The sequence below is a fragment of the Mustela nivalis genome (assembly GCF_964662115.1).
Source record: "Mustela nivalis genome assembly, chromosome: 13".
Lineage (NCBI taxonomy): Eukaryota > Metazoa > Chordata > Mammalia > Carnivora > Mustelidae > Mustela > Mustela nivalis.
In genome coordinates, this window is record NC_139032.1 from 87,089,341 (window position 1) to 87,158,819 (window position 69,479).

Genomic DNA, 69,479 nt, shown 5'->3' on the forward strand with positions numbered 1-69,479 from the left:
ACTCCTTTGGATAAAAACCAAGGATCTCTGTATCACATGATAAAAGTGTGTGTAGTTTTGTAAGAAACCTCTGAACTGTTGTCCAAAGGGACTGTACCATTCTGAATTCCCACCAGTGATGAATGGGAGTTCCCGCTGCTCCTAGTCCTCACCAGCATTTGGAGTCAGTGCTCTGGATTTGGGCCATTCCCATAGGTGTGGAGTGGTAAAAATGAAATGTTTACGAGCTCCATTTATAATAGCACAAAAAAGCATAAAATGCTTGGTAGTAAATTTACCAAGACAACACAATTAAAGAAGTCCTAAGATGAATGGAAACAAATAGTATGTTCATGGGTTGGAAAATTCAGTGTTGTGAAGAGGTCAGTTCCCTTCCATTGACCTGTAGATTTAGCACAATCCCAACTGTCATCCCAGCAGCCCTGGGAAGCACATACATTGTCAAACTGGTTCTAACGTTTATATAGAAATCAGGGCACCTGGGTGGCTCAGTGGGTTGAGCATCTGCCTTTGGCTCAGGTCATGATCTCAGGGTCCTGGGATCAAGTCGTGCATTGGGGTCCCCGCTCTGTGGGGAGTCTGCTTTGCCCCCCACATCCCTGGCTCATTCTCTCTCGCTCTCTCTCTCAAAAATAAATAAATAAAATCTTAAAAAAAAAAAAAAAAAGAAAGAAATTTAAGAGACATAAAGTAACCAAAAATTTGCTGTGAGCTGGAGAACTCACACTCCTTGGTTTCAAGACCAAGGAATCAAGACAAAACAAACAGACTAATTGGAACTCTTAGTGAGTCCAGCAGCAGACCCATGCTTACACAGCACGTTGATGTTTGACAAAGAGGCCAAAGCATTTTAATGGGGAAAAGAAGTCTTTTGGACCAATGGTGCCAGAACAACTGGATGTCCACATTGAGAAAAAGAAGACTTGACTCTTGCTTCACGGTATACACAACATTTAACTCAGGACGGATCATAGATTTACATGTAAAAACCAAAACTGTAAAGCCTCTAGAAGAAAACATAGGAAAAGAAAATCTTCATAACTTGTGAGCTGGCCAAAATTTGCCTTCCTTGCAAATAAAAAAAGAAAATGTTAAGAAAATGATGGGGTGAGCCACGCCTGGCTGGCTCAGTTGGCAGAGTATGCAACTCTTTATCTCGGGGTCGTGAGTTCAAGACCCATGTTGGGTGTGGCGCCAACTTTAAAAAAAAAACCTAAAGGGGTGCCTGGGGGGCTCCATGGATTAAGCCTCCGCCTTCGGCTCAGGTCATGATCTCAGGATCCTGGGATCGAGCCCCGCATCAGGCTCTGCTCGGTGGGGAGCCTCTCTGTCTGTCAAATAAATAAACAAAATCTTAAAAAAAAACCTGACTAACTAAATAAATAGTTATTTAAAAAAAGAAAATGAGGAAAACCACACACTTGGAGAAAATATTGCAAAATATATATTTGATAAAGGACTGGTATCTGGATTACATAGAGTCTAATCGAAGAGCACATGCCCAGTTAAAAATGGCCAAAAGATTTCAACAGACACTTGACAAAATACATTGCAGAAGGCCAGTGAGCACATTTAATTTTTTTTAAGGCAGGGGGAGGGGCAGGCAGAGCCAGAGGGAGAAGCAGACTCCCCACTGAGCAGGGAGTCCAAAGCAGGACTCGATCCCAGGCCCCTGGGATCATGACCTGAGCTGAAGGCAGACGCTTACCCAAGAGGGCCACGCAGGGGCCCCCAGTGAGCCCATTTAAAAGCGCTCAACATCCTTAGTCACCTGGAAACTGCAAATTAAAGTCCATGAGATACTACTAAGGCATCTCATGATTAAGAGAGTTTGTGGTTAAATTTTTAAATGAGTGACAACACCAAATATTGGGAAGGACACGGAACAACCAGCTCTCCGAAATTGTTGATGGGGACACAAAATGTTACAAGTACTCTGGAAGAGTTTCACTGGTTTTCTATAAAGTGAAACATATACCTCCCCTACAACCCAGCCATTCCAGTTTTAGATGTTTTCTTGAAAGAAATAAGTGCATATGTTCACAAAAAGATTTGTATGTGAATATTTAGAGCAGCTCTCTAATACCCACCCAGCCCCTGCCCCCAGCTGGAAATAACCCAAATGTCCATGAACAGGGGAGCGGACACACAAATCGCGATGCATCAATACTCTGGGCGATTACCTATCAGTCAAGCGGGAACGAACTATCAGCACACAACACGGGAGTCACACAGACATTTTGTTGAATGAAAAAAGCCAGACACCAAAAAGCACAAACTGTATGATTCTATTTATAGGAAGTTCTGGAACAGGCAAGACTATTCCGCGGTGAAAATCAGAATGCTGGTTGCCTTTGGGGTTGCAGGCTCGTCTGGGAAGACACAAAGGTGTCTTTGGGGGATGATGGAAAGTTGCTACAGCTCGATAAGAGTGTGGGTTACACAGGTGTCTGCGGTCGTTGGAATGTGTAACTCTACACATGACATTTATGCTTTTCACCATATGTCCGCTTTACCTTAAAAAACCCTGAACCGTAAACAAAGGAAGATTCAGAACGACACGAAACAGCTCAGCAGGCATTACGATGGCATCACGGCCCCCGCCGACAGGTCTCCCAGGTCTTCAAAGAACCCACAGTTGGTTGGTTCCCTCTTCTCGGCCACTGCTCTCAAGTGCAGGTGGGGCAGAGCTCTTTGCTGCCCTCATGAAACTTGCCGGAAGAGGCTAAGGTCTCCCACCTGCGGAGGCAGGAGGCAGCCCCTTCACAGAGCCTTGCATCCACGGATGAACTGCCCTCTATTGCCAAAGCCAAGTGTTACCCCCCCCCCACCCCCTTCACCCTCCCCCAGGGCACCTTCAGGCTCCAGCAGGTGAGAAGCCACAGGCCTGCTCCCCCGAGCCAGAACTGGGCTGGAAATGGGGCATCTTGGTTCTAGTCGCAGTTTTGTGACGACTTCCCTGAGAAATTCGGAGCACTTCCGTCCGTGTGTCCATGAACCACCGAGTAGTCATGGAGCCCCTACCATGTGCCAGGCTCTTTTAGGTTCTTGGGACAGCCCTGCCCACACCCAATGCTAGGCCAGTGAGACCCATTTCAGACTTGCAACCCAGAGTTACAAAACCATGAATTTGTGTTGTTTTAGGCCATCAAGCTGGTGTGAAACAAACACACGGACTTTAACAATAAGCCCATACGTAAGCAGATTATGTTGGAAGGTGATGCGCCAATAATTCTGGAATCTTCGTTGCCTTAGAGGAAGGTGGCCCTGGGGATGCGTGTCTGCTTGCACACGTGGTAATGGGCCAACCCGTGTTTGACGATTCTTCGAGCTCCTCTGAAGGAGAAGCCTTTTTTTATTGGGAGGAGGACACTGGCCCGCAGTGATAAAATTCTGTCGACACTTTTAAGTAAAAATAAAATCCAGAGGGCAAAAGTGTGATTCCCAGTGGACCACTTTGTACTTACGCAGAGTTTCATTGTATGAAAATGTGCAAATGAAGCCGTGTAGAACACCCGCATTTACAGGACGGGGAGACTGAGGCCCCAGAGGGAACAGCAGCCCGACCCAGGGCTATGTGGTGAGATGGTCGCATCTCGCCTCCATCGGGCCAACAGTGGGGTCTGGGTTTCCTCTCCACGTGAGAATCACAGTTCTCTCTTGCACACTAGACAAAGGCACCGTGCCTGCTTGCACACCGTCCCCCGGAGAAGCCACCCAGCCTGAATGCCCTACTGGCGTCAGGCTGTCCAAGCTGGAGGGACGGGAGAGCCCACGGGAACCTTGCCTTTCACCCCCAAGGCTCGCAATGCATCTCAGCTTCTGGGCTTTCCTTTCCCACGAATGCCTTTTCCTTGTTTAGCCAACCCGTGTCTCTTCAGGAAGCACCCCATCCTTTTCCTTTCCTCGGAAACCCCGTAGCTCTCCATGTCCCCTGGAAATGTCACGGTCTCTCCGGTGTGGCCGCAGCCCTGCCGTATGGGACACCCCTCAGAGAAGCAGCCCTGCCTCCCACTCTGAGAAGCCGAGGGGGACTAGATGTGTGGACAGTGCTAGTCGTCGTTGTCACTGGAAGGCAAAACGGAAATCAACTATGTGGCATCATGAAGACTGTGTGATGGTATGGGTCTAGCTGCTAAACCAAACCCCAAACAGCAGTGACATAGACAAGATGACTACTCCCTAGTACACACAGCCTAGGGTCAACAGGGTGGCCCTGTCATGTCAGAGAGCCAGACCCCTGCCAGCTTGCAGCTCCATTGTCCTCATCACACAGCTTCCACCTCGTGGTTTGAAGTGGCTGCTTTGACTCCTGCCACTGTGTCTGCATTCCGGGCCGGCAGGAAGGAGAGACGAAAAAGAGGGCCCCTCCTCCTTCCAAAGGCAGGATAGGATGTTTCGGACATCTTTTCCATTCGCAGGCCACTGGCCAGCACCTGATCACACGGGCACCCTTAATTGCAAAGGAAGCTGGGAATGGCCCAAAAGAAATTCTTATTACAACAGAAGAGAAGGACTGATATTATTTCTGCCATGAAGGTTTCCTCAGCTGCAAGTGGAGGCTCCAGAGAATGTCGCACAGAAACACCAGGCTTCCTTGGAGGCCAGGCCAACAGGGCTGGGAGGCAGGGGTCTCCTGGGAGAACAGAGGGAGTGCGGCTAGTGCTGGGCGCCCTGAACTCCTGTCCTCCAGCAGGAGGGAGAAGCTGGAGCCAACGTCTGGAGAAGCCAGCTGGGTGGTGGAGGGTCCGAATCTGCTCGGATATGGACACAGTTCTCGGGGCTCATTTGTTCCTGTAGGCAGCTGACCACCTCCGTCCTCGCGCAGGCTCCCCGGGGGCAGGACCTCGCTCAGCTTCATGCCGCTCTCGCCCAGCGCTGGACACAGCCCATGCTGGACAAACGTGTGCAGGATTCCGGAAGAGGTCTGGTACTCCTCTGCCAACGCACTGGCCACAATTACATCATCATATCACTTCTGCTTGCTCAGAATCCCGGTCTTGTTTGATAACACTGTGGCCAGTCACAGGGGATCAACCATGGTCCGTCCAAACCATTCCTGGCAATTCTGTTCCCCATTTTTAAAGACCGAGATGGAGGGAGCATGCAACCCAGTTCTGGTCAGTGGGATAGAGGGGGAAGTCTGCTGGGCGCTTTGGGGAAGATTCCCACCTCCTGCCCACCCAACCTCACACTCGTAGCTGTTCTGGATGCTGGTGGATGAGGAAGTGATGCCTGGAACTGTGGCAGCTTCCTTGCAATGATGAGGTGACAGCGGTGAGGTTAAAAAGACCTCAGGGACAATAGAGTGAAAGGGCAGAAAAGCATCAGCTGATATGTCACTCTATGTGGCAAAGGAAATTTGAAGACGTGGTTAAGTTAAAAATCTCAATCTTGACTCTTGGGAAGCCTGGGTGCCTCAGTCGGTTAAACGGTGACTCTTCATTTTGGCTCAGATCATAATCTCAGGGTTGTGAGATCGAGCCCCAGGTTGGGCTCTGTGCTAAGCGTGGAAGCTGCTTAGGACTTTCCCTCTGCCTCTGCCTCTCGCCCCTCTCTAAAAAAATTGTTATCTTGACTCTGGACTGGACTGACCCAGTACTACTTCTTATCTCAGTAATTTTTTTAATGATTTATTTATTTATTTGAGGCGGGGAGGAGCAGAGGAAGAGAAGCCTCAAGAAGACTCCCTTGAACTTGGAGCTTGACATGGGCTTCAGTCCTAGGAGCCCTGAGATCATGACCTGAGTCAAAATTGAGACTCCGATGCTTAACCGGCTGAGCCACCCGGGCACCCCTTAACCCAGTAATTCTTTAATAAACTTTATGATTCAAGCAACTCTGAGTCAGGTGTTCTGTTATGGGTAGCAATGGTTCTATCGGTAGCAACGAAAGTGTTCAAGTGCACACCTATTCTTCTACCAAAACCCTCAACCGCTCTCCATCTGGCTTAGCACAAGGACCAAAAGCTTTAGCCCGATCCACCAAACCTGTGCCTAACTTTTCCAGCTATACATCACCTTCCTCTTCCCTTTGCTCATTCTGTTCCTGCAACACTGACCTTGAGCCCCCCCCCCCCCTCACCAGGCTCGTCTCCTCCCCAGGGGGCCTTGGCACATGCTGTCTCCATGCGCCTCCGAGCATCACTTGGCCAACTTGGGTGGATCCTTTTGGTCTCCATCTGCAAGGCTCTCAGGGAGGCCTGCCCTGTCTTTTCTCTTCTGGCCCTGCCTCCTTTGGGATTCTGTCTTTATTTACGACCTTACCTGGTATGCGTCCCCTACCAGAATGAGAGCTTTATTAAGCCTACATTTTTCTCACAGTCGCCCCAGCATTAGTCTTCTTGAGCCCAGAGCAAGTGCCCCAGTGTGTTTTCTGAACGAACGGACAGTGTGTGGGTCACTATAGCACTGTCTGTCTCCTCTGCCAGACTTCCAAGGACAGCACTGGGAATATGTCCCCCAGCTAGCAGGTGTCCTTCCCTCCCTGGCCAGCCCCCTACATTCTGTTAGTACTTGGTTCATTTGCTTACGAGTCTGACACACACATACGCATGCACACATGCACACCTCTGTATTCATCTGTTGCTCCATCACAACCCCCAAACACACAGGAGCTGAAAACAACAACAAACATTTATTATCTCACTGTTTTCATGGGCCAGAAATTTGGAAGCAGCTTAACTGGGTGGTTTTGGCTTTGGAGTCTGTTCGAAGATTGCAGTCACGCGTCTTCAAGGACAGCCGTCGGGGCGGGTTTGATGAGCCCAGAGAAGCCCCATCCAGTGAGGCTCAAGTGCAGGCTTGGCGAGACCTTGACCTTGCACAGGGCTGCCGGAGGGTCCTCCCAGCATGGCAATCCAAGGGAGCAGGGCAGAAGCCACAGCGTACCTCTGTGACTTAGCTTTGGAAGTCACATATTGTGACATGCGGGCAGCTCCGTTCTGGCTTTATTGGTCATGAAACCAAGGTGGGAATACCTAGAGGGGCCATCACGGAAGCCGGCTGCCGTGCCCTTCAGCTCCTTGAGAGCAGCCCTGCGTTATTCACCTTGGGTGTCCCCAGAGCCCTCAGGGGGCAGGGGTGGGGGTGGCATCCAGGCTCAACAAGAATCTGTTGGAAGACGGAATGAATGAATACAATGTCTGGTAATGAGGAATAGAGTGTCTGATGGTAACAGCACCTATGTCTTAGGACTACTGTAAAAGGGATAACGTAAGCTGTCCCGAGCCGACGGTAAAGAGCTCTGTGCCAGCGCCCGTTATTATTACTGAAGAATCTGTCTAATCCAATACAATGCCCAGAGAAGGTGTCGTTTCACACGATTCATTTCATCCCATCAGCCCGGCGCCAGTGAGCCACGGTTATGAAAGGTCTGTGATGGTTGGGGGGAATTTAGGGAGAGAGAGATGACTTCTCTCCACCCTCTAGGTGCTGATGAGAAAGGATCTAACGATGAACGGTTTTGCGGTGAATATGTGGAATGAATGAATCAATGGATGGACGGAGGGACAGACGAACGGACGGACAGAGGGACGGAGGGACGGGTGGACGGATGGAAGGATGGATAGATGGATGGATAACCGTGTTGGGATTCCTTGCTCGACAGGGACATTCTGTCTCCTTGGTGTCTCCTGGTCCTATGCAGGACATGGAAAACAGGGTGCTGGGCGGAGCTGCTGCAGCCAAGCCTGGGGAGGGCAGGGGCCAGAATGCCAGGAAAAACGTGCTCTCTGGGGGCAAGGGGTAGTCTCCGAAAACGTGAACGGTGTCCAGTAGCCCCTGAGTCACTTGCTGGGATGCTCTACGGACCCAGACATCCCCTCGCTGATGCTGGTGGTCAGCAGTGGGGTGATTTTCCAGGTGTCTTCTCGTGGGACTGGGTGACTCCCTCCCCCAGCCCGTGGTGCCTCCCCAACCCAAGAAAGGCTAAATGTCATTTTTTGCACCATCTGGGCTCCATGGAAACTACCCAGACTCAGTTAATCCCTGCTTCCCTTGCTTTAGGGAACCTCTGGGAGCTTGGTTAAGGTGAAAATGCTTCTCAGCCCCAGCCCTGTGCCAGGGGCAGGGGCACGCACCTGTTGCTGCTTAACGGAGCCGCCGGATGTTGCTCGGTTTGGCCTCTTGTCTCTGTCTTAGCCTCGTGAGGTCTCGGGAAGACGAGTCTGTGCTAAGCCTGGTGATAGGTAACTAACAGGGCCCTGGAAATGCCTCTCCGTGGGAGGCGGAGGCTGCTGCAAAGCTCTGATGCTGAGTCACAGACACGAGGCCCTGAACAAAGGGCCCAGCCTCTCTGAGCCTCAGTTTCCCCATCAGAAGAGTAAGGGTGGGACCACAGCATGTCCAAAGGCTGGGGGAATGAAGGGCACCAGGCACTCAGCAGACGCCCCAGATGACAGCTGAGACATCTAGGATGGAGGTCAACAGGCACGGGGTTCACAAACCAACCCAAGATCTGCAAAGCCCTGGTGGGCGCAGAGGCACTCCCTGCCCTTGCTCTGGGCTGGGTCCCCACCCCTGGAAGCAGCCGTGAGTGTGACCTAGACTCTGTATGGCGGTCTGGAGGGGACCTGCGGGCAGGTCAATTACACCACGGTGTGTGAGGCTTCTAAGCTCCCCATCTGAGTGTTTACTGCTTGGATAATGGGGGGCGGGAGCCCAAAAGGCCAAACCAACATCATGATGAAAGACAAGGGGGCGGGGCCGGCACGTGCCCTCATGGGAGTCAGACCAATCCTCTTGACTCCGTGTTTTTAGACGGTGCCAGGGGAGGGAAGGCCTCCTAGGGGAGGTTTGTCCTGAGACCCAGAGACAAAGGAGAGTAGGGCTGGACTCGAGGGCAGCAGAGCTTGCTGTGGAACCTTGGGTAAGAAGTTAAGCTCCCTGTGCCTCTGCTTCCCCCTCTGTAAAATGGGCATGATGGAGGGAACAGCTCCTCCATCTCCAGGCAGCTGGTGAGGATGAAGGGAACAGTTGTGGGGGCTTGGAGCCGATTCTGGAGTGGCAGCCTCTAGACTCATATTTCATCAGTGACTAAATGTCCTGGCCCCGCACGAGGGTGTCTCGAATGTCCCCAGGCCTGTGGTTCAAATCGGAGGTGTTTCCTCTTGTCTACTCTCCCCCTGGGCCCCTGCCTTGTCTGGGGGAGGGCAGGCCAAGCACAGCGTTAACCCCAGTGACCATCTGAGCCCCCAGACAAGTGATGTCGGCCTGTGTCCTCACTTCCTAGGGGACAGGGCTTCCTCCCTTCCTTCCAGGTTCTGGAAGTCTGAGAAATCAGTGTCAGACTTCTACAGCCCAGAGCTCAGTGATGTGTCTGCTATACAAGGGGACAGGTGGGCAGGGGAACAGGGGGCTGAGGGACAGGGGACAAGGGGACAGGGAATGAGGGAGAGGGGTCTGGGGGACAGGGCTGTCCCGGCAGCGCCAGAAATCTGAGCCACCTTTCTGAACACCGACCCCCAGGGGTTATGTGGCCCCTGTCCTTGCTCCCCAGCTACATTAGGGACATGACCCCATCAGTGCTTCTCTGTAGGGGTGTGGGCCCCCTCCCCAACTAGAGATTGGCCTGGGAGCCTCCCACTTACACCCCTGCACCCTGCCCTCCCCATGTGCCTTAGCCAGGCGTCAGTGGGAGACACAGAACCAGCAGATCTGTGTGAACGGACTGACTGCAAGGTGTGGGCTGTGCAGCGGACAGCGGGGGAACCTGAAGGGAGGGCGGGGGGTTCGGGGCTGCCGCTGGCGAGCATCCGTGGGCAGAACTCCTTCCCCATCAGCGAAGCCTCAGCTCCGCACTCAGGGCTTTCAAGTGATGGAGTCGAGCCCACCCAGAATGTCTGGAACCCCCTCCCTCACTCCAGACAACTGCTTACGGGCTGTAATCACATCTACATGGAACCTTCCAGGCGACACAGAGATGAGCGTTTGCTTGAGGAACTGGACACCGCAGCCTCACTGTGTTGGCCCTGACATCACAGCATCCCTCCTCTGTCTAGGGTTTCTAGTTCCTTCTGCCAGGGTGGGGTGAGTGAGGTTGGCCGCCCTCCCAGCTGTCCTGCAGGGAATTCACACCTGGACCCTCAGCCGTTGGCCCTGGCTCTTTCTCCAGCGGCACGTCCCTTGCTTGTGAAATGTCCCACCCCTGGCCTGGGCAAGCCCCACAGGAGCCCAGCCTGGCGTGGAGCAAGCAGCTGTCCTTGCGGCCCTTGGGGAGCTGCCAGCCTCCTGAGGCAGCGAGCAGAGCCCAGACCACCGGTCCGCTGGGTGCTTCCATTTTGTGGGTCCCATGGCCACACTCCGGGCGGGACTCCCCACTTAGGTCGCGGCTCTGGGCTGCAGGAAACCAGCCCTGTGATTCTTTCGATTGCACAATCCTGGCTCAGGAGGCCAGAGCGGACATCTGCTGTTCGGGCTGGCCCAGCACCCACAGCCCTCTTTCTGGCAAAAGCCCCCCCCCCACACACCCCCCCATTGCCTCACAGGGAATTCCCCTCCTGTGCGCTGCCCGGGGCGGGGCTGTCAGTCCGGATGCCCCTGTCCTTTCTTGCCAAGGGGCGGGTCTGCGGTCCAGGCTAGGTCGTTAGCCCTCCTCCCCTGAGGACAGGGGACTCGTCCCTCATCCTGATGGCCAGTCCCTGAGGGTGGTCACCGAGTCTCCCCTCCTTCCCAGGATGCCCCAGGACGTCCTCACTGGGGCCTGCCTGCTTCTCCCGCAACGCCTTCCCTTCCCGGCTCCTCCCCCATCTGCCCTTCTCCGCTCACGGCGGACAGCCCGTCGCTGTCACTTACAATCACAGAAACCTGATGACTGGGACTGAGGGGCTCTGCCCCAGCTCACTATGTGACCCTGAGCCAGACGGCCCCTCTCTGAACCTCAGTCCCTCCACCTGCCTGTCTCAGCGCTGACATCCCATGACCCCATTTGGTCTGGCCACAGCAGCTGACTGGGAGTGCCACGTCCACTGTCACGGCTCAGCTGAGGCCTTCTCTGCCGTGGCCCTGGGGTCTCTGGGGCATGTGTGCGGGGGGTGGGGGGAAATGCTGGCTGGAGAATCCTCGTTCTTCCTCCCGCTGTCTGGAGCAGGGGCGGTGTGGGGGAGGGCAGAAGGATCAATGCACCTGGTACTGAGCTCCTGCTAAGTCTCAAATAAGCTTAGCTTGGCCCAGCTCAGCTGCTGCTTGAAGACCAGAGTGGTCTTTCTCTCTTTAAACCATCATGCCTCAAACTTTTGAGAATCTGGTGAAAGGTCTGGAGCTGTTCTAGACCAGAAAAATCTCTCCATCTATGTCTCTTCTCTCTTTCTCTCTCTCCCTGTCTCTGTCCATCTCTGTCTCTGTCTCTTTCTCTCACACACACACACACACACGCATGTGCATGTGCGCACAGACGTGCGCGCGCGCACACACACACGTTTTAATGCACAGTTTCCAGAGGAACGACCTTCAAATGCCTCTTCTGACTCTCAGGAGAGCAGCCTTTGAGTTTATAGGACAAATTACCAGCTTTGGCACACAAGCTAGTGGCTAGACCCTACAACAAGGTGCTCTGTGAGCACCCGTTCATTCACCTAAACAGGATAGCGTTTGTGGTAGAGATCACTAAGTTTCCACCAAACCCAGCTTCGTTCTTTTCCTACTGGGAGTGCAGCTGGACTACATTTCCCAGCCTCCCTTGCAGTTCATTGCAGCCACATGACTAAACTCTGGCCAATAGCATGTGAGTTAAAATGTTGTCCCACCACCACCACCACTGCCACCACCCTGGGCCATAAAATTCCTCCTATGCCCTCTTCCACACTCTCTCTCTCTCCCCTTCCGCAAGATTATTGCCAAGGAGGACAGGGCCCTAGAAAATGATGAGACATGAGATGAAGGAGCCAGGGCCCTTGAGTGAGCAGAACCCCAGTTCCACCCTCCACCAGCTCACAGCAGACTATCATGAGCAAGAAAAACCTTTTACTGTTTAGGGGCTGTTTGTTATGTCCGTTAGCCCATCCTGACTGATACAACGTTTTTATCATCCTCATGAGGTTTTCCTCTTCGTTTTAAAGGCATCCATCCTGGTTTCCTTTAAAACAGCAAGCTTCTCCACCACCTTCAGCCTGGAATCCCGCCGTTAGTGAGTAAGGACCACTGGTCCTGTGCCTGGTGCCCCCCTGAGGTCAGGACCCTGATTTATCACCCCTGTGGGCTCTACCCCTTGCCCTCAAGTCCCTCCATCCCCCCTCGCTCTTTTCATTATGTCTGTGGTCTTCCCCTTCCGTCCATGGCCTCCCATTACTTTGGGTCCAAACACTAGGGTTCAGGGTCTGCGGTATCTGTTTTTCTCCCTGACAAATGATTCCTTGAGGGCAGGGCCTGGAGGCTTTGCTGCTGAATTTTCTCATGTCTGCAGCAGAAGACGAGCACGCAGGGGGTGCTTCTGAAATGCTGTGGTCTTTGCAAGTCCACAGTGTGGAAGGGCTGAGAGCTGGTTCCCGGAATCCCATTTTCCTGGAGCACCTGGATGCCGGAGGGGCCGGCTGGCCTCCGCCTATGGCTCATTTGCTAAATGGACAAAGCAAGGCTCCAGGAAGGGGGAGGCTGGGAACCTGGGCTCATTTCCCAAGCACAACGTGCACCCCAGCCCCCCGCCCTTGGCCCCTACATGCTGGGAGTTGGAGAGGCAGGTCAGGGCCCATCACATCCCCACTGTGGGCAACCCTTTTCACCCGTTTGTCAGAGGGATGACTGGCCCCACCCTCTCATTCTTTCAGTGGGCCTCCAAACCATCCAAGCCCACCCATTAACTCGACTTGCTGTATATGCTTCAGGTCCCAGGCTAAGCCAGGGACATCCTAGACACGCTGGTCACTCCCTCCCAGGAACAGGACAGATGTCACATTGTCTCCATTTTACAGATGAGCAAGTTGAAGTTCCATGAGCCGCAGTCCCAGGAGCCCTAGCACCCACCGTGAAAGAAGCATTAGGGGCCTGGCCAGGCAGGTGTGTTACGGTGTCCAGGCCTGCCCAGCCGGCGTGGGGAGAGGAAGCTGCTGGGAAAGAGACAAGGAAGGTGACCCCCTCCCAGCTCAAGGGGACTCGGAACAGCTCCCACGCTCACCTGGCACTCACGTGCCCTGGGGCCCCTCCCCTCCTTTGCTCCTTGCCGTGGGTCCTGGTCCTCTGCCCGCGCCCCCAGCCCTCTGGAGCTCGCCCCCTTCTCCCTCTCTGGCTCCCACCATCAGAAGCGTCTGTGGTGGGCTTGGCCGTTCGGTTTCTCGTGCGCAGACCCAGCGAGGGCTGCTTCTCCGAGGTTGTGTGCTCACTTTGCAAAACAGCAGAAATTTATAGCCCAAGTAATTGATCACGGTGCTGCTGCCTCCCCTCCATCTCTCTCGGGCTCCTAATTCCCTTCTCCCGCGCTCCTTTCTCTTTTTTCTCAGCGCGCCATCTGTGGTGTCAGAGAAAAGGAAGCCAAGGGGGGGGATTCTAGTCCCAGTTCTGCCAATTACGAGTCACATGAACCTCAGTTTCCCCATCCGCACAATAGAGACGCTAATAATACCCGTTCACAAGTGCGCTGGGCCCCATGGATGGTAGGGCCGTGAGGACCCGTACAGTGTGACCTCACTCCCCACAGCAATCTTGTGAACTGGGGTGGTGGCAGGCACTGGGGCCCCCTTTCCCGACGGGGATGCTCGGGCCCACAGAGCTTGGGGCATTCACTCAGGCTCACAGAGCTGGTAAATGGGGAGCCCTAGGGGCTTGCTCCTGAGTGACTGTGCCCCAAGGCCCAAACCAGTAGGCTACACTGCCTCTCCCCACCCCAGTAGGCCAATCAAGAGCAGAGGTGATCCTGACCAGGACCCCCGGTGCTGCAGCCAGAGGCTAACTATGGGGAAGAAAAGGGGTCCCCTGCCACTCTTGTGGACCAAGGCCCTTGCCTAGAGTCTGGGCAACTCTGGGACCTAAGAGCTTGCCTGGCTCTCAGATTCCTTCTCTCTTTCCAGAGACCCCATATAAACAGGGGTCTCCTGCTGGCCAGGCTCCACAGCTTTCTGGTGCCTCCAGGGAGGTCCACGGAACCTTCCAGAATGACCCACAAATAGACTCTGCAGAGTCTATTTGCCCTTCAAGTGGCAGATGAGGCCCCCAGGCCTGGGAGAGGTGACCCAGGTACCCCCCCCCCCCATGCCTGAGCCCTGCAGGCCTGGCTGGAAAGCCCCCTCCTGACTCCCACTCCAGTGCTCCCCGGGCTGGCAGCCATTCCTGCCCCCTTCTGTTTAGTTCTGGGAAGCATGGGGGGAGAGTATTTCCAGGGGGCGAGAGCTTGTCTTTTCCCTGCCACTGCCCTCTCTTTCCCCTTCTCAGTCTAGTTTTGTGTCTGTCTCTCTCTGCTAGCCCGCAGCCTGCAGGTAAGGACTTGCTTTCCTCCCGTCCAAGGCCAACAGGCCAAGTACAGCGCCTCTCCCGCTCCCTCAGGCTCCGAGGGCGCCTCTGCGCGCGGCACCCGGCCTCCTCCCTTCCCCATGGCAGCCCGGGGTCCGCAGCTGGGGGGCAGCCGGGATGTTTTGTTCCCCCATTTCTGGAAGGACAGGAGGCTCCAGCCCTGTGGCTTCCTGCTCCCGCCCGGCTGAAGAGATGAGAGCCGGCTGCAGAGCTGGGAGCCAGGCAGCAGCACACAGAACAAACAGAATTTTTTTTTGCAACTAGAGGGGGAAGCACAGAGCTAAAAATAAAACGAAAAGATCAGTATCTGTCAGTCTGACAGCTGATTGGCTGCTCGGAGATGCATATAATTACCAGCAACTGGCGCTGGGTAGGCAAAGCCGGGAGAAACTGCTGAGATGAGGTTAGGATTTAACCTTTACATTCTGGAGCCACCGGAAGCCGAGGGGAGGACGACGGGCGTCGGTGCTAATGAGGCTGGGGGGGGGGGGCGGGGGGCGGGGGGGGGCGCCTAGTCCGGGGGAGGTCCCGGGGGCTCCTCGGGGAAGGCCCCGGGAGCCCTCCGCCCCGGCGGCCTCCTCCATCAGACTGGGAGTGCATCTGATTGGGCGGCCTGGAGGCAGTGGTCCTTCTCCCCGCCCAGCTGGGGGTGGTGTCTTTCGGGAAGCCGGGGTCTCACCCGGAACTGAGTGAGGGGGCTGCCTAGGGCCCTGCGCCCCTCCCAGACTGGCCCCCCGTGGAGGCCCATCCTATCCCCACCCACATTCCTCTGCCTCTCCTGGCTTGGTGTTGGTTTCTGCAATCCGTTGCGGGGTGGGGGGGAGCTCCCTCCAGCCTCACTGCTGAGTCACCCGCTTCTGGCTGTTTCCTGCCCCACCTGAGGAGGGCATCTGGGCACCTCGGGTTTGTCCTAGATCCCCGGAGATAGACTAGGACGGCGGGACTGAAGGGATGGTGGGGTGCCCCTAAGCCTCAGTTTCTTTACCAGTAAAATGGGCGTGATGGTGGCAGGCTGACGAACCCTGCGGCAGATCCAGGGGTGCGATGGGCCCAGGCTTGCATCTCGATTCTCACCTGAGCTGGGAGCCAGGAGATGCAGGCGCTAGTCCCAGCGGGGGCTGGTCCCTTTCTCTCTTAGGACTGGTCTTCCCCGTCTGTGAATTGAGAGTAAGAGCTCTGGTCCTCTGACCTCCCAAGGAGGTACCGCGCTGCAAATGGGATGGTGGGAGTGAGGCCAGAGGTGACTGTAGGAGAGAGCTTCTTTCTGTTCTAGGAACCCACCACTTTCTTCCTCCCAGCCTCTGCCTGAAACTCCCTTCCTTTCTCTCCAACACTTTCCTTCTGTGACTCTCCTCTGGGAAGCCCTCCCTGGAACCCCAGCTGGTCCTCTTGTGCGTCCTGGAACCCCAGCTGGTCCTCTTGTGCGTCCTTGCGGGGAGGGGAGGTCTCACCTTCTGTGGTCCTGGTGGTCTGTGAGCCCTGTGAGCGCTGGAACCTCAGGTCCCTTGGGAAGGGAGATATGCAGGTCCCGGATGTGGGGCCTTTCCAGTGGTCCTGGCAGCCCTCTTGGGCCATGTGCCCAGGCTTAGGGCAATCAGTGGCCTGGGTCAGTCCCATGTTTCAGCAGGCCCCAGGTGCCTGAGGAACCACTGGCCTGGCCCTCTGAGCACTGACGCTTTGAGGTGACACCCAGGGGACACTCACTGTCTCTGGGCAGGAGGGCGGGGAGGGAGAATGCCACCTTAATGCCCTGGCCCTTGCTGCCACCTCCTCAGAAAGTTCCAGAGTCTGCCTGCCTAGCACCAGTCCTTTTCCTGTGCTCCGTGTGGCGGCCAGGGGCTGGTGGAGATGCTTGGGTGCCAGGACCTGGCCAGCCCAGACTCACCGGCAGGAGACCTTGCCCAGAGCTCCTAACAGGGGTGGAATGCCAAAGGCAGGTAGGGGAGGGCAGAAGAAGGAAATCGTCACGGTTCGCACTCATACTTCCCAGCCTGGCTATGTCTGCCCATCTGAGATGCTCCAAGGCATTATCTCACAGAGCCCCCACGAGGACTCCTTGAAGGCAGGACTGTAGTTGTTTACATTCTGCAGACGAGGAAACTGAGGTTGTTGGAGCAATCAAGCAACGTGGCCAGTGAGGGCAGAGGCTGCACCCACAGCCCGGCCCAGCAGCCCCTGCGTCTCTAAGAGTGAGAGGGAGGAGCAGCCGAGTGGGATGTTGTCCGAGCAGCTGCTGTCAGGTTCCAGGCAGATGCATGAGCTCAGAGAGCCTTGAGGATGCTTTTGTGGGTGGTGTGCCCAAGAATTCCCCTTCGGTATCTCTGTGAGAAATCCGGAGGGTTTAAACCACTTCCCAATGATTTATGACGTTCTACTGCTGTTTCTTTGGAATGGCCCTGTGGGGATGAGACTGGGCCCCGAGGCTGCTCGGTTTTATTCAGGTTACAGGGAGTCGCAGCAACAACCCCAGAGACCACAGCAGCTTTCACTGGCTGAGTGCTCGGCGCATGCTCGGTAGACGCATGTTGTTTAGACCCTAGCACCCAGCACCCAGCACTATCTCCATGAGATGCAGTGGGATGGCAAAGCTTTGCCAGACTCGTTTCAGATGAAGAGACTGAAGGTCAGCGAGGTCCCACAGCTTGCCAGGAGGGACCCGCAGGTTTGTGTGGCTTAAGAGCCCAGATTCTCATCACCAACTTACCCAGCTGCTTGAGAGACCCTTCAGGAAAGCTCCAGAGCACCGAGCCTCCCACCCCCACCCTCCACCAACTGTTCTCAGGTCTCACACTGATTCCCAGGGAGCCTTCTAAACTGAATCCAGCGCTTCCCCACCTTTTCCTTGCTTGCTAAGGAATCAGACGGGAGTTGGCCAGAGTTGGCTCCGTCTTGGGGAATTTGCACTCGTCCGGAGTTGGTGGTTTTTCTGTGTGACCCGATTCAAACCTTTCTTCTTTGTGCTGTTGGTTCCCACTCAGAGAAATCTTTGAAGTGGATATGGCCTTACTCTATGATTACTGGCTGGGTTAACTCATCTGTACAGTTGGTCACTGTTGCTTAGCTCTGTGATGGGGCCCCTGGTTCTGGGGGGTTTAAGCAAGCATCTCAGAGAGGCCAGGGGGTAGAAACCCGAGATGCTAATATTTAAGAGCTTGACCCTACCACTGAGTGACCTTGGGGACCTCATCTGACCTCTCTGAGCCTTGGCTTCCTCATCTGTAAAATGGGGACATGCGTGTACCAATCTTCATGCCTGGCTGTAGGTGGGGAGAAAGAGGTCAAGTTTTTTCCTTTAAAAAAATAACATTATCAGGGCACGTGGGTGGCTCAATTGGTTAAGCATCAAACTCTTGATTTCAGCTCAGGTCATGATCTCGGGGTGGTGAGATTGAGCCTGGTGTCAGGCTCTGCACTGAGCATAGAGCCTGCTTAAGATTCTCTCTCTTCTTCTGCCCTGACCCCCCCACCCCCACCAAATTTCCACAAATAACGCAAGATTTTTTATCCCTATACTTTAAGAAATGTTGGTTAAAAAACAGAAAATCTGTTTGAACACACCTGAGCCCCTGCTCTGTGCGCAGCATTGCACTGGACCCTTGGGAGACCGGATGGTGATATCTCGCTCCAGGGCGTGTCTTGCTTGCTAGGCATGAGAGAAGAAACTCTTCAGCTTCTCGGGCCACTCTAGTGCAACCTCACGAGACACCAGGGCCCTGGGATGGCCTTTTCCCGGGTGAGGAGAAGGAGGTTCAGAGAGTAGAAGTGACTTGCTGAAGATCCCGCAGGGAGAAACTGCGAGGCCAGGCTTTGGATGTGGGCACTTTGTTCTTAATGAACAGAACGGAGCCCTACTTCCAATAGGGGCTAAGCCTGGTAGGGGAGACACACCCTCGGGACTTGGAGCACTGAGGGTAAGGCATCGGGCTTTTAGGGCATAAAGATGAACCAGAAGCGGTCCCCTCCGGAGGAGCCACGTGTCCTAGCACAGACTGGTGAAAACACCTGGCGCACCAGGGGGCATGCAAGCCTGGGGGGCTGATCCGTCCTGGAAAGAACCACTGGGAAAACTCCCATAGAGCCTTGCTTTTAAAAGTCCCCTCCTTGGTGCTCCGGCATCAGAGTTCTAGGCCCTTCGCTGTGGCTCAGATGGATGGTGCATTTTCTATCTCAGAACAGACCCTCTTACGTTGTATTTGAAGCCCCGTTTGCTTGGCCTTCACTTAGCCATTCTATTCCACCGTCTTGAACTAAGGTCGCCAGCTCCTATTACCTCCTGTTACTCTGACATGTGTGAATCATTGTTATGAAAGCTCCGTGCCCCTCCCCCTCCTGTGCCCAGAGTCCCTGATGGAAGGACACCTTGCAGGGGCCCTGGGCTCTGGGGTCCCCACCACCACCAAGACATCTTCAGATGGGGGAGGCATGTCTTGGCAACAGGCTGCAAGGTGAGATTGTCTGTTGATTGCGAAGCCTCTGCATCCACCAGATTTCAGAGCCCCGGTCTTCAACCTCTGAGTGCTCCTGGCCGGTCCCTGTAAGGCCTCACCCCTGCTGTGGGTATGGGCTGGAGGTGGGAGGGGTGGAGGGATGGAGGGCAAGGGTCGGCCGAGAAGGAGCGGGAGGAGCACCAGCCCAGACCCGTGTGCCCAAGATGGAAAGGCAGGTGCGGGGCGGAGTGGAAGCTGCACCGAGAGGCCCGGTGTCCTATCTGGCAGCTTTCTACAAGAAATTCACATTCCTCGGTGGCTAATTTCCACCACGCTCCCCTGAAAACCTGCAAACAAGAGGCTGCACATCATCCTCAAGGACAGCTTTCTCTGAGAATGTGGCCTGAAGAGCATCCCAGCGGGGACCGGGGAGGTGCACGCTGCCACCAGCCCCGCCCTGTCATCCGTTGCTTCCCAGGGCAGCCTGTGGTGGCCCAGCACTGGCACCCACGGGGGCTGTCCCTGCACCCCAGCAGCCCAGCACTGGCAGGGGGAAGAGGGGGTGGGGAGGCGCCCCGCATCCTTTTGAAGAAAATATGGGAGAGCAGGTGCCGCTGCTGAAAAAAATGGAGAGACGTGACCACCCTTCAGTATCTCAAAGTTCTGAGTTCGTCTCTACACCCCCTCCAGAAAAGTCTCTCCTGCTGTTATTCGCCCCAAGGCCCATGTTTGTCCAACAAGCAAACTGCATTTGTGAAGCAGTGGAAGCTTTTGTGTTGTATGTTAGTCAAGGGCAGCAAGGATGCCTGTTCCAAATCCCATCTTCCCTGGAGAGTCTGAGCGAGGGCGTGGGGGGCTGGAACCCCACCCAACGTGAAGCAACGGTATGTGCGTGTAGCTCGCGGTGGCCTGGCCATCAGTAAAGACGTGGTGACCGTGGGACATTCCAAGAGGCTGTAAACAATGTGGAGACACCCCCCCTCCCCGCCGTAGATGGTTTTTGAGGCACCCTCCAGGGAACCCAGTTTGGGAACTGTGGGGCTAAACTAAACTGGATGGAGGCAGAGCTCTGTGATACTCCTGCAGCCACGCCCACTTCCCCACCGAGGGAGTCCTCCCGCAGCAGGGTGCTCTGGAGAGCTCGGTGGCGGTAGAGACATCGTGACCCTGATGGTTTCGGGCTGTGTGATCTTGGGTAGATGGCTTCCCCTCTCTGAGTTTCTGGGTCTCACTGCCTCCCTCCTGGATTGTGAGTGCCCTATAAGGCCTGGGTGTCCATACTGCTGTCATTATCTCTTACCCAGATCTCCTGACTTCCCACCCCTCATGCTCTGACCACGTCTGTGATGAAAGGGGGTGCAGAGGGGGTAGAGCGCGCCTGGAGCCCTTCTGAGAAGCCATCTGTGATGGGATGGAGAGCCTGGAAGGGGAGGGAGGAGTCCAGGGGCCGGCAGGCTGCGGGCCCCTGGATATGACAGTTCTGGGGTACATCTGAGCATTCCCCAACTTTAATGTGCCCCAGGTCACCGGGGGATCTCGTCCGAATGCAGATTCGGATGCAGCTGGCCTGGGCCGGGGCTCCCTGGTGAGACAGCTGCTGGGGCCCCCTCTGGCCCGAGGAGGAGGACAGGCCACCAGTGTCCGGAAGGGCTGGCTCCAGAAAGGCCTGAGAGCCCCCAGAACATCCAGGCCAGGAAAGACGAAGCAACATGAGGGTAAAATTATGTTTTCAACCAAAGAAAAGCCCTCTGGCTCCTAGCGTGGAGAAAGATCTCTGTTCCCACCCCCACACAGCCCCAGGGGCCCAAAAGAATGCCGTGTTCTCTGCACAGCTTCCCTCGCTGAAGGGGGGGAGTTCGCTCTTAAAAAGTTGCCTGTAAAATGAATTTTTTCTATATCAAATGCTATTTTCCAGCAGTTCGTGTTTTAGGTAGGTAGCATCCCACTGAGAAATCTCCAGCTCTGAGGCTCTGGCATCGAGGTCTTGGGCCTCACCCACCGGAGGGGTGGGGAGTGTGCAGCGGGGCCCACGTGCTGGGGGGCTACGGAACTCAGGAGGGCCGAAGCTGCAGAGTTTGGGAACCAAAATCGGAGTCCTATACGGTCCCCTAATGGTCTGAGGTCCATGGCCAGACACTGGCCTGGCTCTGCTGACCAGTACCCCCCACGTGTTAGACTGACAGGACCGATGGGCCCCAGGCCAAACCAGCCCCTCAACCGGAAAAGGGGCCCAGACAAGCTTGTCTGTCATGGCGGGCCGGCCACCGTGTCTTTGTGTAGAATACCACAGGCTGGGTTCTGAATGTCAGGCTGGGGGTGTTTTTGTTTTTACCCAGGGCACAATCCTTTAATATACTCAAGGAACTTGCTGTCTTAACAACCTGGCTCTATTTCCCAAAAAGTGCTATGAAGCTCTGAGGCCAGAATTCCACAAAGACTCCTGAGAAAGGCAAGGTTAGGAGAAGCCTGGGCCTCCTCGCCCAGAGGGGTTTGCTGGGATACGCCAAGGATCCCTGGGAATCTCGAGTAAGAGACTCAAGTCACAGTCTGTGCACATTGGACAGAAGGTGCTTTTTTGGAACCTTGTCTGGGCTCAGTACCCCACGGAACACACTTTGGGAACCAAGTCTGTGAAAGGCCCTCATAACCAGAGTCTCCCCGTTCCTGTGTTCATCACCTATCTCTGCCTAACAAATCACCCCAAACTTAGTGGCTGAAGACCATAAGCCTTTATTCTCAAAGTTCCTGTGGGTAAGGAACTGAGAAGTGAGTGAGCCAGATGATTTTGTCTCAGGGTCGCTGTTGAGGTTGCCGCCAAGGTGACTGTGGGGGCCTGCGTCATCTGACGGCTTGACCGGGGCTGGATACAGGGCTCCCAAGATGGCGCCCTCACGGGGCTGGCAAGGTGGAGAGCTCAGGTCCTTGCCATACTTCCTTCCCTGTAGGGTTGCTTGAGTAAACTTGGGATGGACAAATGCGTGGTAAATAGATGAGATAAAATATTGGCTTCATGTACATGAACAAGACACGGGATTGGGGGAACTAGGGGAGTCTTGGGTTTACTGGAGTCTCACTGCTGTGAGAATTGGTCCCATGTCCAGGTCGGGAGGCAGGGAGGCGGGGTGGACATGCCTGCATCCCAGGCCTGCCTGTTTGCTATTAGCTGTGCAAGTGCCTTCATGTTTTTCAGTTTCCCCTCTGCAAAATGGGGTGATGCTGGTGAACCCCCTCATGTTGTGTTGATTCCAAGAGACGACCCCTGGACCAGCATGAAGGCCCTGGAATACTTTACCCCGACAAAGCCGGTGGCACCCCAGGTTCTAAGAACCTTTACAGAAGCATCACTGCCTGGAAGGAGCCTTGCTCTGTGACCAAGAGCGGGCCGGAGCCCCAAAACAGACATCCCGCTGTTGTTTGAGTGACCCCAGAGGGTTGGAAGGAACACAGCCTCTCCTTCCGCTTGGGGCATGTGCGGGCACGGAGCCTGCCCAGCTCCTTCCTGTCCTGCTGGGGCCTGATTTTAACAGAGGGAGCGTCCTGGGTGTGTTTTCCCCCCAGACGTCTCAACCCGCTGAGCAGGACTTGGGGAGCTCTGGCTGCACGTGCTGTCCCAGCAAAGAGACCAGACTCGGACTCTCAGGAGACGAAATGTGGGCACTGGTTCCTGATCCCTCAGCTGGGGCCTGAGCTGACAGAGGGGGTCGGAGTGGCAGGTGCCAATGGAAAGTCTTCAGCTCAGGCTGACGTGGGAGCCCTTTGGCTCCATTCCTTGGGGCTGGGTGACGCTGGGCAAGTGCCTCAGCCTCTCTGAGCTTTACTTTCTCCATCCCTAAAGTCCAGGGATGGACTCCCCCGCCGGCCCTTGGTCCATTCTGAAGAACCTGGGGCCGGCCAGGAAGACACAGAGTGCATATGGCACGTGCATGGGGTAAGTTCAAGGACTCCCCGCTCCTGCCCCCACCTTCCTCTCCAATCAGGGCAACTCCATTTTCCTCTCCTTGGTATGTCAGCGTTCCAAAGAATACTGCATTAAGAAAGGAGAAGAAAAAAAAGAAAAGAAAACAGGTCCACAGTGAAAGCAATATGGGCTAGAAGTTTCCTAGTAGCTTGCTTTGTCCTCTGACTCATTCCCTGTCGCTCTGTGGGAGCCACGGGGCAGACTCCTCCGCGGATGATCTCTCAGCTCCTTTTAACTGCATTTATGGAGCTCCAGCTGTCTGCAGAGTCGCGTCCGGGGCGCGGAAAGGACCAACTACCATGGTGGTAGGAGGAGCCGCCCTGAGCCGGTGGGCTCTGGTTTTGGCCTGGGAACGGTACAGCTCCCGAGTGGCCATGCAGGCCCCCGGGAGAATCCAGCGCCAGACGCGGCTGCCAGACTGCCGTATGAAATGTCTCCTGTTGGTGGCACTTTGGCGTGGCTCAGGTGTTCTGGTCTTAGAGTGTATTTAGTTTGTACTTGAAAACATGCTAGCCGGCTCTCTCTGTGAAGGTTCTGTTTTTCAATTGAGGGATTTGTAGGGCCTAGAGCTGGATTTGATTGTGTCATTCCCCAGGTAGAACCTATCCCTGGTTCCTCACCGCCCTCTGAGGACAGTCTGAGGCTGGGAGTGGCCCCAAGGCCTTCTGGAGTCTGGCATCGGCCAAACCTTCCCATCTGAGGTCTCTCTACCCCTTTACCCTCTCTCCTTCAGACACACGGACCACAACATGCCCACCTCTCCCTCCCTCTTCTCTCCAGAGCCTCATGCTTGCTGAATCCTCTGCCTAGAACACACCCTCTCCTTTTCTCAGGGCTCCCAAAATGTCACTTCCTCCAGGAAGCCCTCCGTGCCTCATTGAGCCACTTTAGTTCATGCCCAGGCTCACTCCGTACTTTTCCTTTGTAGCACTCATCATTGTAATGATCTAAAAAGCTCCTCTTTATTTGACAACCCCTCTCTCCCCAACACATACTAGAACCTAGGCTCCGTGAGAACCTCCCTGTCTGATGCCCAGGTCCAGTGCCCCAAGGAGTGCTCTGGAAATGTCTGCTGAGTGAACCCTTGACTGGAGACAGCCTGTTGATTAAGGTTCATAACCTGGGGCCAGCCGTGGGGGTGGGGGGGCAGGGGGTCCCCTGACTGGCTCACAGGGAGCCTGGAGCGACACGCCCCCCCCCTTCCTCTGTCCCATCCTCCTGCCTCAAAGGCTCTGCGCCTGCAAGGACAGAAGGGGTTAAGTGTTTCTGGCGGCCTCGTGCTGTGTCTGCGGCAGTTCCCTCTTCCGGGGCTGCAGCAGCCGAGGTTGGTGAGGAATGTTTGCAATGCAGAGCTAGGAAGGAGGGCGGGCTGGTGGAAGTGGAGGCCTGTGGAGGCCAGCCGGGCCGGGCTCCCCAGTTGAGCAATCTCCGGGCCCCAGCCGGTTCCTGTAACTCCGGCCCCTCCCGCCTTTTCCCGCCTCGCCGGCTTCCTCCACCCGCCTGCCCGGCAGTGGGGGAGGCCAGTCCTCGGAGCAGGCAGAAGGAGGCGGGAGGGCCAGAGGCCCCGTAGAGCTTGGAGGCCAGGGGCAAAAGGGAAGGGCTTCCAAGGAGACACAGAGGAGTACAGTCAGCTCAGCCCTCTGGGCCCAGAGAGGGCAGGGCCTTTGCCCAAGGTCACACAGGGAGGCCCCACTGGACAGGATCACACCCTGGATTCAGCCTTTTTTGTTCCCATGGCACCAGACTGCAGCTCACAGAGCGTGGAGGTCACCGTCCTGCTCAGCTGGGATGGTTTCTCCACTGAAGGCGAAGACCCCTTCCCAGCCCGCCCCCCAGCCCTGCCTTGGCTCTCCACTCAAGTCCTAGGGGCCCAGAGAAGAAGGTGGCTCTTACTGGGCTGAGCACTCCCCCGACCCCCATCACCTCCCTAGCATTGCCCACTGCTTAGCCTGTCCTGGGGACCCTGGTCACCTCCATTCCTCACCTCCAGGAGTGTGGAGTGAACGGATGGAGGGAAGGCAGACTTGAGCTGGTTCTCGAAAGCCCCCTTTCCTTCCTTATTCCCATCCCCTTCAAGGAAGGACCTTCCAGGCCCAGAAAGGAATTTCTTTCTCCTCCAGCACACACCTTCTCTGGGAGACGCGGCACTCCCCGGCACCCCAGAACGAGCTCTGTCCACTGACAGTGTTTACTAAGGACATCTGGGGAGGCGGCCTCTACGGTCTCCTTCAGACCAGATTTGAATCCTAGCTCCACCTCCTCCCAACTTCGAGGCCTCTTACAGAGCCTCAGTTTTCTTCTGTGTAAAGTGGAATTAAGGGAGAGGGTCAGTGAAACGGGCAGCAGCAGGCTGTTTCCTCTAAGGCTCTGGGCCACTTGCCTTTCCTGGTCCCACAGACATTCAGTCCATTTGGGACCTGCTCAGGGTGTCCCCCCACCCCCACCCCACCCGCCAGCCGGGCCCCGGACTTTGCTCAAGCTGCCAGAGGATGGTTAATGGGCTCAGCAGCCCTGGGTGCCGCCTGGGCCACATCTGGTGGAAAGAGCTGCAGAGGTGCTGGGACCCCATATGTCTGGAGGGCGGGGCAGGTGTTCCGTGTGAGCTAGACATTCCTATGAGACTCAGACACCCCGTTTACAGGTAAGGAGGCTCAAGGGAGGAGTGACTCGCCAGGCCATGCAGACCTGGAGAAGGACTGTCACCTGGAACACCACACCAGGAACACCAAGGACCCTCCTGCGCTCTGTTCTGCCATCGCTTAAGGATTCCTTCCTTCATGTCAGCCCATGGCTGACCTAATTTATCCCAACAACATGCCTAAGAAGGAGGTAGACAGAGCCTCATTTTTTCCCCAGGAAACAGAGAGGTTGATCCACTTGTCCAGGGTCACACAGCTTGGAAGAAGTAGAGCCTAACTTCGAATTCAGGCCCCCTGCCTCCAGAGCCTGTGCTCGTGGCCGGTCTTCACACCTGGCTTGGGATCCTGGCTCTGCATAGAGGGCTGGGCCACCTAGGCTGAGTCACTTAAGCCCCAGAGTCACAGAGTGAGGGAAGAATCTGCAGCACCCACTGGGGGCGGGGAGTCGCTGTGCTGAAGATCACTGCCAGCGGGGGAGGGGAGATCAGAGGGTCCAAGCCTCTTGCTCTAGGGCACACAGCCAGCCCAGCCAGGCCCCATGCCCAGGCTGATGGTGACTCCGCGTCCTCCCCTGCTCCCTGTCCTCAGCCCACGGAGGCCACGGCCGTCCAGGACCCCCCGCAGCCGGCTGGGCTCCAGCGGACAGATGGACAGATGACGGCCGCCCCCTCCCACGGCCTGCAGGCTGCGTGGCTTCGCCACCTCCTCCCGAGCAGGTTTCCTTTAAGAAACCAGAAGATTGATTTCCTGGCAGGCTCTGCGCCGAGGAGCCCGTCCAAATGGTTTGCATGTCTGCATTTTTTACTGCTCCGTTTAATATGTATGCAAATGCCGGCCGGCTGCGCCCGCCGCGGCCGCACAGTCACACGCGGCGCCCCATTAAAGCGGCCGTCCGGGCGCGCGCCTCCTTCCAGGCGACCGGCTCGGGCCCTGATAGATGGGGTGCGGGGACGGAGACAAATGACGGGCTTTGTAATTTCTTTTTCTCTTTTTCGGGGGGTGGGTGGGGGGGGAGCGGCTCAGACTGGAAACAGCAGAGAAGATTTAAATATATGCAAAATTGTTTGGGGGTTGGGGTGGGGGGTAGAAACCTGAACGCGGGAGAAAATTCAGCGTTTCCTCCGTGGGAGTCGGGCTGGAGGCTGGAGGGGGAGCCGGAGCCCCCACAGTCACCTTCTGGCGGAGAGAGCGGCTTTGCTCCTGATAAGCAGGCGCAGTCCTACGGGAAGCGCTGTTTCAGCCGCAGTGAAAAGGAAAATGCTGCTTATTTTCAGCCTGGTTTTGCCAGGGGGCGGGGGCACCGGAGCGAGGTTTTCCCATCCCACTCCCAGCTCTTTTCTGGGGCTTCCAGGGCTTAGCACTTTACAGTTATGACGTTATTGAACTCTCGCACTAGCCCCCTGGGGTAGGTCGCACCCATTGTACAGATGGGGAAACTGAGGCTCTCTGGAGAGAAGCCCCTTGGGAAGGACTGCGGAGTGAATATGGTGGGGGTGGGAGAATTGGGACTCCCAGACCCATGTCCTTGACCTCCACAGCCCTTAGCCATCTCTTGTTCCTTGGAGTTTGCCCCCAACCCACGGAATCCGCCCCGCCCCCCACTGCTAGCGGCAGGTAGCTCTCCACTCCCCCAGTCACACCCCAGACCCCTCCTACCAGCCTCCACCTGCCTGGAATCCCAAGATCACCCCCCACCCCCGGCCTGAGCCTGAGAACTGAGCCCCAGTTTTCCGAATATCTTTTAAGCCTAAAATTCGAGGTGTGAGTTTCTAAAGAATCTTTCCTAATTTCTCAGGATTTCAGGTGATGTGGCAGCTGGGGGGCGGCCCTGGAGGATCACGGGAACACGGAATGGTCCGCAGAGGAGGCTGCAGCCTCAGGAGAGGCCATTCCAGAGCCGAGGGCGGACAGACTGACAGTTTTACATTTGTGCGTGTGCGCACCTGTGTGTGCATGTTCATGCACATGTCAGTGCCAGTGCCTTGTGTCAGGGTGTCATTATGAGCATGTCGGGGTGTTCCTCGGCATGCTAGCGTGTGCTAGTGCGAGGGTAGGACTGTGTGTGTTGGTGCACATGTGTGTCAGTGTGCATGTGTGTGTCGGTGTGCATGTGGGTGTCGGGGTGCATGTGTGTGTCCATGTGACAGCAGCTGAGAGCTCTTGTCTTCGGGCGACAAGCAGCTGGGGTGCGAATTTCCCTGAGGGTTTCCATCTCCCTGTGGTTTTGGCCTCCCTTCTCAGGAAATGCAGCCCGTTGCCTCCTCTCCATCCCCACCGGAACCTGCTTCCCTTTCCAGAGAAAGCCTCTGTGGCCCCAGCTGCAGAATGGGCGCGGTGGGGGGGGGGTGACGGTTGGGGGGGGGCGGTGGGGGGGCGGGGTTGGGGAGGATGCAGCGGCCAGGCAGCAAAGAGGAGTAAGGATCCAGAAAGGCGGCGGCACCCCGGAGCTCTGCCTGGCTGAGGACTTTGATCACGGTGGGGGGCGGGGGGAGGTGGGCAGATTCCGCTGCCTGATGGGCAATCCTGTGCCTGGGATTCCTGGTCAGGAAACAGGGTGCAGGCTCCCTAGAGGAGCCCTCTGCGGGTCTGCACCTGGGCCTACACGCATGCGCGAGCATGTGTGAGCTTGTGAATATGACAGTCCAGGTGTTCCTGCCCTCCTCCCTCTCCTACCCCACACCCCCAGGCCACGCTCCTTCCTCCCGGCCTCCCTGTGGGGGGTGGGGGGGCTCATTCACCCCCAGGCCTCAACATGGAGCCCAACCAGGCAGTGACCCCCCGTCCTCCCTCAACTCACACGTGTCTTGGGACACGCCGCCCTTCTTCCAGGTCTCCCCAGGGTGGGTGTCACTTTCCTGAGCTGGCCCCCACCGCCATCAGCACTGTCCTGCCCACGGGGATTGTTCCTTGGAACTATGTGGCATCTCAGAATCAAGCAAGTTCTTTCATTAGGAGCATTTTGAATGGACATGCACACTGCCCGTGTCCAAATGCCCCATCCCCTAGAGGCCTCCCGAAGCATCCTGTAAAAGCCAGTCCTGCTGCCCCTAGGCCTGAGGAGACCCAGAGAAGCAAGGGAAGTGAGCCTAGGGAGCCCCCGCCTCCCCTAGAAGTCATTCCGGTGTGTGTGCCCTGACTTGTCGCTTGAGGAGGTCGAGGTGCTTCTCCTGCCAGAGGAGGGCAGGACCTGGGTCTTCATAGGGCTTTTCCCAGAGCGCGCGGCTCCTGGTAGTGGATGCACAATGGACAAGTGTAAGGAGGGATTAGTCAGTGCACTCGAGCATTCTGGTGACTTGAGGCTTCCTGCCCTGCGACCCCCTTGGGGTTTGTGACCTCACTCCCCAGCTGGTTGGGGGCTGCTGCATGCGGACCGCTGAGTCAGGCCCTCACCCCGGGCAAGGGGCCACCGAAGCACTCGCTGCTCTCGCTGACGGGGCTGAAAATGCATCTGCATCTCCCTGTGCGACCCACCATTACTCATGGTTGGCGTTTGTCCCCAAGCAAGGGGTGACCCGCGGAGCAGCCCCAAGCCTCTCCTGTGCTTTGAGGAAGGGGCGGCCGCAGGCTGGACCGGGAGGAGGCACCGCGGGAACTGTGAGCAGCTGCTCCGTGTGCAGCCACCAGATTTTTCTGAGCTGAGAAATTAGGACACAGGATGTAGCTGAGGGTTTTCGCAGATTTGTCTCATCCGAGGTATGAAAGTTAAAGCTTATTGAGCTATGTAGGGAATGGATTGTCTTTGTTGAAAAGAATCCTAGTTTCCAAAATCAGGGAGATTCTGGAAATTAATAATTCCATTTGACTGATATTTGGCGGGGGGGGGTGAGGTGGGGGGCACCTGGGTCAACCCTGTCACTGGTGCGACACTGTAGCAAGGAGCAAAACAGGCACGATCCTGGATCCTGGCCTCGTGGAACTCATGTGGGCTGGCTGACATTCCTCAAGTAACTACGCAAGTCAGCACCAAGTCAGCACCGTGAGCACATCTGGGAAGTGCTACGGGGTCGGGGGTGGGGCAAGGGTTCCCAAGTGGATGGGGGGTGGGGTGTCCAGGAAGACTTCTCTGAAGAAGTGATGTTTGAGGTGAGACAGGGCCTTTTAGGGTTAATTGTTGTTGAAGAGATGGGAGTGGAGTGGCTGGGGGAAGCACCTTTCAGGCAGGAAGAAGAGCTCGCGCAAAGGGCCTGTGGCAGAAAGGAGAGCTGGGTGTCTGATGGACAGGAGGGCAGCCCCGGTGACTGGAATGTGATACGCGAGGGGAAGAGGAGGTTGGAGATGTTGACAGGGACCAGTGTAGGCAGAGCCCGCCAGTCCACGAGCGTGGTGGACTTTCTCCTCCTGGCAATAGAGAGCCCTGAAATGTTTGACACAGGCATGACCTGACCATTCGTGTGGATGTTGTGATAAGGAGGATGATGCTGGTGATTCTAGGAAGTCCTTGCTGAGTGCTTACTGTGTGCCAAGCAGCATTTCAGCCTTTTTCCAGAGGAGAAAGTGAGGGCTGCAGGGGAAGGGGGAACGGATTTATCCAAGGTCACGCAGCTGGTGAATGAACCCAGCGATGAACCCAGACTGAAGTCCGTCTGGCTCCAAAGACCACGCTCTTGTCCCGCACCCAAAGGTGCCCGTGGGTGGATAGGAAAGGCCAAGAGACATGGGGACGACACCCGCCCCTCCTTGCCCCAAGCCTGGCTGGGGTGTTGCCTCCACTCTGCTCTGTGTCGGGGGGAGGGGGTGGGGGGAGGGACTCCGGGTCACAGTGACAGCCAGCGCTGGAAAGATCCAGCTCAGTTTCTGGGGCAGGGAGGTGGGGGGTAGGAGAGGTTGCAACATTAGAGGCAGAGTTCTGGAGAAGGTAGGACCTCTGCCCTCCCCTCTTCATTGGGGTGCTGGGCACGCTGCATTCCCTGGGAGCAAAGGCTCACTCACCCGTCTGGGAGCTGAGGACTAGGACATGTGGCCGCAGTATCCCCAGGAATGGGGCAGCACCCCAGTCCCTGGCATCTTCTTCCCGTGGAAGTGGGTCCAGACGATCGTACTGCTATAGGCTCACCAGTGGCATTTCAAAAATTCCTTTTTTTTTTTTTTGCATTAAAAAGATACTTATTCCCCCAGGGATCATAAGAGAAATGAAAAGCAAAAGCCCACGAGGTACTACTTCAGAGAAAGTCACCAGGGTTGGTGAGGACTTGGAGAAACTGGAACCTCGCAGTGCGAAGCTGGGGACGGAACCGTGGAGGACTGCGTGGCGTTTCTTCGAGAAATTAAAAATAGAATTCGCATGTGATCCAGCAATCCCACTTCTGGGCATAGACCCAAAAGAATGGAAAGCAGGGGCTCAAGCACATATATGCCCACCCGTGTTCACAGCAGCGTCACGCACCAGAGCCCAAAGGTAAAAATGAGGCGAGAGTCCATCAGCGGTAGTTGAACAAATTGTGGTCGGCTTGTGTAAGGGAATATCATTCAGCCTTAAAAAGGAAGGCGGTTCCGTGCACCTGCTTCAGGGCGGATGAACCAGGAGGGTGGACTGCTAAGTGAACTAAGCCAGACCCCAAAGGACAAATACCGCATGATTCCACGTGTGTGGGGCCCCTGGAAGGGGCAAACGCAGAGGGTCAGGGAGTAGAACGGTGGGTGCCAATGCCTGGGGGGAGGGGAAGTGGGGAGCCGATGTTTCATGGCGACAGAGTTCAGCAACACACCGAAAGTTCTGGAGATGGGCGAGGTGACAGGTGCACAAGATGGTGAATGTACTTACGGCTCTTGACCAGCATGCTTAAAAGATGACAAATTTAAGAAAGAAAATCCTGGGGTGCCTGGGTGGCTCAGTCGGTTAAGCATCTGACTCTTGGTTTTGACTCAGGTTGGGATGTCAGGGTCCTGGGATCGAGTTATGCATCTGGCTCTGAACTCAGCATGGAGTCTGCTTAAGATCTCTCCCTCCCTCTCCGTCTGTCTCTCCTGCTTGTGCTCTCTCTCTCTCTCTCTCTCAAATAAATAGAGAAAATCTTTCAAAAGAATCCCTGTGCTAAGTTCTTTCAAGTTGTCACTGGTGGTCTTTCTTTTAGTTGCATTTATAAGAAAAAAATTAAAATACCAGATGGGGGTTGTCACTAGAGCGGTTAGGAGTCACACATGCTGGTGTTCCCGGGCGAGTGACTTCACCTCTCTGAGCATCATGCTTCCTCATGGGGTCATGGGGTTAATGGTGTTGCCAGCCTCTTGGGGCCACTAAGGATTCCATGATTTTCCAAGATGTCCCCAAGAAGGTCCGCCCAGTGGCCGGTGTTCAGTGAGCGGCCCTTAGTGCTGGCAAATACTTCTCAGGCCTTTGGGGTTCAGGAATGTGAGCAGCATGGGTCCCTCGTCAGTGGAGATAAGACACCCCTGCCCCACCCTGCATGCGGGGAAACTGAGGCCTGGAGGAGTCAAGGGACTTGTTGAAGGTCTGTTGGCATCCCTTGAAGCAGAATGTGGTTTTCCAAATCCGTATCGGTTATCAAGTCTAGGTGATGCTGCGGTAAAAGATGAGCTCTGTATCTAAGTGTCTCAACACTACAAAAGTGTGTCTGGCCGCCAGTGTGGTCTGCTGTGAGTCCAAAGTGTTCTCCTGGGCAGTTGCCCTCCAGGCGAAAGCCCAGGGCAATCGGGCTGCCTCTGTTTTGGGGATCCAGGCTGGGATTTATCTTGTAGGTCTCCCCGGATGGGTATCTGGGTGGTTTCTAAAAGTTCTGCTGTTATCAACAGTGATGCAGTGGATTTCCTGTGCCTCTTCCCTTGTCACCCGTGTGAGTATTTCTGCGGTATAAATTCTAAAAATGGAATGGCTAGGTCAAAGGGCAGGTGCATTGAACAATCTGACAGTTCTCTGGCAGCCGGTGCTGCCTCCAGGGTCAGGAGGAGCTTTTAAGAATAGTGGCTAATGGAGCCCCGTGAGTTCCGGGGACCAGGCTGAGTTCTCCGTCCCTGGGGAGCAGTGGCCACAGACAGGCCACCGAGGAGGGGAACGGGAAGAGGGGATGCCCTTTCCATCTTGATTCTGTGATCCCCATTCTAATACTGGTGCTCTGCCATGCCCATTTCACAGATAGTGAACACTGAGTTCTAGACAGGTTGAGGCACTTGCCTGCAGCTGCCCAGGGAGCAGCATCTGAGCCACAGTCCCAGCCTGGGCTGCCTCCTCTCGGTTCCAAGATCCCAGCTCCAAGCTCAGAGACCTCCCGGATCCTTTCTTCACTGGCTCCTCTCGAAGACACTCCTATCCCCCAAGAGCTTTCCTTCGGGAAGTTTCTGAGGCTCACCTTCACTTCCTCAGGGCCTCACCAGTCTCCTTCTTCCGTACCTGGGCTGCAGACCCGCCGTCTGTTCCTTTTCCCTTGTTTCCTTAGCCATTTCATCTCTTTGCAAGAGGGGATGGCTGTTTACAAGGTTTGGTCTTGTTGATTTTTAAATTCTCTAACTTCCAGGGGCGCCTGGGTGGCTCAGTGGTTTAAGCCTCTGCCTTCAGCTCAGGTCATGATCTCAGGGTCCTGGGGTCGAGCCTCACATCGGGCTCTCTGCTCAGCGGGAAGCCTGCTTCCCCCTCTCTCTCTGCCTGCCTCTCTGCCTACTTGTGATCTCTCTCTATCAAATAAATAAATAAAAATCTTAAAAAAAAATAAATTCTCTAACTTCCAAAGAGAGCTCCGACCCTCCACACCCCAGGAGCAAGGAATTTCGGTCCCTCATCTTCTAGACAGCAAGAGGCTGACACCCAGCCCAGTCTGTATCTTTCCCTTGTGGAAAGGCAAGGTGTTTGCTCTCTTTGCTTTGTTGTTCTGTCTCCCACTCCAGGGTCCAGCTGGGGCCTGGGTGACCCTCCAGGGCAGGGTCTCTCTGGCATGGGAAAAGGGTGGGTCACCCCCAGGCTGTTTTGGTCAGACCTCCCTCTCGGAAGGACCTTCACAACGGGGAATAAGGGACGACAGCTCAGGACCGGGCCCGGCCTTACTGCTCTGGGAGGAGCCCTGATTTGGGGCAGCATGTTGGTGGTGGCCTTGGAATCCAGGCCAAGACAGATGGGATGGGGAGAGAGGGTAAGGAAAACAGGTGCAGGGGGCCTGAGCGGCCACGCTCTGGGGCTTCTTGGAGGCAGAAGAGCTCTGACACTTCTGGGACAACATCCATCGGGGAGCAGCAAACGTGGCTGTCACCCGCAGTGGGGATGCAGGTGCCCCTGGCCGAGGGGTGGGTATGTGGAAGGCGTGGCAGTGCCCACTAGAGGGGTTCTCTGGCCGGGAGCATGGTTGTCTCATTCGTGCCTATGAGTCTTTCCTGGGGTCCAAAGAAACTCTTGGGGGCAGCTTGACAGTGACCATGAGCAGGACAAGGGTCAGAGCCAAGGGCATGCAGGGGTGACTCTGTTGCCTCTTCGGGGGGAGTACAGTCAGTGTCCCGGGCGTGGGTTTGGGAATCAGACAGATCGAGTGACCTAGTTGAACCTGCACTTGGAGCTCCAAGTTCTGATCCACAACAGGCACCAAAGTCCCCACTCAGGTGGGCCCACACTGGGGACTGAACACAGTGACTTTGTCTTACGTTCTGGGCCCTGCAAGTCCTCAGAAGGGCCTCCCAACATGGAAGCTAAGTTGTGGTTTTGTCTGCTCACCCCTCGGGTGGGGGTTGGGGGGTGCCGAGTTACATTAGTCGGGGAACCTCAGGAAACCACAATTCTCTGTCCCAAAGTGCTCTTCATTATTTACAACTGTGGATTTCAAACTGTTTTTTTTTTTTTTTTAACCCCCACTTTCCAGTCCCAACCTGTGCTTTATTCCTTCTCAAAATAAATCTTACCCAAGTGATCACTACTGAACCAAGCAGGGGTGGGGACTGAGAGCTCCCCGACTTGGCCCTCTTCGCCCACAGTCCCAATGCCCCTGAAGGTCTCTGAATGGCTTGAAAACCACTGCTGTAGGCCAGCAAGGGTGTCACTGGCCATAGAAGTAGAGTGGTCGGTAGACACCCAGAGGGGGTCATTTTCCCAAGGCATTTCTCACTGTGTTTCTGTGAAAAGACCACAGAAGGTGCAGAAGTCTTTGGATGAAAGACAGGTGTTTCTGAGGATCCTGTAAGGCCTGAGGTCACTGGGCTGGGACCAGCTGGGCAGCCCTGACTCCAAGGGCCCATCTCCCCTCCAGGCAGCACAGACAAGGCCTAGAATGTTCCTGTGGGAAGCGCGGGGAGCTGCGTGAGGACACCCCTTTGCCTTGCCAAAGCCAGACCCAGGCAGAACCCCCACCAGCAACTTCCAACTGCCTGACCTGCAGCAAGTGCCCTGTTCTGAGCCTCAGCTTCCGCATCTATAAAATGGGGCCCTGGATGACAGGCGTGGGGGGATGGGAGGGCTGTGGGGCCCTGAGCAAGGTTCCTGGTAAGCAAAGGATCTTAGTTAGCACTTGGCTGTTAGCAATCACAAGGGTCCTAAGTGAGGGCCTTTCCCCAGAGGGGGAAAGGGCTAAGGCTGGGCTAAGGCCAAACAGTAGGGTCAGAATTCAGACCCCAAAGCGCAGGCTCTGTGCCCAGAACGGGAGGGTTAGTTGAGTGGACGGGACCTTCTACCTACAGGTTCTCATGGGGAGAAAGGATGCCTATCCCCCTAGACACTTGCTGGAGACTTCTGGGCTGGCCACAGTGACAGGGGAGCTCCTGGGTGCTGACCACTCCCTGCCCGGAGAGAAGTTCCTGCTTCCCCTCCTGCTGTACTTTTTTCTGGACAACCAGGAGGCTACGTGGGATGGAGGCAGGGGTAGCAGGCATGGGTGAGCTGGATCAGGGAACGTTGAGACCCTGACCTAGGCTCAGTGTGGAGCAGTCGCTATGGGGAGATCCTGCCTCCTTGGTCGACGGGAGGGAAGCCTCACTGGCCCAGTTTACGGATGAGAAGATTGAGGCCCGCTGCTCAAGGCCATAGACTGGATAGGGGCAGCCACCCCCACACTGGGGCCCTGACTGCTCCCCGCCTCCCCACTTTGACTGATTTTTAGGAACGGGCATCATACCTATAGGAGGTGTTCCCCTTCCTCCTTTGTGCCTCCTAAGCTGTGGGGATCCATCAGAGAGGCATGGAAACCTTTCAGATTTGAGAGTGGTTTTAGCCCTAGAGAACAGGAACTGGCCCCATCTTACAGAGGGGGAAAGCGAGGCCCAGCCAGCTGAGGGATTGTGGCGGTCCCGAGGTAGCAGTGTGGCTTCTGGTTCCTGGGACCGCAGACCCCCTTAGCCCCGCTCCCACCTTCTCCCCCAACTCCAGTGTCCCTGGTCCTCTGGAGGAAGATTTCCGTGGTCCCGGTTGGGGGTGCCAGACTGCCAGTGACGAGTGTTTTTTTAATCCCAGCCCCGCTGACTTAGACGATTATTCTTACTTCAGGCAGGGACGGAACGCCAGAGCGTGGCAGCCGGTCACCTCCGGGCGGCGGCCCCTCTTCGCCTGCCTCCCGAGCCCAGCTCCAGCCGGAGCAGGAAAAGGGGGGGGGGGGAGACGGGAAGCAGGGGGAGGAAAAGGGGGGTGGAGAGGGGCAGCGGAGGAGGAGGAGAATGGAGAAGTTGGGGGGACCTGGGGAGGAAAGGAGGGGAGAGGAGAGGGAGGCGGGAGCGGGGGAATTGGACTCGGAGTGGGGCGAGGAGGGAGTAGGGGGGCAGAAAGGGGCAGGAAGGAGGGGGAGGGGGAGAGGCGGTGGGGGAGGAAGAACACAGAAAGGAACACCCCCCTTGGCAGCTCCCCAAGCTGATAGGAGGAGGGAGGGAGATACACAGATGAATAATTTACTACAGAAATGCAAAAAGAATTTAGAAACTCTCAATTTATAAATATTTATTTTCACAAGTTCGCCCCCTCCCGACGCTCCCCCCTTGCTGGCCCTGGTCTTTTCTTTTGGGGGAGGCCTCCACCTCCCCCCATCTCTGCGCTGTCTCCGTCTCTCCCGTGGTCGCCCTCGCTGTCTCTGCACGGGGCTGTGACCCTCTCTCCCAGGCTCGCCCTCTCGGTCTCTGCGACTTGGGGGGCTGGGGGCAGGGGTGTGCTTCCGAGGCGGCGTCTCTTTCCTCCACCTCCGTCCTCTGCTGCCCGAGTCTCCCCTGCCTGCGTGCGTCTCTAAGCCCTGTCTCTCTCCGTCTCTGCGTCTCCTGCTGTCTCTGCGTCAGCGGGGGTCCCTCCCGCTTCGGGAGCCCAGCCCCCGCCCGCCCTTGCCGGGGCAGGAGACCTAGTCGCGGGCGGGGGGGGGCACCCTTTGGAGGCTCCGAGGGGAGAGGTCGTTTCCCCGGCAACCCGCGGCCGATTGGCGGAGCTGCGACGGATTAAAGAGGAGGCTCCGGCGGGCGGGGGCGGGGAAACGGTGGGGCCACGCCCCTGACACGCCCCGCCACGCCCCCCGGCCGGCTGCGGGGCGCACCTGAGGTGGGATTTTGGAGACCCTTGGCGGGGCGCTGGGGGTTCCGCGGAAGGTAATCGGTCAATCAGTCAAACAGCTAATCAGTCGGTGGGGGCAGTCGGGCTCACAGAGCGGGAGCTAAGAGCTGGGGGTGTGGAGTGAGGTGGACCTGAGTTCTAATCGCCCTTGAGCCTCTTCCTAGCCCTGTGTCCCTGAGCGGAAAAAGTCCCTGCACGCCCGCCTGCCGTGCTCGCCCTCCGGGCCAGTCCCTTTCATTCACAGATGGAAAACCGAAGCCCCTGGAAGCCCCTGGAGGTCACAGAGGAAGCTGGGAAGGTCATGGCCATTTAACAAGCCCAACAGAATTCCCTTGCTTCGTCGGGCCTGCTTTCCGTGAGCCGGGACCTGGACTAGAGGTGACTCCGCCCTTGACAGCACAGGACTCAGCGCCAGACCCAGAAAGGGTCCTGGGTTTGGGTTGTATCACCTGCTCCCTTTATCTCCCCTCTCCTAGAGGTGTGGGGAAACTGAGTCCCGGAGAGGCCAGCTGGATGGCATGGTTGCCTAGACCGAGAATCGGATGCCCGCCCCTCCCCTTAAGCTATTTCTGAGCCTGACACAGAAGCTCCAGAGAGCCGGGGAGAGGGAAGCATGTTCGTTAATAATGGAGGAATCCTCAGGCAGCGTCCTCAGGGTCACCAGCTGGAAGGGGCTCTTGACACACACCCGAGCTCCCTGCAACTTAAAACCGAGCGTGTTATTTAATATGCGAACTCTGGTTTGTTGGCGGGAGCACAGCCCTCTTACAGGCACCAACTCCACCAACAGAGCCTCCCTCCTGAAGTTGGACAGGAAGATGGTGAAGGGGCTGGTGGGACACTCCCCCCCCCCCCCCCAGGAAGGACAGGCGAGCCCCCACCAAGGTGGTTCTGGAAAATTGCAGCGGCCCCTTTAAGCCTCACTGCTCAGTTTGAAGCCGGCAGCTCTAATCCGGCTGTAGCAATCCTTCCAAATCAGGGTCCTGGGGTTGCTCCAGGGGCAGGGACAGGGGATAGGCATGGCCTGCAGAGCTCTCCCAGGGCTTGGGACAGCTGTAGGGCCTCCCTTCTCTGTCCCCAGCACCCCCACCTATGCAAATGCAACCCCCCCACACACCATTCTATACAACAAACACAGAAATTCATCCTGTCTCCCCCAACACTCCCATGGGGACCACATTGTGTGTCTGAGGCCTGCAGGCTCCCAACCCAACGCCTGGCCTGCCTTCACTGGCTGTTCTGCAGCAAGGATTTCTCCAGAACCTGTAGCCCTCTTCAAACGTTCTAGGCTCCTTGCCACATACCCTCAGAGCCCCAGGACTCCCCAAGTGTATTTAGAACATGGACCCACCTAAGAACTGTCCAGACCGAAGGGTGGAAGTGTGGTGGTGAGCGGTTGTCAGGTATTGAAGGAGGGGAGTGGGTCTAGATGCCACCGTGGCCCAGGGTTCTCCAGGCTTGAGCTCGTCCCTGGTGGAAGTGTCCTCACTCCCATTTTACAGATGGGGAAGGTGAGGCTGGGAGACACACACACCTGATTCCCTAGCTACCAAGAGGAATGGCTGAGCTTTGAGCCAAGTCTCTGGGGCCCAGGCTCCATGCACCTCGCCAGCCTCAGGTCTCCCGTGTATACAGTGGGTGGGCTCAGCAGCACCTGCCCGTGGGGCTGACCCTCGTGGCGCTGACCCTCCGTGCTGGTCACTTTTACATTTGCAGCCTGGGCCATTTCCCTAATGTTGGCTTGCGGTTTCTCCCAGGCCTTTTGGGGTAGTAGGACTCTTACATCTCTGACTGCATCTATAGGAGAGAAGAGAGAAAAGTGGGGAGGACCCTGGGTCAGGCTGTGCCCTCTCCAGTGATTGGGTCCCAAGGCCCCGCCAGAGAGCAGACTGTGGGGCAACTTGCATCCCAAGTGACTCCAAGGGCAGGGAGGGACTTTAGGGGAGTCAGAGAGGGACCCGTCCCTGAGACTCGGAGTTCCCCTTGTCAGACAAAGCACTGGGTCAGAGCGGAAGTCCGGGATCCAGTTCCAGAGTGAGCTGTGTGACCTCAGGCAAGGTCCTCTACCTCTCTGGGCCTCAGTCAAAATAAGGGGGCTGTGTTTCCTATTTTCTGAGGATCCTTTTAAGTAGAATAGTGGCGGAGAGGATTCTGAGTCTTTTCAGCTGCGGGCATGGGGGGGGCACTCTGGCAGGAGTGAGAACCAGAGTGCAGTGACCCGCCCCCAGCACTAGGTGCTGTGGCTGTGGCCTGAGCAGTGTGGAGCAGCTAATAATGGCCACTCTCTGCTCTACCCCAGTCCCTGTTCAACTTGCGCAAAAACCTCACAAAGGTGTTAGCACTATTATCTGCATTTTGCATGTGAGAAACTGGGGGCCCCAGAGGCAGGCACCCATCCAAGTTCGTCCAGCTGGCACGTGTGAGGCCAGGCAGATCCCAGCCTTGGGACGAAGTAACTGCCTTGATGGGGATTAGCAAAATCTTCAAAGTGGAAGCCTCTCAGGAGCCAAAGTCTAGAAGGATCTTCCCAAATGGAAGAGGAGGCTGCGGACACTCCAGGTGGAGGGCATATGTACCCTGAACAGGGGCGTGGTGAAGCTTGGGAGTGCCTGAATGCCATTAGGCCTGAAGGTTGGGCGTGGGGTGGGGGGCGGTGAGGATGGGGTTGACACCTGCTGTCCACCCAGAGGGGTCCTGCAGGAGGTGAAGCTGCCAGGCCAGGTAAGGAACGGCTCCTGCATGGCTTCCTCCAGACCCTGCTGGCCTCATGGCCCAGCCAGAGAGAAGGGAGGCCCCACCTCTCCATGATGGGAGTGCAAAGAATTTGTGGCCGTGTTTAACCTGCCCCGGACACTAACACGTACTTCACAGGAAAAGGAGTTCGTGGCTAAATATGTTGTAGGAAAGGCTGGATTAAGCAAAGTCAAGTTCTGTCCTGCGGGACTTCTCAGAGCCTTCACATGCTGATGTGCATGACGGGCTCCAAGACAGGGAAGGAGCTGGTAGAAATTCCCAGCCAGTTCTGGTTTGATGGTCAAGGGGGTCACATCTTGGTGGGGGAGATGCTCAGCCTGGGAGGCTTGGGGCCTGCGGCTCCTTCTAAGCCCCTACTTTGGGCAAAATTGCTCCATAACTTTCAGATCCGGCCTCCGGAGTACCATGCGTGGATATGATGAGGTGAAGCTGGGTCTGTCTGTGGTCGCTGCTGCCGTCCTGGGACACTTGCCAGCCATGGTTGTCTCCCCTGGCATGCTGGGCCTGGTCGTACCCGCTCAGGTGACCACGGCCTTGGATCACCGCCTCTCCCCCTTCTCTTCTTCCTAACTGACCCTGAGAAAGGGGCTTCCTGCCTTAGGCCTCCTGGCACTCGCCTCTGTGGGCACCTAGTCGGGGGCAGGTGAAGGGGCCTTACTGCCTGACTGTGCGACCTTGCCCCAGTCTTCACCTCTGTTTCCAGCTCACTCATGTAGGGCAAGGAAGGCCTTTGTCACCAGTGGTGTGTGAGGACACTTCTCAAGAGGCCATTCTTTACTGAGGGTCTACTGGGGAGGCAGCCCTATACCCAGCAAGTTTCAGGCTCTGGCTCATGTCATTCATTCTCTCTGGGCCTCAGTGTCCTCATCTGTAAAACGGGGATGGTAATGGTGCACACTGCATAAGGCTCAGGGGGAGGAGCTGGGTAGCAGGCATGGACGAAGACATGCAGACCCAGCCGGAAGGTCTGGATCGCAAAGGCCTAGGTGTAGCCTGGTCCTGGCCACTTGCAGCGTGGACCTAATTGGTGGAGCACAGTTTTGGGGGAAGTCCGCAGGGTGCGGTGCCTACATGACCCGCCCAGGGTGGTCTGTCTGCAGTCCTCCCCAGGGAGCAGGGGAGCGCTGCTAGGGAGCTGCTTGAGTTCTGGTGTGTCCCCCTCCCCCACTCCGCTGGCTGCTTCTGCTCCCTCTCCTGGTCCAGGGCCAGCTGCCGCCAATGCTCCAGGAGGCCAGGCAGAGGCAGAAAGGGGAGGGCTGCTTCCTGGGGAGCAGAAGTCACAGAATGCTGCCCTCTTCAGCCCTCCTTCCCTGGCCTGGCCCAACGGCCCTAGGGCCAGTCTCTGAGCCTCTCAGATGGATCCCACCACCTTCCATCTTGGGGATGGGACGCCAGACCTCAGTTTCCCCCTCTTTCTGACCCCAGTGATGCTCCTGCCTTGAGTGGCTGGCAGGAGGGCTGTATGAGATGCGGTTCCTGCCTCTGCTGAGGACAGCTCCAACCTGGTGTGTGCTGGCCCCCCTCCTTCTGCCCCGGCAGGGATTCCTGCCAGAGACCCGTGGGTGAGACCTGCGGGGGAGGTGGGCAGGAGCGGCAGCAACAGGGTCCAGGTTCTCCAAGCAGCTGAAGCTGGGCTATGGGATACCCTGGAGAGAGAGGGGGGTGCCTGGGTGGGTCTACTATACCAGCTCCTCTGTGCTGCCCCCAGATGGTGAGTCCCCACTCTTCACTGTCCGTCCTGGAAGCACCCAACCGCCCCATCTGCTCTCCCTTTATTACCCCACCCTGTGCTTGCTGCTTCAGCCTCTTCTGTGGCCCTGGGCCCGCAGGTCCCAGGTCCTGACCGGGGACTGGGCTTGCCAGCAAACTATGGCTCAATCCTCCCCCTCCCACCCACACCCCACTCCCTTCCCCCCCTCGGTTCTCCTGCAGCGGAGCAAGGCACCCAGAAGACCCGCTTTGAAGCCATGCGGTCCTGGGAGCCCACCCCGGCTGGGCCTCCCTGTGGGGCTGAGCCTCAGTTCTCCCATCTGCAGAATGGGGACAATGACTGCAGCGCCATCCCAGGGCTGTATAAGGATTAAGTGAGGCATGATTTCTCATCCTTGGATGGCAGAGGGGTTCGCAGAGTGCCATTAGCATCGCTGTTGCCGCTACCGCGCGTCCCCCCAGCCTGGCCTGTTGTGATCACCCCGAGCCTGCCTGCGGCTGGCTGGCTCCGTCTCCTCACTGCAGCCCTCTGCCCTGGCCGCTCACAGCTTGAGTGACTTCATTGTCACGAGGAGTAGTCGCTGGCTCCCCATTGCCTCTCCTGGAACATAAAAATTCCAGCTCGTTTTCAAGAGTTCTTCGGCCCCAGTTTGACTGGATTTTCTGGTGAGGCTGCCCCATTCGTGCCCAGAAAGGCCTTTGAGGAAGTTTCCTTCCAGCTGGTCCCTCACTCCCTCCCCGCTGCGTGTCCCCCACGGAGGTGGGGGTGCAGCTCACTCACCTCCCCCGGCCACGAGTTCCCAAGCTCCCTCGGCTACAAAGCAGGGCTCAGTTAATACCAGCCCCTGTGGTGACGGTCCCCTCCCAAGGGTAGTGGGGGACAGGGGGACACTGAGTGCGTGGGCGCGTGCTGATGGCTTGAGGAGGGACGGCCCGAGTGTCGAGCGTCGCGGCCTGCTTGGTCTAGCCCACGGCCCTGCGCGCAGACTCTGGAGCGAGGCCAGAATCCTTGTCTTCTCAGGATTCCCGCCGTTCCAGGCTGAATATTACCCTGATTGTGTTGTAGGGAAGGGAAGAGAACATTTGTTCTTTTTGAAAAAAAAAAAACAAAACAAAACAAAAAAAACCCACATTTTTCTCCATTTACAAAAGTAATACATGTTAATTGTGGATAATTTTGAAATTAAGATAAACCAAAGAGAAAATTTTAAATTATCTATAATTCATCACCCATCTAGAAGCACTCTGAGCACTAGAGCGTCTAGCCTCCAGACTCGGTAATGAATGTGGAGCGCGGGCTCTGCTTTGAGCCCAGCAAGGGGATCACAGAACACACTCTGTTTTGCAACCTGGTTCTTCTGTCTAACAGCAGGACCCAAACATCTGCACCACTCAGAGCCTCTGCCCCGTTGGTACACAGAGGGTGCTCCGGGCCCAGTGACTGTTAGAACCGCAGGGTTTCAGCCCCAATCCCCAGCATCCCCTGGGGGTTCCTCTGCACAGTACAGTTTGGGGAACAGTCCCAACCCCCCTTTCCAAAAGCAGCCCCCATGCCCCACTGTGTAGCTATGCTCACGCTTCCTAAGCTGGTCCTCTGTTACTGAACACGGAGGTGGTTTTCAGGTTGTGATGTTGTAAATAACACCACAGCACATAGCATCATGAATAGCGAAAGCCCTGGGCACATCATGGGTATTTTCCTGGTGCGAATATTAAGGAGCTTCCCTGAACTCTGCTTCCCTGCACATTCGCTCGTTTCTCCCTCCCGGAACATTCTGCGGAGGGGGGTGGGGGGGAGTAGGGGCCATCTACATCCTTGTTCTGCAGATGAGTTAGTGGAGACTTGGGGCAAGGTCGACCACACTGTCCCCTGGTGCCACAAACAGTGGCCAAGCCAGGACCCCCACACCCATCCCACTGGCCTTTGCTAGAGGTGAGCTTTCTTGTCCAGAACGTAGGCTCTGGTGTGCGCAGGGTGGGTCTCATGCCCGCCTCGGGCTGGGGGCACAGCAGCTTCCAGCCCGCCCCGTCACTGCCTGATGGGACCAGTTTGCCCTGGTGACAGATGAGGCGTGACAGTGCCACGCTTGGCTGGGCTGGATGGGGCAGCCTCATTCTGCTGTGGGAACTGGTGGGGGGTGGGGGATGGTGGGCGGGGCTTCAAGGAGGGGGATAGGGCTTCCAGGTTCTGGAGGGGAGTGGGGCTCCAGCTCAGAAGAGAGGAGAGGCTGAGAAGGACCACAGCAGGGGACCTTCCGCTTCCCGGGGTGGGGGGGGGGTGCCCGTGGCAGGAAACTCAGCCTTGGGAGCATGAATCCTTTTGGGGGAAACCCTTGGCGGGAAACAGAATGCGGTGATGGCAGCAGATTCTATTAAAAGCAATTCTCATTACTGTACCATTAATTATTAATAGGATCGGGCAAATAAAGGATGGGAAAACCCAGCTGGGCCTGACTCAAATCTTGCCTCTGAAGCAAATGGCTTTTGGTTCACGTCCAGGAGACCCAGCCATGAACGCGCCTGTTGGAAAAGTAATGACAACCCCGAGGCTCCGACAGTGGCACGGGCACCACTTCTATCGGCTCAAAAAAGATAAAGAAGAGGAAGCGAGCTGCAGAAGAGAACCCAGAGGAGGCGAACATCGACCCCCGCCCCCGCCCAGTACCACCTGGACCTTGGGGCTGTTCAGCCTCTCAGAAGAGCCAGGTGTCTCTCCATGTAGCAGCAGAAATGACTGAGAACAAGGCCAGGAGGGGGTGCCAGGTTTGGACTGAAGAGACCCCCCCCAAATGGAGATTTCAGCCCTCTTTCCTGCACCTTCGTGTCTCCAATCTTTGCCAAACTCCTATCTACTCTTCAAAGCCTAGCTCGGACTAGGCTGCCTCTCCTCTCCTCTCCTCTGCCTCTCCTCCCTGCAGCCCTGCTCCTGTCTAGCTGTGCTAACTACCAAGGATATGGACGCTGAACCTGTCCTCTTGGGGTGCCAGTCTGGCAAGGGTCTAGTGAGGTCCTTAATCAAATAACCATCACAGAGCATCATTAACAAATGGACACCGTGCTCTAAAGCAGGAAGACGGAAGCCATGCACCGCAGGGTGAGAACCCGGTGATTCTCTCTTTCTCTCCCCTAGAACCACTTGGTGCCTGGGGCAAATTAGGTGCTCAATAAATGTGTTTGATTTCACAGACAACTGATCCGGGGGCACAGGAACGAGGTCTCTGAGTTGGAAGGGCTGCTGGGGAGGTCAGCTTTGCTGAGCAGAGGGAGGAAGGGGTGAGGGCCCGGGCCTTTCCCCGACTCCTGTGTCTTTGCAGAAACTCCTCGGGGTTATTGGCTGATTTATCCCGACATCTACCATGAAGCCAAGCAGCGAAGGCACTTTTTTTTGGAATAAATAAATGTAAATGAATGAATGAGTCTGGGCTTAAAACACACACACACATGCACGCACACACAAAATCTGTGGCCTTCCATATAAAATGGCATCTAACGAGAAACCCTGATACAGCTGTTCTTATTTTTCCATTAAATTCTCATGAAGGCAGAGAGAAAGACAGAACCGCACTCAGTGCGGGGGATAAGCTGCCAGCTCCGTGCCAGCCTCCGGGAGGGGCCGCGCTGATGATCACGGCGGGGACAGTGCCGCAGAGAGACCTCGGGTCACAGAGACCAGGGACAAAGGAGCGAAGGTGCCAGACCCTGCTCCGTCATTTGTTCCCCCACTCAGAGACCTGGAATCTGGGCTAGTCTGAAAACCGGACAGTTGTCCTTCTCCCACAGATGCTACTGGAGTAATGTCTCCTGGTTGTTCAAAGAATGTGGGTGGGGCAGACGGCTCTCATGGTGCATCACATTCTGGGGCGCAAACTTGAATGTGGAAGGCAGGGGGAGCAGCAGGACTCCCCCGCCCAGTAGCAGAGCATGCTGAGACTTCTGCTTGTTTCACCTGTTCAGAATATTCAAGAACCAGAGAGCAGGGCAGGAGCAGATAGATACCACGTTTGCTCAGCAGAGCTGCCATTGGCAGGAGACCTGCAGGGACTGGGGAAATGGATTGAGCAAAGCCCACTTGATTCTGTTGCCCGGACCAAATTCTACTTGCGGGACAACCCAGAAGAAAAAGCACCACCCATGAAAGATGGTGGACGAAACACGTGCAGAACACAGAGAAGGAATCGTCGCTCTGAAACACGGAAGATCGGGCAGAGCCTTCCCGAAGGAGCCAGAAGGAAATGTCGGGAGACAAGGTGGCAACTTTAATGGAAAGCCGTGTCTCACCAGCAGGAGCGGGAACCACAGGGCAGCCTGTGCGAATCTGAAAGGGCAGGGCGGGAAAAAGAGATGGGGCTCAGATGCTTACTGCGTTGCCCCGTGGTCCCGGAAAGACAGGTCCAAGTCCTAACCCTTGGCGACTGTGAATGTGGCCCTATCTGGGCAAGGGTCTTTGCAGATATAATTAACAATCTCAAGACGGAATCGCTGTGGATTAACTGGGTAGGCACTAAATCCGGCGACAGGTGTCCATCTCAGAAGAGGAGACACAAAGGGAAAACGAGAAACGCAGGGTGGAAATTGGAGGCAGAGACCGGAGTGGTGGGGCTGTGAGCCAAGGAACGCCATGCGTTTCTGGCAGCCTCTGGAAACTAGGCGAGGAGCATAGAACAGGTTCACCCTCAGAACCTCCCGAAGGAGCCAACCTTGCCTACCCTCGATTTCAGACCTCTAGCATCCAGAGCTGCAAGAGAATGGATTTCTGTTGTCGTAAGCCACCCAGTTGTGGGAACTGCGACACGAGCCCTAGGAACCCGGAGCAGGTGGGGTGCGGAAGGACTCAGGAAGAGAAAGAGCCCAGAAGCAGAATTCAGACCCATACGGGAGGCAGTCAAAAGCAGAAATTGTAATGCAGAAAACAATCCCGGACAAGGAGGGCAGCCTAGAGACACTTCCTAAAAGTGTGACAGCTGACGAGAGCCAAAAACAAAGCATGAGAAGTTTACGAGGATGAGGAGGCAGAAGAAAAGGCCAAAAGAGGAGATGACTGAGAAATAAAATGAATGGAAACTCACCTGTGCTTTAAAACAAAACAAAAAGTTTCAACTGTGCGGATTGGGAAGTTTCCCTGCATTCCGGGGGAAATAAATAGAGACTTCTATGGAGACATGTTCTGGAAAACAGTGTGTGACTTATGCAAATGTGGACAATTGTATATGCCTCCAGGAAGGAGAGAATAAACCCAGGCCGGTTAAGATTCTGTTATACTGGATGCTAAGTGATAAGGGCGCCGTGTTTATGAGGTTTGGGGGAAATACTGAAGCACTCATTACGGAGAGAGATATGCTCCCATCAGCTGGGAATCTAAGGAGGATAACCCTGTGGCTTACAAAGTCTGGGCATTCGCACTGAAACTAGTTAGAAAGCAGCGAGTCGGAAGAATTATTGTAAGTTATCGTTTCTGGACTGAATACGAATGTCAAAAATTATTGTTAAATGACAAATCATAGAATGGAAAAATAATGATCGAACCATCTGGATCTGAAGCTTTAAGTCACATCCACATGGATCCAAAGCCACAGGGGACCCTCAAGATACCCTAAATAAGAGGAGTTCGCCAGGCGCCCTTTCCAGTTGTGTTCAGATCCCCCGTCAGCTCTTTCAAGATAGAGGTAACTGTCTAGCGCAACGAGAACCGAAATGTCAGTAGGACCAAAGTCTGGAGAGGACTAAAGCAAAGATTCAAAGATTCGGAATGGTAAGACAAAATGCAGGAAACAAAAGGAAGCAGCCACCCCAGGGATGAAGGAATCAGGCTGAGACCAGCTTCCCCGTGGAAGCAAATCCCACTGCTGCCACCCGGTCAATGTTAATTACAAATGTAAATGCGGGACGTTTTCCTAGTCAAATACCAGAGACTCTCAGACTGGATAAAACAAAAACTAAGAAGGAAAGCCAACTCTACGGAGCTTACCAGAGATAAGCTACGAACCACGGGACACGGAAAGGTGAAAAATGAAAGATCTGAGGCAAGTTCAAGTCAAATGAGACAAACGGTAATATTTGGAACAGAGAGAGAATCAGAGGTAAGAATCCGGACACGAGACAGAAGGTCATTTGTACTGATAAAAAGTACAAGGCAGAAGAAAGATCTGGTCCTTGCGATCTTTTACGTCCTATATGGCATTAGACCCAACCAGGAAAGCAATAACTCAGACACACACAAAGAACAAACAGCGACAACAATAAAAAACCCTCCAGATGAGACTTAACACACTTCTCTTTGACAGCTTTAAATCGTATCCCCCCCAACACATTTCTGCGGGATTGGAAGAATAGAATTAATAAGGTTGATTTAATAACTGAACTTTGTACCTTACAAATAAAAGATACTCATTTGTGTGCCAGAGCCCATCAAACATTTATGAAAATTGATCATATATTAGGCCATAAAGGAAACTTCAATAGAATCCCCAAAGCAGATATAGCGAAAGCCTCATTGTTTGACCACCATGCAATTAAGCTAGAAATTATTAACACAAGTTTAAATTAAAAAGCCAACCATTTGAATATTAAACACGACTTTTGTAAATAACTCTAAATGCAACCTACACGACCAACTACTTAAAAAAAATAGCACTGCAAATATCACATATCTAAACATGTGAGAAGGTGGTTAAAATGTTTTAAGGAGGAAAATTCATAGCTCCATGTTGTGAATTTCTTAAATAAGAAAGGGTGGAAGGTGAGAAAAATAAAAAGCAGAGTTTCATAAATTAGAGAAGAGGGAAAAAAAAACCCACCAGAAATAAAAGATAAATAAAAAAAAAAATCTATGACATGTTCTTTTGGAAAGTCTAATAAATTAGGTGAACTTCTGGCAGATCCAAAGATAATAAGCAGAGAGAAATGAATGTACAATAGGAACAAAAATATTTTAAAAATCAAATTACATTAAGTGAAGCCTTATGATAATAAATTTGAAAATATGAATAAGCAGATAGTTTTATCGGAAAATATGTATAACCCAAAGCAATTCAACAAGTAGAGGAAAACCACAAAATCTATTATTTACAGGGTAAATTGAAAAGGTAGGGAAAGAGCTACTTCCTAGAGGAGTGTGGGGTCCCAACACTTTTACTAACAACTATTCACATATTTCAGATATTCCATTCTGGGACGCAGGAAAGACAGAAACCTTCCCCAGCCATCTTAAGAATGTGGAATAACCCTAACACAAAGTGTTGGCAGACAACTACAGAACAGTCTTGCTTAGGAATATGATAGAAACTCCAAAGAAAACAGCAGCAAATAATCCCGGGTGACATCGTGGGGGGTCATAGGAAATCGAAATCCACTCAAAGGAGCTCAGGGAAAGGGGAGCTTGGGTATGAGGGGTCAGAGACTTTGGCAGAATTGAAGGGTCACACGTGCAGCCAGGCTCCAACGGAAACATGCATTGTCAGAGCCCGTGAATGCACGACTTCACCTTTGTACTAGCCCCTGGTGCTACTCGTCAAACGGCCAAGACCCAGTGACATTCGGGTGGACTTTCAGGGTCCCAGGGATGAAGTCAGCAATGAAAGGATGCTTGCTTAACGCGCTTGTGGTGACATCTACGAGGTTTCCCAGGCTGGGACTACACTTCCCAGTGGGCTCAGGCAGGGCCACGTGCTGAGGTCATCTGTGTTGTTCCTAGGTGGAAGCACTTCCTTGCTCATAGAAGACTCTCCAAGTTTCTTTCTCTTGCTGCAGCAAGGATGTGGGCATTGGATGCTGTGGGGATGCGATGCTGAACCAGTCACAGCTGTAACTGAGACAGAGTGGCCTGGACCCACCTCGGACTTAATATGGACAAGAAATAAACCCTTCTCAAGCCGTGGGATCGTGACATTATTGGTTTCTGCAGCGGAATCTCACTTATCCTGACTGATTCAATGACAAAAAAGATCTGTCTCAAGCCAAGAGCCCACATCACAGCTAGTGGTGAAGCACCAGGAACATTCTTAGTCATGTCCAAAATAAGACCAGGATGCTGAGTGATGCCTCTGTAATTTTCCATGGCTCTGAAACTTTCAGACAATGCAATAAGACAAGAAACACAAATTAAAGAACAGCAACTGAAAAGGAGACAAAATCATCCTTATTTGTAGAGCATGTAACTGACTACTTGAAAACCCAAGGGGAGCAGATAAAAACTATTAAATAGTAACGTATAATCCTACAAAAACACAAAAATCAACAGTGTTCTCCCCTCCCTCCTCTTTTTTTTTTGCCTTCTATTAGACCGACACTATTTTCTTTCTTCCCCTTTTCCCTCTGTTGGTTTGAAAGTTACACATTCCATTTCTGACTGTTAGAGGTTATCTTTAAATTTCTAGCGTGTTTAACTGACTGAACATGATCTAATTGAGTACTCCCCACCCTCGTCCTAGACAGTGAAGGTCTCAGAGTGATTTAACTCCAGCCATACCTCCCAGTCAGCAGGTATGAATGTCCATATTTTGCTTTGATCTTGTTTTGAGCCTCCATTCGTCATTATTATTATTACCAATTTTGATGGCCATGTCTTACTTAGATTTTACCCACATTTTCATATCTTTGCTCGTGGCTCATTACATACTTGATACAGGGCTTGGTTTCTGTCTTCCTTTCACCATCTTTCATTGGTTCTTTGAGCAAAGCTCTGTGAGTGGTAGTTTCTCAGTCTTTGAACTGTCTTATATCGCTCTTAGTCCTGAAAGATAGTTTAGCTGAAAGACAGCTTAAGTTGGCAAATGTTTTCTTTCATCACTAATACCTGATAGGGAATTGGGCAAAGGTCCTGAATCAGTAAGAAAATAAGAAATACAGGGGTGCCTGGGTGGCTCAGTCGTTAGGTATCTGCCTTCAGGTCAGGTCATGATCTCAGGGTCCTGGGATCGAGCCCCACATTGGGCTCCCTGCTCAGCGGGAAGCCTGCTTCTCCCTCTCCCATTCCCCCTACTTGTGTTCCCTTTCTGTCAAAGAAATAAATAAAATCTTAAAAAAAGAAAGAAAGAAAGAAAAAGAAATAGAAATGACCAACAAAAGCCTCTGAATACAGCTTCCTCTTCATTAATAGCAAAAGAAGGCATTTTAAAATAAGGGTTTTGTTCTGCTTTACCCTCTAAATTGGCCAAACATTTCAAAAAGATGGGAATGTCCTGTGTGGTGAGGGGAAAAAGAATTCTACACGACTTTTCGTACCTCAGTAGGAACGTGTAGTTGGTTACATGGTAGCCTCCCAAAAGATATGACCGTGTCCCCAATCCCCAGTACCGGAAATGTTATCTTACTTGGAAAAAGGATCTTTGCCAAGGTAATTAAACTAAGGATCTTGGGCTGAGGAGATCATGCGGGATTATGGGATAGTGTCCTTGTGAGAGACACACAGGGGGAGGAGGCCAGAGGCAGAGGCTGGAGGGGAAGAGGCCCCACGTCAGGGGCACAGACCGCTGACACAAGCTGGAAGGGGCAGGGAGAACCCTCCCCTGGAGTCCTCAGCAGGAAGGTGGCCCTGCCTTAGACACTGGATTTTGAACTTCGAGGCTCCAGAACTATGACCGAATACACATCTGTGATTTTAAGCTTACCAAGGTTGTGGTCATTGGTTACCCTAGGAAACTCATACAAGAGTGTCACCAAAAGGTTTCCAGAGGGCAGTGGAGCGAATGTAGAACACGGGCCCTAAAACGTATATAATCTTGCTCCTAGAAATTACTCAGCATTAGGGACACCTGGGTGGCTCAGTTGGTTAAGCAACTGCCTTCGGCTCAGGTCATGATCCGGGAGTCCCAGGATTGAGTCCTGCATGGGGCTCCCTGCTCAGCAGGCAGTCTGCGTCTCCCTCTGACCCTCTCCCCTCTCATGCTCTCTCTCTCACTCTCTCAAATAAATAAATAAAATCTTTTAAAATTAAAAGAAAGAAAAAGAAAAAGAAATCACTCAGAATTTATAACTGCGGATTTGTCAAAGATTTCTTGGCAGGGATATCCGTGGGAGCCTCTTTTTCTTTTTTTTTTTTTTAAGATTTTATTTATTCTATTTGACAGACAGAGATTACAAGTAGGCAGAGAAGCAGGCGGAGAGAGAGAGAAGGAAGCAGGCTCCCTGCCGAGCAGAGAGCCCGATGCGGGACTCGATCCCAGGACCCTGAGATCATGACCTGAGCCGAAGGCAGTGGCTTAACCCACTGAGCCACCCAGGCGCCCCGGGAGCCTCTTTTTCAAGGGAGGTTGGATCAACAACCATCATGTTCAATGTCAGAGGACTGGCTAAGTCATGATGGACTGGCTGTGTAATGATGAAGACAAAAAATAGCACTACCCCCAGCTGATGGAATGCTCTCCACATGCTCGCGTGGGACGAGTGCATCTTGCTTCTTCTCTTGTGTGACCCTTAGCAGGCATCAGCAGGCTTGCCACACAGAGGAGGACCAAGGTCCGGTCAGAGGGTGTAGGCCACCTAACTGAGGTCACACGGCCAACGGGCCAAGATTCTGACCCCAGGCCCTGAGCAGTGAGTGCCTCCACCATTGGACGAGACCACTCCTGGCACAGCCATCAGACATGAGGAAGTCACACCCCACAAGGGCACAGGAGCGTGCTGGTGAAAAAAAAAAGCAGTTGAGCACAGCCTAGTTTTGCAAAAAATAAAACGTGCTTTCAATGTGCAGAGAAAAAAGGCTGGAAGGATTTACTATGTGCGTTAACAGGGAAGTTACCTCCGGGGAGGGACTGGGTGATTTTTATTTCCTACAGCGAATATGGGTAGCTTTTGTCATCAGAACAAAATATTACAAAACAAGACCACACCACGCCCACCTCCGAGTCTGTTCCAGGAGATGGGGAGCAGCACCCCAGCCACTGGGATCCCCGGCGCCTGACTTCCCCCTGCCCTCGGTCTTCTTCCCAGCGCTGCTGTCCGTACCTTTCCTGCACCCGCTCTTCTGTGGGCATCGATTTTTCCATCCTTCAGAGAAGCGCCTGAGGGAAAGGAAAGAGCATCTTTGGATCAATGAGCAGAGCCCGGCCGCTGGGGTCAGGGGGGGGGTCCGCGGGCCGCGCACTTGTCACTGCCCAGGACTTGACGGGGAGACTGGCCGGTGGAGAGGATGTGATGAGCCCGGCTGCCCAAGGTGGCCGTGTATGTGTGTGTGAGTGTGTGTGTGTGTGTGTGTGTGTGTGTGTGAGAGTATGTGTGTGTGAGTGAGTGTGTGTGGGGGGGGTGGCGGGGGGGTGGGTGCGTGTGGCCCACGGCGTGGGGAGTGGTGTCGGGGGTGTGAGGGGCAGTACGTGTGCAGTGGGGTGTGCAGTGGGGTGCAGGGTAAAGGTGTGGGGGTGTTGCTGCCACATGCAAGGCACAGGCCGGTCCTGGCTTCGAGGAAGGGCAGTGGCCCAAGCCCTCTCCGTCTCCCATCGGTTCCCCCCCAGCTCTGTGAGGAGGACGCTGGCACCCACCCATTGCCCAGACAGAGAAACCGAGGGCTGTGTGTATGAGAGGGAAGGTGGGAGGGGAGGATGGGGGAAAAGGGGGAGAAGGAAGAGGGGAGAAGGGAAGGGAAGGGAGAGGGAGAGGGAGTGTTTGCGGCCCCTCCCCTCATCTCCCTCCTTCCCTTAGCTGCTGACCCCAGGCCAGAGAGGAGCCCGAATGAAGGCACTGGGCCCGTCCCTGGGCTGGGGACTGATGGGGGCACAGACTGGAGACCACCAGGTCCTACCCTGGGAGCTCTCACGGAAAGGGATTCAGTGTGGGGCACTCCTGGGCCTCCCCCCCCCCCCCCGCCGCCACACCCCATGCCTTCAGGGCTGCAGGGGCCTCCCCCCTCCAGCACACTGACCTCCTCCTCCGCAGCCGATGTCCTTTCTGCCCTGTCATTTCACCAAAACCTGCTCCCCTCACCCATGGAAACACACCTCCTCTGGGCAGTCCCCCCCAAACCCGGCTCTCCAGACCTCACCTGGACCCCAGCTCCCCGTCCTGCTCCAGGGTGCCAACAATGGCAAAGGTCCGGAAGGACTGGAGTCCACTGTTGACAGACTATCTTCTTCCCGCCTAGACTGGGGACTCGGGGGGAACGTCAGGTTGGGACAGTAGGTCCTCTTGGCTGGGTCTGCAGTGCCCACCACCACCACCACCACCACCAACCCCGAAATGGGTTGGTGAGCCCCGAAATGAGTCCCGAAAATGGCTCAAAATATGTTTGTTGCATGAGCGACTGAACCATGATAATTGCTAAGGAGAGAACCGTGCAGATGGTCTGTGAGGAAGTTCTGGGAGCCTCTGTGGTGTTTGCGCCCGTGTGCGTGTGCACTGAGGTGTGCTTCCACGGGGATGGTGCGTGCCTGTGCCACACGGGCGTGTGCGTAGACCAGGGTGCCAGGGGCATGCAGGCTTGCTTAGACGCTGGCGTGCGCCTGTGTGTGCTCACCTGTGCCAACTGCGCACGTGGCTTCCTGCTCAAGGTTGGAAAAGGCCACACAGCTTTCTCTTGCGTCACTCTCCCTCCCGGACCCGCAGCCTGCCTTTCCACAGCTGGCTTGCTGCGTCCTCCAGTCCTTGTCCCCACCTCTTGGGCCCCTCCAGGGGCCCCCACAAAAGACTCTCAGGGCAGCTAGGCTTCAGTTCTGCCGGCCCAGCCGGCTGCACTCGGGGCCCAGACACCTCCTAGAGCTTGAACCTGACTCAGGAGCACGTGGAGCGTGCAATCTGGGCCCAATGCCTTCGCCTCTCTCGGTGTTCTCATCTGTAAAGTGGGCCCCGAGCTCACAGACGCACAGAAAGGGCTTGGCCCAGCACCTGGAACACAGTGAGGGTGTCCCCAAGATGCGGCCCCCGGCACTGTGGTGGTGGCTGTCCTTGGGATGCAGCAAAGCGGGGTGACCCAGAGGACACAGGGTTCGGAGTCACTGGGAAGGCAAACGAAAGCAGGCCTCGGCCCTGCGGGCGTGACTACCAACCTCCCTCCTGGTCACGGGGCTCCCTGAATATGCTGCGGCTCAAAGAGTCAGGGGCCTGAAGAGCAGATGTTCTGTCCAAGTGCTGACTTATCCCAGAGCTGCTTCTTGGGTCTCTCCACGCTGGCTGAGTGTGAGGTATGCGTTTGAAATCAAACCCAAACTCCTCTCTGTGGCCCTGTGGCCGGGGCTCCCCTCCCTCCCTCCCTCCAGCCACGCCCACTATCTTTCCGTTCTCATGCTGCCAGGCCTGTTCCTGCCCCCGGACCTTTGCATTTGCCATTCCCGCCACCTGGCAGTAATCTGTCCCCACATCAAACTGCTGACTCCCTCTTGTCCTTCAGCTCAGGGGCACTTTCATCAGAAAGGCCCTTGCTAACTACGCTCTCTCAAGAACTCCCCGTCACTCACTGTCACACCACTTAGCAACAGCTAAAATTATCTGAACACTTCTGTTTACGGGGCTCTTTGGGTCTTAATCACCAGGTAGAGGGTACTCGATAATGTTCTGTGGGAAGGCGGCGGAGGAGGGGCCGTGGGCCTGGATCTGGCTGCCGGGATTTCAGGCTTCACAGTCCCATTTATTTAGCACTTACTGTGTGCCAGGGCCCAGCCCTTGATTCCAGCTAGCTGGGTGACCTCGGGCAGGTTGCCCGGCCTCTCTGACCCCCAGTTTCTCCATCTTTAGGGTGAAAGGCAGCCCAGCTCTCTGAGGGATTCTCACCTTCACTTGGATGGGATATCTGCGGCCTCCTGAGCCTGCCCTGCCCCCCACAACCCTGGCTCCCACTGGGAATGACTTCTCAGTCCCCAGGTCACCTCTTCTGAGAGGCCATCCTGGCTCAGGCCTCTTCTGGACCTACAGAGCTCTCACCACCCCAAGAATGTTTACTTCCCTGCCTCCCATTAGGCTAGGGACCGGATATTTCCTCTTGCATCCTAGCTTAGTGGGGGACACCCTGTAGGTCCCTGTCTGGAGTCTCCCCCAGCCGAGACAAGGTCTGGAGTGGGTCTTCCAGCTCTCCCCCGGGTCTGCTCACTGAGGAGGGGGGGAGCCCCGCCTTTCCTTGTATCTTGATAAGCTCTGGTGCGGTTCACCGCCCTCCAAGGGTAGCCAATCTCAGGCAGCCCTCCCCACGCTCTTTCTGGCTGCCACCTGAAATTTGTCCAAAAAGCCCAGTTTGACTGAACCCTGGAGTCTGTGTCTTTTTTGTGACGAAGGTGACAAACCCGCCCGGTTTCTGTATTTCAGCGGAGGGGGCTGCGGTGCCCCTGGAAGAGGGGGTGACGGAAAGGCAGAACACTCTGTGGGCAACAGTTCCTCCGTCTTCACTCCTCCCACCCAGGCCCCAGGGGTAGAAAACAATCCACACCCGCCAGAACCCTGACCCTGCTGCCAAGCTGGAAAAGCTGGTTCTGGGCAGGAAGGGATGGGGGAGGGGGGCTTCCGAGGCCCCAGAGCCGCTGCCGGGGAGCTCTTCCCATCAGCCGGTGGCGCTTGGCCTCCCAGGGCTGTCGCTTGGAGGTTCCTGCTCTGGGAGAGCGCCTCTTGCCAAGGCCACGTGAGCAACGACCACCGCAGAGTCTTGGCGCTCCTGGGAGGCCCGGGGAAGGGACAGTTCGTGGTGACCCGTGGGGGAGAGGAGAGGCAGACGGACCCAAACGCCAAAGGGCCCCTAGGGCGCAAGGTTAACTCCTTGGCCGGGCGCCTGTGGTTGGCGCGTTAAGAGGCGGGGACCGGCAGGAACCGGAGACTGCGGGAGCCTTGTCGCCCCAGGGCCTCCGGACGCCCGGGAGCCTAGTGACCAGGCGCAGGGGGCCGCCGGGCACGCGCCTCCTGCCGGGAGCGCGCTGCGTGTGCCGCCCGGGCGTGCCCAGCGCGCCGCGCCCGCAGCAGCTCCCGGGCTGTCTGTGCATGTCTGTTTCTTTCACTAGAGGTTGCTCACTTTCACTTCTTGGTTCCTTTCGGCTCCTCCGCCGGCCCCGGGAGCGCGCGCGAGCGTGTGGGCGTGTGTGCCCGCGCGCGCGTGTCCGCTTCCAGCGATCGCGCCCCAGGCCACCACCACCCGCCCCGCCCCCGCCAAGCCCACGGGAAGGGCGCTCGGTCCCCGGACCCTGGCGTCAGGCGCGACACTGCCGAGCCACCTCGCGCCCTGGAGCAGCCCGAGGTGGGGCGCTCCAGCCTGCTCCGCCCCGCCCCGCCTGCCCCTTCGCCCCGATGACACCCTGGCTTGCACCCCAGACCGCGTGGCTCTGGGAGATGTGGGTCCTGGGTGGAGCGACCGGAGAAGAGGCCCCGGGGGCAGGCATCTTCCCCCTTTGCCCCCTCCTACTTCTTTGCATTCTGGGTCATTAAAAAGACAATTCGCGGCTGCCGCTGCCGCTGCCGGAGCCGCTGCTACTTTTGACTCCAGAACCCCTCTCTTTTGCCGCCCGCCCCAGCTCCCCAAGTGGGAAAGCCGGCTCCACTGAGCAGGAAGCCACATCCTGCGGAGGTCCCAGACTTTTGCTTGAGAAAATAAGATTTGGCTGGGGCTGAGAAGGACCTCTTCCCCTTCCCCTCTGGCGACAGCCTGCTGGCCTCCTAACTGAGCATACAGTTCCTGGGTCCCACCTCAGGGCCTTTGCACAGGCTCTGGGCACCTCAATAAATTAGTGACCTTGGACAAATTACTTAACCTCCATTTCCTTGCCTGTAAATGGGCTCATAATAGGATATTTGAGGGTTCAAGATGATGATCAACGTAGTGCATGAAACTGGGCACTGAGGACACATGTGGTGGGCCCAGGGCTGATGTGAGGATTGGGGTCTCTCCCCTCACTCCTTCAAGGGGCCACCTCCTTTGTCCCTCCTAAGGTCTCTTCAAGGCCTGACTGGCTGACCTTCATCCCAAACAATTCCCAGCCCCATCCCTGCTGGAGGCAGGAGAACTGGGTTCAACTTCCAGCAAATTCTGCCTCCCTGTGTAACTGAACAAGTGGCTCGGCCTCCCTGTGCCTAAGGTGCTTTCTCAGTGAAATGGAGGCAGAAAGCCCCCTGGCCTACATCTCAGGGCCCTTGGAGGACAGCACGGATTGCGGGAGAGACGTCATTCCAAGCAGCGAAAGCCAGGGATGAAAGCGTGTTGCTGCTGTGACTTATTCCCATCCTCAGAGCCTCGACTCAGGCTTGAGGAATCAACTTGTCAACTGGATTCAAGCAGTCCCTGCCACCGGTGCTAATAGGAGGTGGCTGGAAGGCCACTTCCAACGAATGTACAGCTTGATGGCTTCTGCCATTCAGAGCTAGCCTTACTCATCACTTCCAACAGTGGGGGCATCAAGCAGTGTGACAGCCCCCAGAGGGAGTATTTTGGGGGAAGAAGCATCATCACCACCGACGACGAGGAAGGCCTTGACCGTGGGCTGTCGTGTGTGACCTTCCTCAGCCCTGCCACTGGCCATCACCTTGACTTTCCTTCACCCAGGTTTCTCCTTCCTGAGCCCCAGTGCCTGGAAATCCTAACAGGGGGACTCCCCAGAGGCCTCCATGCCCCATGTCCAAACTGCTATCTCTCCCCACGAGTTCATTCCTTTATCACTGATGCTGTCCCCCACCTGGTTCTTCAAGTCACAAGCTCAGAGCCAACTTGTTTGCTCAAGCTGGAAACACTAGCATTGATTTTGCTCCATGCTTATTGTAAAGCTGCAAACAACAGAAAACACGTACAGTGGAGAATAAAAATGCCCTTGCTGTTTTCCCCCAGAAATAGGGCTGTGGTCCATGTTTGGTGAATTTCTGTATTCGTTTGAACTCTCTCTGACAACAGATAGAAAATCCAATCAAAATAGGAGTTATGTGCTCACGTGATAGAACAATGCAGGCAGTTGTGGGTTTCAGGCATGACTTGATCCAGAGGTTCATGATGTCGAGGCTCTGTATTGCCTTCTCTGCAGTTCTTCCCCGCCCCCCCCCCCCCGCCCTCCGGCCCTTCTTGTGGTGTGAGCTGGTCCAGTTAGGGTAGCAGCAATGGCTGGGGGGAGGGGCTGTTCCATGTTCTGCACCAGCAGAGAAGGTGAGACCAGCTTGTTCTTGGTTCCCGAGGAAGAGTGAGGAATCTTATTTCTCAGAGTTGTTCTGACCCAGCCTGGAGGGGTCCGAGGAAGACTTCCTGGATGAGAGGGGCCCTGAACTGATCTTAAAGAACCATCTGTAGGGAGAACTGAGAAAGCAAAGTGCCCTCTTACCTCTCTGGAATTTTGAGGCTCCGACCAGTTCAGTCATGGGACTGAAGAGGCTGAAAGACCCCACAGGGTGAACAATGGGTCAAGGGGTCCAGTCCCACTTTGCAGACATGGGTGTGATTAGGAAGGTCAAGGACTTCCCACATTTGCATTTACTCAACACGACTCATTATTCATATTCTTGCTATCCATGACATTGTTATTGTGACTGCTTTGGTAGACCCCTTAGCCCCATGCCAAGAACCCAGCAGGTGCCCAGAAATAATATTTGGGACCCCAACCAATCATCCCCAGCTCCCTGGGGCAGGGCAGACCTGGCTGATCCGCCTGAAGTCCACCTGCCCCAAGGAGCGGTACCTCCGGCGTCAATGAGCAGGGAAGGCATGTTGAGGGATAGGCTCTGGCAGGACCCGAGCTCAGGTAAAACCGGCCTCTCCAGCAAGGTCTTTCTTCCTGCCCTTGCTCACCATCCACCCTGCACGTCTGAAGGAGTTCCCAGGCTGGGGCGAGTCCCCCACCCCCTCCCTCCATCCATCTGAACCTGGTTCTGTGTCTGGCTAACGGGCCATCCTTCTTTCCCCCTGGCAGGCGAGCCATTAAGTGCCAGGCCCGAAAACAGCAGCTTGCAGCCTCGAGACTAAGTGCATTCGCAACCATTAGCAAGAGGCCTCAGCCCGGCTCCTCAGGACTAATGCACAGCCCACCCCTTGCCCCCCACTCCCCGGGGACTGCCTGTCAAGCCTCTGTCCTTAAGGGGAGATCAGAAGCCGAGAATGAAACAGCCGAGAAAGTTCTGGGCCCACATGTACATGTGTATAGGTTGTTCACTGTACAATGCTGCCACTCGGGGGGCCAGTAAGGCTGCAATTTTCAACCAGCCCCCCACCCCTTCCACTTGCAAAGCTGAGGGTTCGTCTCAGGCTGCATTCCACACAGACCTCTTCTAACCCATTCAAAGGAACTATAAAGGAGGGCTGTGGCCTGTGTGCGTTGCAGAAAGAAGCCGTCTGAGAACCTGAGGACATCCATGGTCTTTCCTTTTAAGTAGGCTCCATGCCCAGTGTGGAGTCCAACATGGGGTTTGAACTCATGACCCCGAGATCCAGCCCTGAGCTGAGATCAAGAGTCAGACGATTAACCGATTGAGCCACCCAGGTGCCCCCATAGTCTTTTTTTTAATTGCATTTTTATTGACTTCCTTTTGGGGTCCAGTTCTAGGGATTATATCATATGCATTGATTTGTGTAAGTCCCACCCCAAGCAGGATATCAAACAATTCTGTCACCCCAAAATCTCCCTCGCACTATGCGTTTGTAGTCATGTTCTCCTCTTGCTCCAAGCCCTGACCACCACTGATCTGTTCATCATTCTAGTTTCGTCTTCTAGAAAACAGAATCATGCAGTAGATGCTCTTTTAAGATTGGCCTTTCCCACTCACCATTGCAGCCCTGAAGATCCTTCGAGTTATTGTGTGTATCAGTGATCTGTGCCTTTGTATTGCCGAGTAATGGTCAATGGCATGGATATGCTAAGTTTGTCTATCCATTCACCATCTAAGGACATTTGGTACTTTCTAGACTGGGGCTGCCACAAATAAAGTTTCTGTGAACATTCATGTCTCTGTGTCTATGAACACACATGCCTTCACGTGGACCTAAGTGTTCATTTCTCTGGGATACGTGCCCAAGAGTAGAACAGCTGCATCATATTGGATTAACTTTTTAAGAATCTGCCCAACTGCTTTCCAGAGTGACTGTACCATTACCCTTATGCAGTCTCATCCATAGGGTTTCAGTTGCTCTGTGTGCTTGCTAACACTTGGTACTGTCGGGATTTTTTATTTAGCCATCCTAGTGAGTGTGGAGTGGGGCCTCATTGTGGTTTTGACTTTCACGTCCCCAGTGGCTAATGATGTTGTGTGTTTTTTCATGTGTTTACTTGTCATCTGTGTAGCCTCTCTGACCGAGTGTCTGTTCAAATCTTTTGCCCATTTTTAAGTTGGATTGCTTTTTAATGGTCAAGTTTCCATTCTTTATGTTCTTTATGTATTCTGGGCACAAGTCCTTTGTCAGATGTGTGATTTGCAAATGTTTCCTCATAACCTCCAGTTGGTCTTCCCATTCCTTTTTATTTTTTTAAGGTTTTATGTTTTTACTTGATGGGGAGAAAGAGAGAAATAGTGAGTGAGAGCACAAGCAAGGGGAGAGGCAGGCAGAGGGAAAAGGAGAATCAGGCTCCCCACTGAGCAAGGAGCCTGATGTGGGGCTCGATCCCCAGACCCTGGGATCATGACCTGAGCCAAAGGCAGTTGGTGAACTGCCTGAGCCAAACAGGTGCTGCTGGTTTTTCCATTCTCCTAAGAGTGTCCTTTGCAGAGCAGAAGTTTTTGAAATTTGGTGAAGTTAAATTTATCAATTTTTTCTTTTATGACTTGTGCTTTATTATTATGTCTAAGAACTCCTTGATGAATTCTGAGTTCCAGAGATTTTCTCTTCTGTTTTCTAGAAGCTGTGGAGTGATCGGTCTTACATTTAGAGCTATGATCTACTGCAAGTTGATTTTTTTTTGTATGTGATATAAGGTAAGAGTCAGTCTTCTTCTCTTTTTCTTTTTTGTCCTTCCCCATCTTCTTCCCCTTCCCCCCTCCTCTCTTCTTCTTTTCGTATATGGATGTCCAGTTGTCCCTCAGTATTTATCAAACGAATGAATGAAAAGGCACTAAGTCTAGCAACGCGGGGGAGGCCAAGATTGTATACAATTCAATGGAGAAAGGATACTCTTTTCAATAAATGGTGTTAGAACAATTGGACATTTGTTTGATAAAAAATGAACTTCAACCTCCTATCTCTTACAAAAATTAACTCACAATGGGTCAGAAATTAAAATTGAAATGGAAAGGCCACCAGCAACCACATCTATATCATATGATCTGGCCCCACTGTTGGGTGACACGGAAGTGGTGAGATGGGTAAGTGTGAATGGTAAGTCAACTAGGAACCTTCTGTGGTCGTTCCTGACCCTGTCTGGGATTTGAGGATGGGTGTGTGGGCACCAGTACACATCCCATGTGAACTCTGCGCTGAGTATTCCACTAAATGCTTTCTTTGCATCGTCTCATTTGTTCATAAAACCAATCAACAAACTTATAGAATTTGGTGTTTTTATGCCCACCCTATGGGCATAGGGACATTTGAGCTCAGAGAGGTTAAGAAACTTGTCAAAGGTCACACAGTAAGGAGGGAACAAGGTTTGAACTCAGATTATCCACCTCTGCTAGAGACAGGCAGGGGACCATTGGCCCAAACTAATGGCTGGTTCTACATTGTTGATCTGCTTATGAGACCTTGGTTGGGTGGGTGTGGGGTGTGAGAGCTTTTCTTCTAGGATTCTGGAGAGATCAGAGGTCTCCATTCTCCTGAGAGGCTCAGCTAAGGCCCCCTTATGATGATGCCTCCTCCTGGATAGCTCTTGTTCTTGGGAACTCACCAAACCTGTCCCCAACAGTGGGGAGCCATCTGGGCCTGATGATGATGGATGCCTCTGTGTCCCGATATTATACCCTCCTGATGATGCACACGCGTGAGGCTACCTGCCCAGCCTGGGCTTCTACGCATCTCTGTCTTTGGCCCTGTACTTGGAATCCCCGCCTCCCGTGACTGGCCATGCCAGCCCATTGAGCTTCTCCGTGTTTCTAGCGCATTCCCAACCCCACACCTTTGCTCAGGAGACCCTCTCTTCTTCCCACTTGTTCAAATGTGACTACTGCTTCAGCATCCAGCTCAAGTCCTGCCTTTCCCAGCAGCTCCTACGAGCTCTTCCTCTTCCTGCTGCTGATAAATACAGTCTAGTCCCATATGGTCGGAAAAGCTGGCATTTGGCAACAGAGCCTGCTAGAGATGCATGGACTTTCTAGAGCCTTCTAGACGCACCCAGGGATGCCTCTGGAGCAGTCTCAGCCCCAGGTAGGCTGTGAGCACACTGAAGACAGGGGCTGAATTTAAATTCCGTCTCTGCCTGGCTCTCAGTCCATGGCTCGGGGTCCAACAGACCCACTTCGGCCACTTTGTGGATGCTGTGTGGCTCAGCGTCTGGCATAAGCCACAAATGCTGGACGAGGAGCAGGAAGCGCCATTGTTTTCATGGCTCTTACTCTCATTCCCAAGATGCTCTCTGGAGCAGTGTCACCCGCTAAGGAAGGTGAGAGGGTCTGCTATTCTCCGCAGAGAAGCCAGTCCTCCCAAGCGACAGTAAGCCTCCCCTCCCCCCCACCCTGGGAACCCCCACCTGGAACACTGGCCCTGTGCCCTGCTGGTGGCCTGCAGGGGCTCGTGCAGCTCCCTCCAGCCTCCCCTCCAGGATCACAGACTGGGGTGGGAGGGTGTGCTGCTTGGAATTCTTAGTCCCCTCATAGCCTTGAGTTGACCCTCAGTGCGGCACCGAAGGGCCCCCGGAGAGGCTGGGGTCAGGCAGAGGGGAGCAGCCTCTTGCCTAATGAAGTCTGGACCTCCTGCAGCCTGATTAGATTTTCTGATCCCAAAGGAGCCACCCTGGATCTTTGTTTTCCCCTAAACCTCATGAGCACCGGGCCCTGAATCTCCAACAAGCTCTGCTGTTCCAACTGGCCCGGCCCGCTGTGCCTGCTCTGGCCCCAGCCTCCGTCACCTGATGCTGTTCCCACCACCCCTTCCTGCTCCTCTGACCTCTCTTCTCTTGCCTGACAGCTGGGGCTCTCTTTCTAGAACAGAGGACATCTGATCATGTTACCTGCCCCCTCCTAGAGTCCTACGACCTTCAAAAGGGGCGTTTCCAGCATTTTCTTTTTTAAGATTTTATTTATTTATTTGACATAGACAGCCAGAGAGGGAACACAAGCAGGAAGAGTGGGAGAGGGAGAAGCAGACTCCCCGCTGAGCAGAGGGCCAGATGCAGGGCTTGATCCCAGGACCCTGGGATCATGACCTGAGCCAAAGGCAGACGCTTAGCATCTGAGCCACCCAGGTGCCCCTCCAGCATTTTCATTATAATTATCACCCGGGAAACCTGTTCAAATGTTGCCAAGGGAGGCCCCCAAGAGTATGCTTTCCTAGGTCTGGAGGGGGTGCCTAGGACCTGCATTTCCCAAGTTCCCCTTTGGGGCTGGGGCGGGGAGGCCCAGAGCCTGGCTCTCCGTTTGCCTTCTCATGCTCTGGCTCAAAACTCCCGGGACACCAGGATGTGAATGGGAGCCTGGCCTTCCAGAACAGTGCGAAGGTGCTCAGTCAAGGACAGTAGCCCCAACCCAGGTTTCCTGTTCACGCTTTTTTCGCCAGATCACTCAACGTGTCTGATTGTAGACATTTGGTTTGTGCACCTCCATCTGTACTCGTTTTTTTTCTTTTTAACATTTTATTTATTTATTTGAGAGAGAGAGACGGAGAGAGCACAGGCAGGGGGAGGGGCGGAGGGAGAGGGAGAAGCAGGCTCCTGGCTGAGCGCAGAGCCCAGCTCAGGGCTCCATCTCACGACCCTGAGATCATGAGCTCAGCCGAAACCAACGGATCACCCCGGGCGCCCCTTCATTCGCACCCTTGCCCAGGATCCCACACCTGCCAGGATGGAGACGCTTGGACCTCAGCCCTTTATTTCCTCAACTGTAGGACAAGCTCCGGGGGGCCTAGCTTGGTGAGAAAAGCCCCTCAGAACCCCACTCCCTCTTGGGCCCCTGGGGACTCCCCTCCTTTCTCTACATGACCCCCCCGAATCCAGCCTCTGGTCTCTGAGTGTCCTAGGCAAGTCCTTGCTTCTGTACCTTTGTACACGTTCCCTCTGCCTGGAACGTTCTTCTCCCACGCATCCTCTTGGAGAACTCCTAGTCATCCCTCAAAATCCGATTTCGGTTCCCTGATTCCGAGGGCCCCTCTGCGCCCTCATCCCTTCTCCGGTTGCACGTACCTCACTTGGCCATAATTATTTTGTTCAGTTGCTTCCTTGGAGATGGTTTATAATCTTTACTCTCATGGTTTTAGAATCAGAATACAGGGCTTTGCCTCCGGTTCCCATGCTTCCCGGGTTCTGGACTTAAGTGTTGTCTTAGCCCGGGGCGTGGTGTAGAGTTCACGCTTCATTACCGTGACACCTTTCCTCCTGGACCACAAGCTCTGTGAGACCCGGGAGTGTGTCTCCACATCTCTGGGTCCTTAAGGGGTCCGGGATGGGACATCTCCTAGAGTGGACCCCCAGCAGGACGGGTCTGTGGGCAGCTCAGGGCTCGCTGTTCTGTCCTCTGTCCCTAGAAACTGTCCCCACTCGGAATACCATTGTTTACTGCCCTCCTGGAAAGGGCCTCCTGCCCCTCTGGAGGCCTCCAGCTGAAGTGAGAAAAGCCAGCGGGCCCCACGCGCAGTCCTAGCTTAGGGAACGGTCTGCGGCTCTGGCTGCCCGCCCCCATCGCACTCCCTCGGGGCCTGCCCGGTGTGGGGGAAGGAGGGCAGGGTGCCGGGGAGGCAAGAGGACTGGCCCCAGCTGCAGAGCTGAAGCTTGGATCTCTTGATCTCTCCGCTGCACCAAGAGGCGGAGGCAGCCAGGGCCCTGGAGATGGTCTCCATGACAACGGCTGCCACTCACTCCCCATCTCGGATGTAAATTAGTTACAATTTTATTAGTGTGCAGAATTTCAAGAGGCCGGATCCTGCTTTGGAAGGGAAAAGGATGGGGCGGGGGGGGGCGGTTTGCGGGGGAGAGTTTCCAAATGCTTCCTAGCCCCACGAGGACCCCAAGCTCCAAGGTGGGTCCGTGCAGAGCGAACTGGGCCACATGTCCTCATTTATCTGTCAGCTGGCCTGGACTGGGGAGCCAGCCTGTGTCTGGAGAGGAAGGACACAGGCTGGGGGCACCAGCAGAGTGGCCAGTGGGCTCCCTGCCTTGTCTGGCCTCCTCCTCAGTGGATGGGGCAGGGGGGAGGTGGCTGAGGTCCCTGGGGGTCACTTGCTAGCTTGAGGGCACCTGGCTTGCTGGTGGCCGGGCTCTCCCCCACCCCTCTCTGCTCAGCTGCCTCCCCCGGTGGGTCAGGGGTCACGGAGACACTGCTGGGCACCAAAGCAGGCCGGCCAGAGCACTGCCAGGAGTCTGGATGAGCGCATGCATTGGGGAGGGGGATGGTGGAACCCTGGGTGCCAGGAGTCGGTGTCACAGGGGGGCCGCAGCCAATGCGGCTGCGTGGTCCCCAGGCCTCGGCCTTCTGGCGTTTGATGCTTGGAATGACGTGGGCATGAACACATGCGTGTGTACACATACATTTCTTTCCCCCGAGGAGGAAAGAAGGGACAGATTTGTCTTTTCCTAAGGCTGTTGTTAAAATTAGTTGTGTCCCCCAAGGCACAGCCCACCGTGTGCGCCCCTGAGGTGTGGCGTTGCTTCTGCCACTGCAGAGAGCGGCCCCAACGACGAGATGGCAGGCCGGCGACCTCATCGGGGACCGGCGCAGTGGTCACACCGAGGTCCCCTCCTGGGGGGCTTTAGGGCAGGGCCAGGTGCAGGGGTGGGGGCGCGGGGCAGATCAGGGAAAGCTCCTGGAGGGCACTAGTGGCCAGGCTATCGAGGGCAGGAGGGGCGTGCCTGGCTGAGGGGACAGCCCAAATGCAGGCTTGGGGACACGACAAAGCCTGAGCGAAGGCTCGGGACTCTGGAGGCTGAGATGGAGGAAGGATGCATAGTTTGCCCGGGGAACCGTGGGGAGGATGGGTGTGAGGTTGTGGGCAGTCAGAGGAAGCTGGATAAGGAAGCTTTGGAGACTAACAGACTGGCTTAAGAGGGAGGCTGGCTGGCAGGACAGCGGGGGGCTGTTTACATGGTGGTCAAGCCTGTGTGCTCTGATGATGGGCCCAGGGGTTCCAATCCCAGCTACGTTCCCCCACAGGAGGCTGGAGATGGGGTGCGGGGTGGGGGGAGGGGCCATAAATGGGAGACTTTGGGCAGGGCAGAGCCTGGTACACAGTAAGAGCTTAATAAAGGTTCACGCTCTTATTTCATCCCATGTCCTGAACTCAGCCTTCCGTGGCAGTAAGTTACACGTTGGGGCTGCCTATAGGGCTAGATGTGCCCTGTGCAGGGGGCTGGGTGGGCAATCCTGCCCCAGGGCCCCTGGAGAGGTCCACAGCAGGGTCCCTAGGTGGCCTGACTTGGGCGGGGGAAGGGGGGAAACGGGGAGGGTGGTGAGTTAGGGCAGGGGCTCAGGGCCTGTGTCATAGGGCATTTGGGACAGGGCTAGGGCTTTGGCGACCATGGAAGCTCACTGAGCCCCCAAGTGATGCCCGTGGTGGAAGGGGGGGGGTGACGCCAGGAGTCGCGGTGAGGGGGACAGCTGTGCTCCATGCCTGGGAGTGAGGGGGCTGGACCAGGTGGCCCCGTGAGTTGCTTTTAAATAGGGGAGCCGCTCTGACAGTCTCTCGCTTGCCCAGTCGGCAACCAGGCCGTGGCCCGAGTAGACAGGAGTGTAGAACTTTCTCCTCTGTGGAGAGGGAGCCTGCCTTCGTGGCCTGCCCCTGCGGTCAGGGGTGGAGAAGCAGGCCTGTCCTCCTGAGGTCCAGCCGGCATGTGTGGGAGAGTTGAAGGAATCAGGGTCTACAGGCAGGGAGCATCCTACCACCTTCTGGGATTCACCTGTGACCAAGAGGCTGGCAGCTTTGGTGGCAATCAGGCCCGGGGTGACTCTGTCCTGGAAATCACAGCTTCTATAGCAAGGGCAAAGCCCCTTTCCTAGCTCCATACTGCCCGACTCTGCCCAACCCTGGGGTCCGCAGGAAGGTGAAGGTCTCCCAGACTTTCATGTGAGCTCGGTTTCTGCCAACACCACCTGCCCAGCTCCGCTCCCAAGGAGGCAGGAGCCTGCAGGGGGAGGGAGGTGGCGGCTCGGGCTGGCTCACCTGTGGCCTGCTGCCTCCAGCAACCCCCCCCCCCATTACAACTTGCCATATTTTGTGCCCTAAGGGCTGAGAACTCTAACAGGCAAAAGCCGGGATGAGACCGCCCACCCTGTACCAGTCATGTGTCTGACTAATTATGCCACACACCGGAAAACTTAATTAAATGGATGCTCGGTGTGTAATTTCAACGAGTTTGGAAGTAGGGGGAAATTAAACAAAAAGCCGCCGCAGTCTGCCAGTCGCCCTTGCCGTGGCCAAACCCTGCTGGGCCCCGGGTGCTGGGGACCGGGGGCCCTGGTCTGGCTCTGGTCGGCTACGGGGTAAATGCCTCCTCCTCTCTGGCCCCCAGAGGAGGTTCGGGCTCTCCTCTACACCCCGGCCCCAGTCACCCACACAGAAAGACACACAGACACGTATGCACACACGTGCACCCAGCTGGAGCCGCAGGAGGGAGCAGGTCTGCCCAGGGGGACAGGGAAGGTGGAGAAACACTAAGAATCAGGGGCCACATTAAAAGGTTAGCCAGACAGGAGGATAAAAATCTAAGGAAAGGCCAGATAGGTAGAACTTAATTATAATGGAAGTCCAGCTGCCAAGCCTGCTGGTCATCATGTCTGGGTCTCTCTCTGACCCTCTGTCTCTTCCTCCTTCTTTCTGTTCCTCTTCAGGTCACACCCCTGCTCTGTGTTTTGTGTGCGAGGGGACCCCAGCTGCAGGGGGCCCCTGTCCGGCTGGGGACCCAGAGGGGTCCAAGGGGGAGGGACTTGGAACCTAGGGCAGCAGCAAAGGAAGGGACCTGGAAGGTTCGGAGAAGGATGAGGGGGACAGGAGGAGCTCGGTTCCGTGCCGCTGGGCAAGCAGGAGCCGGCAGAAAGGCTGGGCATCCTTCTGTTTTGTCCCAGGGCAGGGATTTGGACCATGCACTCTGTCAGTGAAGCAAATTCAGAAAAGCCAGGAGAGGCGTACGAGGCAGGGGGAGAAGCTCAAGTCAGTGTTGGCTCAGCGAGAGCCACTGGGACGCTTAGCAGGAGCTGCGCATGGGTCCCCGTGCCAGGGGCCCCGGGCTTGGCAGCTGGGCACCCCCGGAGGAGGCCTGGCTCTAGTGGGGGAGACACAAAGGGAACAAGATGCTCTGGAGAGCGAGGATGGCCCAGGACCTAAGGGCGCCCCTAGTGCCAGGCAACACCCCTTTCCAGACAGTCACTGCCCTCCCCATTTGCATATGGGGAAGCTGAGGCCAAGACCCTTAGGTCCCTGCCCAAGGGTCCCCACGGGTAAACCTTGTAGCTGGAGGGCTTGCCGAGGAACTGAGCAAGGCGGCAGAGTGAGGGTAGGCAGGACAGGCATTTCTGGAGAGAGGGTGTCTGAGCTGAGCTGCCCACCACCCTCCTAACCCCATGTGTGTGTGTTCTCTGGGCTGGTGCCCGGCTTCCCACACAGGCATCTCATCCACACCTCATGCAAGCCCATTTTCGAGAACAGGAGACTGAGGCACACAGAAGTTAGGGAACAGGCCTGAGCTCCTGTGGCCAGGAAGAGTGGCCTGAGGCTCAGCCCAAATTTGCTTCTCATCCTGTGACCCACCATCATGTTTTCCTGTCTGCACAAGGCCCAGGACAGTTCCTAGCACTGGGAGTGGCAGGGGTGGGGGGCAGCTCAGAATGAAAAAAAAGATTCGCGGATTCAAGTAAAGAGGCTTTGCTGTGCAGGGTTGACGTGGTTTTCCCAGTGTCGCCCGACCTTCAAGGCCTGGTGGTGTCTGTCCCTGTGCGGGGACCTCTGCCCGCTGCCACAGGGACAGCTCTGAAGACAGTGGCTTGCTGGGACTGTGCTTCTTACAGGGATGAGACCTCCAGGCTGCTCGGGAACCAAGGAGAGGGAGGTCTCGCTTCCCACAATTTCTGGTCCCTGGGTCCCTTGGCCTCCCTGCCTCCCCACCCACTGGCCCTGAGAGACACGAGCTCTGAAGCTGTAGGAGAGTCTGGGGTTACGGTCTGGGTTGGGGTGGGCTGGGCCTG

General features: G+C 55.3%; 2 long non-coding RNA genes across 11 annotated transcripts; one reads left to right on the plus strand and one right to left on the minus strand.

Annotated features, from left to right (window-relative positions):
- The first annotated feature begins 14,802 nt into the window (after positions 1-14,802).
- LOC309846634 lies at positions 14,803-44,782 on the plus strand. Of its 5 annotated transcripts, XR_014302025.1 has the most exons (4): positions 25,276-26,241; positions 27,255-27,388; positions 30,575-30,854; positions 43,783-44,782. It is a non-coding gene; the product is annotated as an uncharacterized lncRNA (long non-coding RNA). The 5 variants fall into 5 exon arrangements; XR_014302024.1 differs by lacking the exons at positions 25,276-26,241; positions 27,255-27,388 and adding an exon at positions 14,803-14,838; XR_014302026.1 differs by lacking the exons at positions 25,276-26,241; positions 27,255-27,388; positions 30,575-30,854 and adding an exon at positions 36,874-36,940.
- Positions 44,783-51,318: 6,536 nt separating this feature from the next.
- LOC309846633 lies at positions 51,319-54,521 on the minus strand. 6 transcript variants are annotated; one of them, XR_014302018.1, is made up of 5 exons: positions 53,812-54,334; positions 53,341-53,447; positions 52,205-52,366; positions 51,600-51,986; positions 51,319-51,384 (listed from the first exon to the last, which is right to left on the minus strand). It is a non-coding gene; the product is annotated as an uncharacterized lncRNA (long non-coding RNA). The 6 variants fall into 6 exon arrangements; XR_014302022.1 differs by lacking the exons at positions 51,319-51,384; positions 51,600-51,986 and adding an exon at positions 54,341-54,515 and having other exon boundaries at positions 52,052-52,366; positions 53,812-54,179; XR_014302020.1 differs by lacking the exons at positions 51,319-51,384; positions 51,600-51,986; positions 53,812-54,334 and adding an exon at positions 54,341-54,515 and having other exon boundaries at positions 52,052-52,366.
- Between the last annotated feature and the right edge of the window lie 14,958 nt (positions 54,522-69,479).